Source organism: Centruroides sculpturatus, unplaced genomic scaffold (assembly GCF_000671375.1).
Source record: "Centruroides sculpturatus isolate CEXI.00-Female unplaced genomic scaffold, Cexi_2.0 scaffold230, whole genome shotgun sequence".
NCBI classification, from domain to species: Eukaryota; Metazoa; Arthropoda; class Arachnida; order Scorpiones; family Buthidae; genus Centruroides; species Centruroides sculpturatus.
In genome coordinates this window covers 673741-745829 of record NW_019384716.1, presented here as the reverse complement: position 1 = coordinate 745829, position 72089 = coordinate 673741, and the positions used below count along the sequence as shown (strand labels likewise).

Here is a 72089-nt window from a genome sequence, read left to right as displayed (position 1 = left end):
ATAATAATTACTAAAAAGTGAAAATGTATAACATTTATGTATAAATGCAACACGCGATTATTAAAACTTCGTTATAGAATTTTAAATAATTAGCCTGATATATATCTTATTATTTATGGTCTATCTTAAAGGGAAATTAACTAATTAGTTTAAAATTTTAAGTTGAAACAAAATTAACATCTAAATATTTAAACGAAAGAAACTTTTAATTACAATTCTTTACGGAAAGCGAATGATTAATTCAACATTATTAAATCTGAGCCATAAAATTTGTCAATGGATGCTGTTTAATCCCATTGTATATTTAAGAAACTGCTTTTGTAAAATAAATAGATTAATATGTTTAGAAAATATTTAAATTATAAAATATGTTCTGTTTTAAACATCTACTGTATTTAATGAAATGTAGGTTCAAAAATCCCATTCAGTGATTTATACGTTTTTTACAATGTAAAAGAGAAAGTTTTATATATTAAATTTAATTATTTAATAAAATAATCAGGACTTTTAATATATATAAAGTGATACTGAAGTATTAAATACTATTTTTAAAATATATGTAAATTTCTTTTAATTTAAATTTGAAATTTAAAGTTCAAATAGCAATAAAAACATCAAAATTATTTATAAATTTGTTGCCTAAAAAAACAATAAAGTATACGCTATGTAAAATGTAAAAGTAATGAAAAGCTAAATACGTTTCCGTTACCCTTACATCATACAGTCAATCAATCATATCAAACATACATCATTTAATCATACAAAATTCAGAGCTTGGGATATGCTATTTATAGAATTTTTGAGTATATCAAAATAAGTACAGTGGCGGTATTTTTAGACACTTTTTAGACATAAGTGAAAAATATATTGAGTTTATTTATGGTAGTAATCAATTAAGAATTAATATAAATCAATTATTACACAAAAAATATTCATTGATATATTCTATGTCCAGTTTGGTGTAGTCATAGATCATATGGTATCAAGAAAGACATCCTTCTTCTTTGACATTAAGTGTTCTACCTTTCACTTATAACTTTATAAAGTTTTGGAAGTTTTTATCTTATTTTTGTAGGCATTTTTCGGGGAGAAAAATTGAAGAGATAGCAGCAAATGAACACAGAAAAAATCTACAGTATTTGAAAATAATTTTAATTATGCTTTAAACATGTAAAGTATACAATTTTGAAGTATAATTTACAATTTCATATAAAGTTCTTCGATTTTGAATGATAGTATCGCAGTCAGCCTATATAATACTGTAGTGTTCCCAAAGAATATCCCTTTCCTCACCTCAGCACCCTGAATGCAAAATTGTGTATATTTCGATTTATGTGAAAATATATGTAAGAAACAATAATCCGTATTAATTACGTAAATGAATATTTACATAAGGTACAAAAAGAAGAGAAATTTTTAAATGAATAATAAACTTAAAGATCATCATCTATAAAATGTGATTTTTCTGTCCTGTTGACAGAATAACAGAAATACGACACGTGAGATCTTGTAGTTGATTACTCATTCGAAGATTTTTCTTCTTTCGAGATATACGCCTGTCAACAGTAGCTAATTTCATCTGTTCGATCAAATTAAGATGTTTCTTATAAGAAATCGATACGGCTACAAACGACACTATATATATTTTTTTCATCATTGGATAACAAGTTTTTCGTTTTTCTATATTTTGTTATCAGTGTAACTTTTGTCTTCGGCTTTGTAAGAGTAAATATACTCGTACAAAGAAAGAAATTTTCTAAGAGCTTATAGAGTCTTCGTTTTTCAAAATATTTGTAATTGCTTATATCTTTTTTCTATTTAAAAAATGTCTTTTCGATCTCTTGGAACCATTTATCATTACAGTAACATTTTAAGAATTTATCAAAATCTTTTTTAATTATCATTTTCAAGTGTACTTTTTAGTACATTTAATGTTTTTGTAATTTTTTCTACAACAATTCATATTCCAAATTTTTCTTTTGTTTTTTTTTTATTATTATTTCCATGAAACATCTTCACAGAAATGAAGTTCTCTGCTTGAAAGTTTTTCCTTCCATCTTTTGTTTTTAATTGTCCATTTATATTATTTTCTATCTCAGTAAATTCGGCATTTCAGTATTTTTTCTTAATAACGATTTTATGCGTCAGTGTGTATAGCCAAAAATTGCCAATGTATTTCCTGGAGTAGGCATATACTTATCCTGGGGGTCGTACACGTTTTAGGAGACGGGATTTTGCCAATACGGCAAAACGATTTTTTATTTGATCAATTTTTTTAATTGGACGCATATTTTACGATACATTTGTCATGGACATTGTAAATGGACAACCCTATATATAGTATATTGATTATTTAATTAAGGACATATCATACAAGAAATGATATCCTTCGTGATGTGTCTTTAAATTTTCAATATACTATATGATTTAAAAACGCAACGATTAAAAGACAAGAAGCTTTAAGTAAATTAAATCCCACATATGTAGGCTTTATATAAGAATAAGAAATAGATGGCATATTTTCATAATTGGGTTGCAATTTGAAAAAATTATAGACCTATAAATTCCCACTGTCGTCAGTCTGTTGCCTGTCCTTCCTTAATCCCGAGAACGGAGTTAGATAGATGAATGTCGATACCAAATATGGGAAGCTTGGGGTAGGAAGCTTTTTAGCCCAATGAAGTTCAAAACTATACGCTTTATTATTATTGGAAATGCATCTCGAATTAATAGCCCAAACAGCAAGCATAAATTACTAAATTATTAATATTGAAAATGGTTTTTCAGTTACAATAGTATTTAAATATAATTCATATTTTCATAGGTATTATAAATAATATTAATATAATATGTAAGTATTATCGATATATAGCCTATGTATTATATTGATATTATTAAACTTCTTACCTTCTGAATAATTATATTTAGAACACCAATAAAACATAAATACATAAAATAGAATTAATTATATACAATAGTAGTAAAAAGACAGTTGAGTAAAATATTTTTTTTTCTTTTTGAGTTGTTTCTACTCAGCTGTGCAAAAGGATGAACAATACATTACAAATTCAGCTCTTTTATTCTAACAACTTAAAGATAATAACGCTCTCTGGGATATACGTAGGGGTACCACGATTCCGGAAGTTGACATTCCACATTATCATTTATTCTAGTACCTTGACGGAATTTAATGATTTCTAAGTTATATATGTCCATACCATTTTCTATTTTCATAATTTTTCTGGATTTTTATTAATTTCACATCCGTTATTATTACTGTACAATGAGTTAAAATGCTGAATTTTTACTAATATATTTTATGGTATTAACATGTTCTTTAAATTTACGTTTTGTTTCCCCACTTAGATCTTGGACTCTGCACAGCTACATTCAAACTTATAGGCTATTTTTTCCGTCTACCATGTATCTAATTTTGTCGGTTTTACTGATATAAGATCGTAATTTTCCAGTTTTCTTTTAATTTTTTCAAAGATCCTTTTAATATATTTTAATTTTACTAATAATTTATTTTTTGTTATTTTTTGAAATATAACATCAATTTAGCTATACATTCAGTATTTTTTCAGGTAATCATTAATTATATATGTTTCTATTACTTCTATTTCTTTTTTTCGTCCGACAGGTAAAGTTGTTCTTGTCTTTATTTTATCTATTGCCATAAGGAATGTATTTCAGAGCAATAATTAATTACTTTCCGGATTTCACAGGCTTTAGTATAATTCTGAATATTAATTTTGTGACCTGTTCTGGTTAATAGGACATCTAAAAAAAGTTATTTGATTGTTAAATTCATCTTCAAATTTTATTTCGTTTCTCATTCCATTTGCTTGAGCTTGTAGGGGAGATCGGGGCAAGATCGGCATGTTAAGCTTTACTTAAATTTTGTGTAATAAATACTGCTGTAAACTGAAAAAAAAGCTTTGCATATTGTCTATTGGAATGTTACCTTACTATAGAACTGGTTAAAATCAGTTTGGAAATAAAAATAATTAAAATAATTACAACTTTACAAGAAGAGAGAAATTGACGAAGTTGCCCCGGGTATAGGGGCAAGATCGGCAACTTCTCTCTTTTTGTAAAGTTGTAATTATTTTAATTATTTTTATTAAAGTTGCCCCTGGTATAGGGGCAACAGTAATGGGGCAAGATAGGCACGTATATAAAATTATGTTATTAACAATGTATAAGTTGGAATTCACTATTAAAACAAAGAAATACAAATCCAACACCCATTTAATATTATTACAACGAAATGCAAGTTCAAAGACATATATACATGAATAACAAATGCAAACATGTTTTCATTTATCATCTGTTTGATTTTTATCCTTTGCTTCTAATGTGGCTTTATGTTGCCGATCTTACCCCGCTAGTCATGATTTCGAAACATTAAGTACAACCCTGAGAACAGAATGCCAAGCCACGATCTGGCCACGTGAATAAGTTGAAGTTACATCCTTCTAACAGGAAAAGTAACTTTCGTTATCATGGAATTATAACAAAACCTGCCAATTCAATATAAATGGAAAAAAAATATTATATGGAATTGAACGAAAATGAAAATTTGCTTGATAATTCAACTACGCTTGTTGGAGAACAATAAAAACACTACACTCAACAAGCCACCAATAAAACTCAACTGCCTAACCTATAACCAAAGTCTCCTTTTAATTTGTTTTTAAAAAAAAGCGCTTGACAAACTTGCCCCGCATGCCGAAGTTGCCCCGGTCTCCCCTATATTATGTATATTTGTTTTCTCATTGTTGTATTCTATTAAATAATCGTCTACATAGTGATAGACTGTCCTAATTACTTTAAATTTTGATATTTTAAAATCTATTCTAGTTATAATAATACATTTATAAAGCATCAAAATATAGGGGAAACTGGAGCAATCTTGGACACCGGATAAAGCCAGACATGATATATTGTAAAAAATAAAAGGTTGGCAGTATCTGTCAAGTTACGTCATGATTCCGATCAACCACGTAGTGTATTTATATATATATAGGCCTATATTGTTACGCTCGCGCTATTTCGTCTGTTTTCTGCAGCTGAAAACTCGTTTTTGAAAGATTTTACTCTTTCAGGAAGTGTTTTTTTTTTTTACAAGTAATACATAAAGTTTTTACGTATATTTATGAATGTGTTATTTATTTACCACATCAAAATTTCGATAGGGCAGCGTTTCTCTTTCCAAGCTAACCGGTTGTAATCAAATAGGATAATTTAGGCGACCGCGGACACTTTCTCCGGATAATCACGGACACAGCTTTATAGTATCCGGAATTACCTAGGGGTTTACTCTTTGGTATATTTACTCGATTTTTCTGATAATACTCTACAATTTTAGGTTAACGTGGTCGGGAGGAGATCCTTGCCGTCGGTAGCAACATAAAATTTTAGGATTTAATATTTAAGATGTTCATTTCCTTTTTTTTTTATAAATTTACGATTTTAATTTTTAACGAATAAGTGTAAATAAATTATATTTCTTTATTTCTTTTGTTTGCAAAATTTTGCCACTCTCTAGCTGTCCCGTCGTTGCACCACAGAATACATGACACTGTATAGATGTTCAGTTCTTTTATTTTTTGGGGAAGAAAACGGGCTATATTTTCTAATGTCCTATAGGTTATGATAACCAGCAGATCAGAGTATCAACTAATATAAAAAAATGTAAGTTTTCTCTAACGGATTCCGTGATACAAACTAAAAATATCCGCGATTCCTCCAGCCTCCTCTACTTGTTTAGTTATGAACTTTTTGTCATATATTCTAAAAGAAAAAAGATTGAGAGGCCTAAGATCTGAGAAACGAAGTGGCATATTATGAACCTTGCTCTCAATTTTTTTTGAGTTTTTATTAAAGATCTAGTGTTTATTCCATTTTTGTCTACAAATCCCTTTGAGTTCAAACACGAATTACCGTTGTAATTACCAAAGTGACAAGAGATACATACACTTACGTTGTTTCGAACTTGGAGAAAAATTGAAATCAGACGGGATGATTGCTATATCTCTAATGGCACTCACATTAAACCAAAACGGCTATTTTAGATAAAACTTTGATATGCTTTGCCATAAATTAATGCCTCAACTGATTCTTTTGATTAAAATTTTATATTCTTTCAAAGTTGTAAATTCCTTTTTGAATCAACCTGTATTAATATTGTGATACGACAATGATCTTCGCATTGTTTTGTTTGAGTCATTTCATAGGATATAAGTTTAAGAATTAATTGCACTTTAATGTAAATTTAAAAACTTAAATACCGTTATTATTTTTATATTCTTCTTTAAATTTTATTACCTAATCAAAATAACTGATCAAAATCAATCTGTTATCTTCAGTCTCCGAATTCAACACGTTCTGTAAATTAAAATTTAAATGATAAAAGTTTAATAAATTAGTAATTTTTCATTTAAAATAAAAATTAATTTATTAAATTTAAAAAACATAAAAACATTTTTAGTTAGAAAATGTATAAATGATTCATTTTTATTTTTACTTTTCGAAATTTAAAAAATTATATTTATTTAATAAGATTTATCAATGTAACGTAGCAACTCAAAAACAATATATAGATATAATTATATATCCATGTGTAATCGTGTATTATTGTAATTTTATTATTTTTAAATCAAACTTTTCACAGACTTGCCAAATTTTTATCAATTATAATCGGATTATTTTATAAAGAATTTAGAAGATTTGTTACTCTTGAAAAATTTTAGTTTTATTCTTATGTCGCAAAATAATTAGTTTTACTTTCATCAATTTAATTCCGATATTGAAGTATGTTTTATTATTTATAAATAAATTTATCTGGTTTAAAAATATATGGTTTTTATTAATTAAGACTTACGTTTCTCTAGAAATTTTTAGATATCGGCTATAAATTTATAAGAAAATAATTTTTATTGTTATATAATTTCATTTCTGTAAGATTTCGTACGATTTTTAAAAATGGATTCCAAATAATCTGCCAAAAAAACTATTATTATCTTGTCTTTTTTTTATGTTTTCACGTGTATTTCTTTTAGTTTAAATTGTTTTCTAACTTTGATTTTCTTTCTAATAGATTTACAAAGTTCGATGTATTCAATATTTATTTTACTTCCGTTTCTTTCATCTGTTTAATTGTTTTATTTTCAACCGATTTATTTTTTTATATATATTGCTACTATTTACCTTTGCTTCTTAATTTGTCTGCGACAATAGAATTTAGTTCTTTTAACAGTCATCGTTTTTTAAGGCGAATGCTTAAAAGATAAATAGGTTCATTAAAAAAAGAAAGTATTTAAGTTTTTGCAAATTTCAAGAACGTTTTCAGAATGTAAACACCACAAAAAAAACGCATTTTATTGATTCTTTAACAGTTCGATCCATTTGAATAATTTTCTGTCTAATAATATCCAGTGTAATGTGCTTAAGATTTTAATATCTATAAAATAATTTTTGGATAATTTAATTAAACGCATAAAATAAATTAAAGTTTATTTTTTTAGCTATCAAGTTGCTATTCTATCTATAACTTTTTTTAATTTAATTTTGCCTAAATAATATGTAATTTTATGATAAAAAAAAGTTTCTCTGTTTTTAAAGCGCTTGCAATTTTATTTTAGATATTTAAAATATTTTTTTAAAAATTCAGTTTAAAAAAGTGTTTTCATTCATCTTCGTTTTTCACTAGTTTAGAAATATATTTTAAAAATTTAATAGAGAATTGGACACTATTGACTTTTTCAATATAAAAAATAAAAACGGCTTTTCAGGAAACTGTATAAAGCTAAAAAAAAAAAATACTGTACGAAAAAATCATTGTAGTAATCCAATTTTATTCATTCGATTTTTCTCGATAAGTTCTGATAAAGCTAAGTTTACTAACTCAATTGATATTAAAATATAGATTTTTTTCAATCATTTATCGCAGATATATGATTAAAAATATCTACTGTTTGTTTTACTTCTTTGATTTTAAAACTTAGAAAGTTAAGAATTAGTTATCAAACAGTTCAATAAACATACAAACTTTCACTAAATATATCGAATAAAATTGAATTATTAAGTAAAAATTCTGAACTTAAATTAAGTAGTATCATTTATTGTTAGAATAAAACACATCGATTGATATTTTATTAAATATTTTCTGTTCTCTAAAACGTCTTAGCTATGATAAATCAGACCAGAAGAAACACAGTTAAGATTTACTATAAATAAAATCATATTCATTACTGTAAAAAGTTATTATATTGAAATATTGTACAGTTATAGAATTTATTTAAATAGTGGTCAAGAAGTTTACTATTAATTTTCTACATTCTCTATTAATTTTAACTGAGAACACAAATTTCAGGTTAAATTAAAACGAAATTTATAATTTGTCAATATCATCTTTCAAAAAATCCAGCAACGAGTTGTTTAACTTTCCCGGCAACAATATTTAAAACTGCGTGTGGCGCCATCTGTTATGATATTTTATTTTAAAAGCTTCTTATACTGTATTTTGAATTGATATAAAGTGTCAAACGGTGTAAAAATCTTGAGAGGTCATTTTTTTGACCGATCGCCATACTTTCCTGTTATATATAACAGAGCCGAAATAGTAAAATTAAAACAAATTTTTTCAAATACAGTACTATTACAATTAACAAACTGTTAGTGACTACTAACAGTTACTACTAAGCCTACAATTGTAGGCTTAATACCAGCGACAAAGTCAGTTAGTCACTAACAGAAAATGGTTTCAGAATAATATCGGTACATTTTACAAACAAATACAAATCAAAATTTTTTTATTTAATGTATCTTAATTTTTTTACATTAATTATATTTTGTGAGCTTAATTTCACTAAACTAATATCATAATTACAAATTATGTTGTTTTTTTTTCATTTTTTGGCTCTTTTCGCTGTATGGACATTAAAAAGACTTTTTCAGTACTCACCATGCATTTGGGCCAGACTCACATCTGAAGTTGCCAAGTGATAGCCGGATGATGAGGGACGAGGCCCCTGATGTATCCGGGACAGACCGCCCATGAAAAACTTTTGGGGAGTTGCTCACCCTAATTCGAACCTGGGTCGTCCTGACCCTTAACGACTTTGTCCACCCAGCTATTATAGAATATAACATAGCGAAAGTATGGTGATCGATCAAATTCTGACCCTCTTTTTTTGCTATTTCTCTACGTTTTGACAATCAAGGAGTTCAAAAATGTAAAAAAAACACCCTTATAAAATTCTGCATATAATGTGTATTTTAGAGTTCTACCAAATAAGCTAAGCTGGGCTACAGCTCAAAATTTTGACGGTCAACTCAGCTCTCAGTTGGTGTCCAGAATCGCTGCTTACAGCTTAGCTTAGCTCCGGTTCGTATTCCGAGTTTTTTTATTTTTTTATTTATTTTAATTTGTGGTAGCCTACTCTCGGTCTATTCCACTTAGAATTGCGGATGTTTACTGCATGTTTTGCTAGAAATGATTGTCTTTAAACACTGAGACACGTTAGCAGAATTTTAACTTTGTGCTAATGTGTCTCAGTGTTTTTTAAACTTAAATGCAATTTTTGAATAAAGAAATTGCTCGTAATTCATGAAAATTACTTCTCTTAAGCTTTTGTTATTATTTAAATATTATATCGTAATATAATTGAAAATGATCTCCCTGGTCCTCTTAACTTCGTGCTCGAGTGCCTGGAAAAACGAGAAAGAATCCATGCCAATTTTTTTCAAGTTGTTTACCAAATAGAGAACTCTTTTTTTAAATGTTTTTTCTGTTTTTTGCAAAATACAATCATGAAAAAAGAGGAAAATCTATTTGAGAGAAATCCTAGTAATTTCAAAACTATTTTAGAATAGTTAATTTTTTCTTTGTATGAAAAAATCGCAAAACTGAAATTAAAAAGAAAATTCATTGTAACAAACACTTTGTTATTGTGTTGCTTTTTAAATGGACCCATTATAACTGCTGATACTCGAATATATATCGAAGATTTATCATTTTCTAACATTCAATTTATTTATATTAAAATTGAAAACGACATATTCTATTCTTTAGTAATAATAACAATTCAGAAAAAGAACATAATTGAATTGAGATATATCACGAAACTTTTCATTTATATAAATAAACTCGTAATACATTTATAAAAATCACAAACACGTTTGAAATTCTAAAATAGTTTACTCTGAATACCGAATTTTTTATTGAATTTATTTCTCTAGGATTAATAAAGAGAAATTAATTAATAATAGTAGGATTATTGTTACTTGCAAGAGTGTTAACGGGATTAACACGAATTGATTTTTGTCAGTCAGGAGTGTTTTTATTGAAGTCATCTCCCATGATAATATATTAATCTACAATATTAATGAATTTATTAATTAATGTCATATCAATAGTATAAAGTTTTATTTCTTTTTAAATCTTAAAGAAATCTTTTACTTTTGAAAACTACTTTCATAACTGAATTTTGATTTATTTATTTAGTAATGATTTCATTGATAACCTTTTCCTCCCGGATTCCATTTAAACAAGTAGTGATATCAAAACAAAGTTTATTGATTATCATTTCTTTAAGAAGCGTTGCTTTCGATCCAGATGGGATTTCAAATAACTTTGTTAAATTTTTCTACAGAATAAAATCGATTGTTGGCTTTCAAAGATGAATCGCTTGCTTTTGCAGCATTTTTCTTCCCTTTTTTTTTCTAATCTGGAATTTTCGTGGGCGAAGTTTTAAAAAGATTTTTAAAAAATGATTCTGGTAAATTGAAAGCTGGGTATTTAATGTATTTGATAGCTTATATTGTTTTATTTTCTAGAATATGTGATGCCGGTTATTTAATGTATATATATTCTGAATGAAATCGTTCATCTTCATTATCATCGTCACAAATTTATACGGTTATAAATCACAGTTTTTATACTTAATAAAATACGCATAGAACAAAATATATTACTGTTAAAATGTAATAAAATAAATTTACGATATTTATCTTAATGTATTATATATTCATTGAGTATAATTTTCGCCGCTCTTGAAAATTTATTCATGTATTTTAAATATAGTTTTAATTTTATATAACATATTTACATAGTATATAAAAATTTAAAAGAATTTTGTTTATATTGGACTTTCGTGTTAGATTTTTAATATCTCAACGTTTATCACCAATGCTTAAAACTTTTTCTGTATTAAATTTCAATCAGATCATTTTCCTATCAAGGTATAGTTTAAGTTTAATTTCACAGAAAGACAACGTGTAATTAACTCCACAATCTGTAAACGATGAACTTCTTAGTAGGTTCAATTATTTGGAGAAAAAATAAGCGACTTTATTTCTAACAATTCTTTTATGTTTTATAAACCCTTAACATATACTAGATATTGCTCGACAAATGTAATACCTAGTACATAGACCGATAATCGGAAGGTACCATGGTTTGTAAGAGTTGCCATTCTACGAAACAACAGAAATCGATATGTCTTAAAAGATTTCGTCAGTCAAATACAGAATCTAATTTAAATAATTATTTACAAATGAAACGTAAATTTAGTGTTTTATGCAGAGCCAAAAAAAAAAAAATAAAATTCTTTCGTATTTTCTCGTTACAGTTGGTTAAAACGTGAGACACTCGAATTTTCTGGAGTTAGGTGAATAGATTTCGTGGTAGGCAAAATTCACCAAGGAATGAGATTTCATTGTACGAATGGTATATTTTTTTATTCCGATTTAACTGGTGGTGGTGAATATGGTCATTAGTGATTTAATCACAAAATTCGATGCAATTTTATCAGGATTACCATCTCCTTTACTTTCATTGTTCTGCTTTTACACAGTATTTTAGTATAAAATGTACTGTACAGTATCATTTTAAGACTTTCATTGCTGTCCCATTTTCGTATTAAACGAAAACGCAAGTTCCTATATAATTTCTAATAGGGATACTATACTGTAGGGATAGGGATATACAATATTGTTCGTTGCATTACTTCTTACTGTTTACATTACTTTAATGACTTCATTAAGTGTTTTATTATCATTTTTAATGTTTAATATTGTTTTAAAGGATTGATAGATGATAGGTGTTTACGTCATCTGGAGAAATTATTATTATCCTGAAGGATCTTAAGCAACTTACAATTTTTCGTAAGAAATGATGGAAAACACTCCGATATTCAAATCATTTTTAGAAACGCATTACATTCAGATAACTAGATATAAATGTATTACGATTATTGGTATTAACATTAGACAATATTCAATAGTTTTTAACCTAAATATTAAGCAGCATTTCTTTTAAAACACGCGCTTTTTAACAACTTCCTCTAATTAACATCTTGAGCTCTTTATTTTTAAGAGATTTCAAACACTTTCTGGATGTAGACTTAAATACAGATTCTAAATATAGTGTAGGCTAAAATGAAAGTTTCTGAATTATAAATCATCGAGTTGTAAAAGCACACTTTTAAGTTTTCCATAAGTAGTCTATTTTTATCGTCGTGAAGCCTTCATAAGATTAAAAACGAACTAAAATTTCTCGTAAACGTTTATCATACGTATTTTATTATAAGACTGTAAAACTTACATATTAATTAGTTTTTAACGCTACAAATATCCAATTTATTAAATAATTGAAGATCTTAAAAACACATGTTTAAAAAAATACCGAAGAAATTGAAGCCGACATTTCAAAATTTTCAATATATTAATTGATTGTTTATTTTACTTTTTATGTAATATATTGTATTTTTATTAACTTTTATATTAAATGTTATAAAGTACTTGTGTAAGTTTATATTTCAATAACTAAAGAAGTACAGATAATAACATTACTTTTGAAGTTTTTTATGTAATAAATAATTTTATCAATAAAGAACTGTGTACTAAATTCGCCCACGTTTTAATTTATTAACTTTTAATGAACTAGATAATGTTCATCTAATATGACACTACACGTCAGAAGATTCCGGTAAGAGGAAATTAATTAATTTATGTAACATTTTGCAAAATTCTTTTATATACTAAATTAAAAAATAAAAAAATTTAAACCCTTGTGTGGAAATGTATTTCGAACTTATTTTTTTCTGAAGTCTTTCTTCAGTCCTGATTTTAAATTACTGATTTATTAAAACAAGATCTACTTTAAAAAGTGTGTTTTTTTTCAATATAAAAAGTAATACAATTTAATATTGTAATGAACATGAATTAGAATAACATCTACAGTATTAGAAGAAAGTTTGCTATTCATTATGGTAAACTTGCCATAATGAATAGCGTACTATTTTCTAACAGTTTTTCTTCTATCATCTTTAATTCTGCAGGCTAAAATACACAATTTACTTTCTCTTCGACTGTCGGAGAGTTTTATTTTATTTACAGGAGATCTGTAAATAAAATTAATTAATTAATAAAATGCCCAGGACGACAATAATATATAAAATATCCAGATATTTGGACACTTTTATATATTAAACACATAATTTAAATAATACATAAAAATATTGTAGAAATATGAAAACATTTATGGTTAAATACGTGCATTTATTTTTGATATGAAAATATGAAAAAGTAAAATATCGATTATATTGAACGGTCCTGTTATTTATATTAGCGGATTCTCCAACAACTTGCAAGGAAAAATATTTTTCGATAATTCTTCATGTTTTCATCGATAAATAATTTTGATTGTTTTTTCAATATTAAAAATTATTAGACTTACTAAAACAAATATAATGCAATCATTATTATGTTAATGTTCAATAGTTTGGATATTGATAAATATCTGTATGAATATACTTTTAAAAGAATAAACAATGAAATTAAGCAACAATAACCAGGACAAATACATATTAATAATTATATTTTAAAAATATTTACAGTATATTATTTACAGTTATAGATTATACATTAAACGAAACAATACTGTAAGATTCATAATACTATAACAATTTAATATGCTGCATGAAGACCAGAATACTAATAAAAAATTTCGAGTCGACCTTCACGCAATGACAACTGACAACATTACACATAGTAACTGTGTTTGTCATAAAAGTTATTCATCCACTCATTTATTTACATAAAATGTACTATACTTTTACTAATTATGGGCTCAAATGTCTTCTTAAATTAATTACAATAGATTTAAATAAATATTGAAACATTTTTCTAAATGGTCATTTATAAATAAACTGTTTATCCTTCATATTTTGCATCTCAAGATGGATTTTCAATTAGCATATAAAGTAAATCGAGCCGAAGATCGTACTGATAAAAAATAGATATGAGTAACTGGTGAATGAGCTGATTCACTGAAGTGACTAAGCAAAATGAATCGATTTTAAATTTAAATTTAAATTTCATTTTATTTATGCAACTCGGAAACAATCAAGTGCATGATTTTCGAAACAAGTTTTGTAGATGAGAATTCGATTCATTTGTTATAAAAGATAACTTCGGTTCGACATATTACATATCTGAGAAAGATACTCGGTTAATAATATTATGATATGCAAATTATGATTACTTTTATGCCAATGATGTATATAATATTGGTAGACAGTTGTCTGTAGTTAGTTAAAATAAAGTTTAGTCATATTAATAAAAGATCTTATAGAAATTATACACACACTTGAAATTTGTGACTTCAGACAATGTTTATTTATACCAATTTAACAATAAATAAACTCATTATTAAAAATAATTGCTCACGAAAACATCACACTCACGAATAAAAATATTCAAATTTCAGAGTGATGAATTAATATAAAAATTGTAACCAAATCTGTTGTAAAATAATTATACATACAGTAGTAAATTTGACCCTTTACATAAAGTTTTAATAATTAAGATAATTTCCTTTGTTTTGAATTAGCTTGTAAATCCTTTTAGGCATTGTTTCTCACAAATGTTGCATTTCGTGTAAGTTTATTTTATCCCAACAACTGTAGTATAAATTGCAACTGTCAGTTTATTAGCGGTTGTGTATATTTTGTTTGTTGTTAGCATAGATCATTCGAGAAAGCATTGCCCACACATTTTCCGTGTAATTTAAATCTGGGCTACACAATGGCCAGTCCATTACATCTATTTTTTCTTGTTTAAAGTAGTTTTTGGTGATTTGGATACATTAAAGAGAGCATTGTCTTGCTGGAATATCCACTCAAAATATCAAGATGTGTTACTTGAACAAATTTTGGTTGGTCCATTTGGATCAGTGGACCAGAGTTTCCTCTGGTCCACTGATCCAAATGGAATAACATGTTTAAATAACACATTTTGATATTTGTCTGAAGACATTCTATCATTAATTATGACAATATCTGTTTTGCCATTAAAAGCAAATTCTGATCATGATTTCACATTCCCCACCTGTCTGCTAAAATATTCTTTCGGCTGCTTCGGCTAAATCATGCCAATAATACTTATTACCATCTGGTTCCCACAGCTTAAACTTTTTTCATTTGAAAACACATTTTTCCATTTGTAAGTCCAACTCGTTACTGATTTTACCTATTCTAGTCTATTTTGTTTGAGATCATTCGTAAGCTTAGGTTTTGCCTTGAGTTTAACATAGGCAACATTATCGATATTTTTCAAAACATTAGCCACTGGTGCATGCGACACTTTCGATGACAAACTAGCAGCAATGGCACATGTATACATTCCTTGTGAGGTGAAAAGATGGAAAAATCTTTTTCTTCCTCTCACTTAGAGCTTATTTCCGACCAGATCATTTATTTATCCCATATTCGTCACTTTTTAAATAAAAATTTGAATTGTTCCAATAGATCTCTCAGAAGTGTTACAATCTTGTCTATAAGACTTTCCTTGTCCATAATATAAAAAAAAAATTTCACTTCTTTTTCACTCAATTTTTATCCTCGTGGCATTTTGTAAAAAACTTTTAAGTCAAAATGATACAATTACTTTGAAAAAGAGGATAAATGTTGCACATTTTAATTTGCAAATTGCTTAGAAAGTATTGTACATTCAATGTACTACATACATTATATGTATAATTATTTTACAGCAATTTTGGTTGTAATTTTTATATTAATTCATCACTCAGATATTTGAATATTTTTATTTATGAATATGATGTATTTATGAGTAATTATTTATAATAATGAGCTTATTAATTGTTAAACTGGTACAAATAAATATTGTGTGTAGTTATACACAAATTTCAAGTGTATGTATAATTTATTTACAGACATTAAATTAATCAATATGCATTATAACATTTGAATATATCTTATGGATATACATTGTAAGTTTGATATTAATCTGTTTCTAAATACATTCGATTTTACGACACCCTTTCCTTACTTAGTTCGTCCAAGTCCTAATGTATAATATATCCGTCGACTGATAAAAATGTACACATAAGAACTATTTGGCAGCTTATGGCTGAGTTAGCTTAGCAAAGAGTCATTCGATTCTATCTACACTACTTGAAAAGAGTTAAGTGACAATGCACGATTCCATGATTTCCTTTTCCATAGCATCAATAAGGTAATACGTGGAATAGAGAGGAATGTGTTTTATTTGTTATAAATGTATTATAGTCCATATATTCTTTTTTAGCCAACTGAATACTTTTAGAATCACAAACACAAGTAATTAAAATTATTCGTTTTAAATTATGAATATAATAGCTATAATTTTACTATAATTGCTATTATGTTACCAAAAGCAAACTAATACGCTTCATTTTAATTTCAAATAATCCATATTTAACAATTTTATTTCTTGAATCGTCTCTTTATTAGTGTCAAATTCAAAGAAGTAACTCATTTAAGAGTCACTTTTCTCCTTTTCATTTAATGAATATGTAATTAAAAAAGGATTATACAATGTGATTAATTCAAGGAGAAATAGAGTAATAAATATTGGTAAAATTTTTAATTAATATGAATAATACAAAAATTACATATGTTTTGTAATTATTACTTTTTAATTTTTTTAGTTAATAATTAATATAATTTTTTATATTATATTTCCAATCATTTCTCAAAAAATTAGTATTATGTCGGCTTATTTTTAAGTTTTCACCTGAATCCAATTTAGAAACCCTTATTTTGGTTTAAATTGTTTTGTAACTTTGATTTTCTTCTAATGGATTTACAAAGTTCGATCTATTCAATATTTATTTTAATTGTATTTCTTCCTTCTTTTCAGCTTTATTTTACCTATTTAACTGTTTTATTTTCAATTGATTTATTTTTATATATTTCTTTTACATTTACGAGTTATATTTTCTTTGCTTCCTAATTTGTTTTTGATAATTTGATTTGCTTCTTCTAAAACTTCTATTTTAAAATTTTTCCTGTGATTTTTTGTAAAGCAATGCTTAGATTCCTCACGTTACGATTTAATAACAGCTGAATTAGACTACGAAAAAGTGTTTTGTACATGCAAAATAACCAACCTTTCCCGACTTTTCTATATTTTTTACACTAAAATTTTATATTTTTTGATCTTAGACCTATTATTTACGTCTTACTTTAAATATTGCTGAAAGAAATGAGGCTCGTATCAGTAAAAAACTTAGTTTCTCGAAGTTTAAATTTTAATCTTTTTACGGGTTTAAATTTATATCTGTTGTTAAAAAGAGATGGCGACACATACAACGAGATTCTTGTCCCGTTCCACACTACGTGCTCTTACATTTGTCAAGTTGAGTCACGTGTTTTGCTTCAAAGGACATTTTCATATTCTTGACAAAAACATATTCATGGACAATCAGAGCCATTTTAGATCCATAAGTCTTTTAAGACCAATCTATAAAAAATTTTATGCACAAACTTATTCCTGATGTGTCCTAACAATGATATCTGGATACGCCTCTGATACTCGAGGGATGCATTAATTAAAATTACAATCTAATGTAACGTGTTTTCCATTTATCTATATTGTTGACTAGCCAATTAAATAATTGTTTATTAATTATTGAAATGTTTGTATAAACATACTAAACAATTATTAAATGTATTATTATTATAATTAGATATTAATAATTATTTTAAAATTGCAATTTCAATATAAAGTATCGTTTATACCTACATTATTGATGATATTAATGATTAATGATGATTTTCTTAAATATCTCATAATTAATTAATATTTTGAGAAATCAATTTTAATTATTTATGAGAATATGAAGTAGTTCAACATTTATTTTAGATAAAATATAGTTTCCAATAGAAAATTATGGGAGAAATAACTTCGATCCACATATATAAATTAAATATACATTTGAATTCAATATTTATCAAACATATAACAATAAAGTATTCATAATGTTAATTACAATAATTAATATCTAAATTATAATTACCGCTACGTTTTATATTTCTAATTATTAATAATATCGATGTAAACAAACTGGAAACGCGAATGAAGATTTTTAAATGTAACTTCTTATTTTTTCATAAAAATTCTCAGTGACAGTGATCGAGATGGTGTGTGTGTATTTACATTAGAAACTAGAAGAAATACCCGGTGCTGCCCGGACTAAAATAACCGAACTTTTAATATGGTTTTAATTTTAATGTTTGTTTTTATTACTTTTCGCCTGAGTAATGCCGGGTATCTCTGCTAGTGTCAAGGAAATAAAATCAGAGAGAGGAATGGAGTGTCCAGATTTTATGATAGCCTATAATTTCCTCGGGGTCCTAGAGAATAACTGGAAAATTTGGTCTAGATCGGTCAAAGGGTTTAGGAATAATAAGGAATAAACAGGCAGATATTCTATTTTATATGTATATTAAATAGATTAGAATATAAATTATATTATTAAAAAGTTTTAATAATTTTTTTCCAATGATTTGAAGGGAAAATATACTTCTGTGTATTAAACAATATCAGTTAACGTTAACGTTCCTGCCTCTTACTTGCCAGAATTCATATTGTTGTTTTCATAAAATTTTAACAAAATGTAAGCAAATTTAGATGAATTTTTGTCTTTAGGTATCAATCAAAAAATAATTGAAAATTCTAATAGTTTATTTTGTGTTCTCAATTGGGTGATAAATATAAGATTCATAAAATTTATCTGAAAATAATTTCAGTCCTACAATGAAATGTACAGTGAAATGAAGTCTAGATGGAGTGTCTGTACAGAATAACTTTCCTTGAGGGTAAAATTATATAATATTCGTTAAGGTCAACCACCGATTAACGTCAACTTTTACAGCCGATCCCATATGGGTTAACGCTAACGAGAATCTATTGTTTTTCCTCCCTGGATCTTAAGGAATTTCTTAGTTTATTTATTTTTTCGATTGTATTCGAAAAAAAACGATCTGATCCAATCTCATTGTTCGAGTCAAAATTCCGGAAAGTATTTCATTTAAAATCATTTAATGGCATCTCAATAACATTCTATTCGTATAAAATTAGAAATTTGCACAAGATCAGTCAACCTGTCTTTCGCATTACAAACAGTCAAATATGCTAAATCAAATATTAATACTGTATGCAAACTCTTAGCATCATCTTTGTCATCATTATGGTTATCATATTGTAAAATCCCAAAATGAGGACACTCCAATAAACTCAGTGCATAGAGTTGAGCATGAAGTTACAAAAAGTTTCTAGCTGCAGGAGCTACAATGATTTAATAAACTTTAATAAACCTTTACTTTTGAAAGACTTGTCATAATAAATTAGCCTATATTAAACTATATTAAACTATATTTTGTTTCAAAATGTGTTTCGAAGCGTTAACAAAATGTTTTGTAGGATAAAAAATAATGTGACTTGCAGAAAGCAAAGATCATCTTCATTTTTTAATTACAAAAGTGATTACAAAGTATATTTGTCACTAGATTTAAATTTTTGTAACAATGCACTGTTATGCATCAAGTAACCCATTTCTTCGATAAATATAGATGAATCAATTACAGATTATCATCATCAGTAAACATATGACAAAGGCTTACGGGGAGATGATATAATCCAGTGATCTATTGCAACTTCATGGCAATGATAAATGGAGGCCGATAAATCTAAAAAAAATACTCCTCAATCTCTTAAGAAGCAAAAGCCTCGTTTCAAATGGCATTTATAAAATTCATATTGTATAAATTCATATGAATGTGTTTTCATAATTCACATATTGCGTTACTAAACATACATAAGAATTTTTTGCAGTACTAATGGAATTTTCAAATTATATAAAATTATCTTTGTGTTTCTTTATCTGATGTCAATATCAGTAATTAATTTTATCTTTTGTGCATCTTTGAAAATTTGATGATCACTTCTGGGAGGACAGCCGGATGGCCGAGCGGTTAAGATGACAACCTCTTTTGATGCCGCACAGCGGCATCAAAAGAGGTTGATCCTTCCGATCCCGTCCGATTTGATGCCGCTCTGCGGCAGGCATCAAATCGGACGGGTCGAAAAACCGCAGGTGAATCGTCCAGATATGTCCGAACCCATAACGGGCTTGCTAAAAGGAAGGTGCTTTTAGTGTCCACAGGGTGGAAAGAGTTTTAAAAAAGTCACTTCTGGGACTCTATGTATGTCTCAAATCATGGCTTGTAATATATACCATAACACAATAACAATGCTAATATGCTCTTTAAAGACAGATGCTGGTAATGTCCTCCTACAGTTGTGACAATCCTGAATTTCTCTACAAATTTCCGGAAATTTCCAAGGGACGTTATCGCACCTATTGAGAATCACCACTAATATAGAATGACATCCAAAACAATCCATGATAAACGAAAATCCAATCTCGGCCGTGTCAAATTGAAACAAACGATTTTTATGACAGAAATTGTCAACTTTTTAAAGGGGAGAAAAATGGAAACTCTCCTTCATAACCCTGATGATAGCATAAAAGGTGAATTTAACCAATAAAAAAAATAACAGCGGAAACTCGTATAAGGATTATTCTTTCAATTACAGATTTTAGATATGACATTTACTGTCAATTTTAGATTTTCTGAAAATAATGTTATCAATAAATTATTTTCCAATATCTTTTTGTAATACCAACGATAGACGTAAAAGTGCGAATTTTCTTTTCCTCGATCGATGAGAAGCTCATCAGCAGCCGACATTATTTTTAAAGAAAACTCATCCTATTCGATTACATGGTCAATAATAAGATAGGAATAGATTTTTCTGTTACACTGTCGGATGGTCAAAACATCAGTCTACTACTCCGGGGAGGGTTCGGGAGTAATTCCGGGGTCGAAAACTCCAGAACATCTCGAATATATCGAATCCCGTCTCTCATTATTCGACCGACCGATTGTGAGCCTGTATGACGGACTTGTTTAAAAGTACTTAGTACCCACAGGGTGGAGAGAGAAAACTAAATCTAAAACGGTATTTCTAGGCAGTAAGGCTATACCAGTGATATGGTGGAACCCTGCCATAGTTTATAAAATCTCAAAAATTATTTCCAGAATGATTATATTAAACATAATGTTTAAATATGTAATTGGGTTGCAACTTGAAAAAATTGTAGACCTATAAATTTCATGTTGTCGCCCGTTTGTCTTTTTTTAATTTCAAGAACAGAGTTAAATAGGTGAAAGACGAGATCAGATATTGAAACATTGGGGACAGGAGGTCCCGATTAACTATATATGAACTTCCGATACAAATAGAAAGTCATGTTATTTTAATTTAAAATTTTCCCTGAAAGGAGTTAGATAGATGACCGGTACGACTTTATTGTTATAGGAAAAGTATGATGTACACGGACAAGACATTGCTAATTTGAAAGCAAAGAGTATATATTTTAAATTATTACGTGTACATTTATGTTTTTATGAAATTTCAATATTTGAAAGTAAAAATTTTTTAAAGCAAAAGTCAAGTGAGGAAAATCGAGAGCAAAACTTTCTCAAAGAATTTCGCAGAATTAACAATATTTTTGTAATGTTTTCAAATACTATTGTTTTCTTGCGAAAGAATTGTTTCGGGTTTTTCTGAAATCTTTCGAATATATAAATAAGTTCCGCGGCGAAATTAAATCGAAAAACATTAATTTAGACGGCAATTTTTCCTTCGAAGCTTTAGAGTTATTTCTAAGGGAAACGAGTTCTATAAATTTATCAGTTTTCTATTATTTAAGATAATTTTTCTTTGTTATCGATATATTTGAACTTTTCAAATACAGAGTATTTGATTCGAAGATAATTTAATGTTCTAAACGCAAACTTTTTCAAAATTTAAAGGAATAAAAAGCAAAGTTTTATGTAAATTGTTTTCTAATATTGAAAATAAGTTTTAATTTGAATAGTTTTATCAAATGTTAATGTTTGAATATTTCATTAATGATGAACTATTAAAGGATTTGCTAAGATAAAAGAAAGATTATTTTCCCTGTAATTTAATCAAAAAATTATGTTCTTGACATTTGACAAAATTTTTCTATATACTTTTTAAATTACAAATTCGATTGATAAGATAAATCAACCGAAAAAACTTGATAAATATGCTTCTTCAAATATTTGTTATGTTATATAACTATATAGGAAAAAATAATTAACTACATTATATCACGTTGTAAAATACGTGAATATTCCAATAAATTTTGAATAAGAAGAGACTCTCAACGGTATAAATAGGTGTCAATATAAATATATTTGTTTATTTCTATAGAAACTTTATGGAATCGTACATTTAAGAGAAAAGACGAAAAATTGTAATGAATTTGAAGATATGAATTTATTATTGAAATATACTAAACTGCCATATAAATATTTATCAATGATTTTTAGAAATAGCCTAAATCCACCTAAATTAGATCATCTATAAATTAATTGACATGTTTTAATTAAATTATTATAAAATTATATTTTGAATGTCCTTTAAACGAAATGAAACTTAATTTCTGTATGTTTTACTTGATGTCCTCAATTAAAATACTGAATATATTTCCTCATCTCTGTCTAAATATTTTACATTTTACTTCGTGACATTACACGTTTTAACAAGACGAAATTAGAGGAAAAGTACAAATGAACTTGAAGTCGTGAATTCATTATTTGTGACATCAAATTAGAAGAAATCCATTTATTATCTATATGTGTCATTTTTTCCTTTTACTTTGAAAGTTCAAGGCAAACAAATTTCACAATGTTTCTTTCTTGATCTCCGGATTTCCTCGGTAGTAAAATTTTAATCCGAATAAATACCAAAATTTTTAAATGTGTAAGCTTCTATACTAACAAAATCAATATTTTAATTAAAATATTGATTTTGTTAGTATAAAAACTTAATTAAAATACAACAAAATGTGATTAGTTTAAATGTGCAATTAGTTCGTATATTTTTCAAAATTTTGTTTTAATTTCACGAGAATTGCTTAATTTGCTTGTACTGATGAAATACTGATGAAATTACGTAATTTTAATTGTTTCCTTTCTTACTGAAGCAGTTTCGTTTAAATCTTTACACATTTGAAGATTTAAAAAAAATCTATTAAAAGAGAATTTAGATTTCTGTAAACATTAATTAAACGTGATCATTGTTGATGTGCTTCTTTGTATGTTTATATTACAATATCAAAAGTAAAGTCAAATATAATCATAAAGAAGCAAAATTACTGCAATTAAATATCCTTTATTCATAGTATAAATAAAAAGTTTAATAGTATTAGAAAGAATTAATCATGTTTTTCTTAAAGTGCATCCTATTTTTTACTTGTAATTGATGTATTCTCGTTCGTAATGATTCAAAGATGAGTAGTTAGCCATCAGGTAATTCTTGTAATTTAGATGTAATCTATGGTTCACTAAATTTTCTGAGAAGATAAAAGTGGAAAGATGATGTCGAGGGTTTACTATTTGTAAACTGTTCAATGATGGGCTGAGCTCAGCTCTTTTCTAAGCAATAAAGTAACTTGTTCGAAATCTAAAAAAAAATTAGATTTAATACATATTTATAATTCATGTAATAAATCTAAAAAAATTCAGGTTCACTTATTAGTAGAATAGTTGGATGTGATATTCTAGTTTTAACAAGGGATTAAGTTGTAATTATTTGGAATTAGACTGTATATACTAATTTATATGCTAAACAACTTCGGGATTATTCATCATTAAAAATTATTATTTTATTTTTAAATGATTTACTAAATCTAATCTTCAGATATCTTTAAATTTGTTTTCTTAGTATAAAGATGCCTAGTATTAAAGAAAGATAAAATAATTCGTTTTTGCTTCAGTCTTTATCATAAGTATAAATCTAAATACAAAGAATACTTCATTTATTTTTTAATTAAAAAATATGTCATATAGTATTTATTTCACTGTACGGTTAATCGAAAAAAACAAGAAATTTATTTTTACAGTATTTTTTTTTTAATATGATTTGCTATAATTACAATTATATATTTACATGACTAAATTCAATTATAATCAATCAACTTATTTTAATACGAAAAAATTTTCATTTTAATTAAAAATTTATACGCTAAATTAAGCCATTGTACAGTACTAGACCTATCCTATACACTATTCTTGATAGCAACTCATAAACGTTGGAAAAATCTCTTGTTTCACTTTTAAATTATAAAAGTTTGTTAGATTTATTTACATATTTCAAAACTATATTTTTAATTATTGTAAACATCATATTAAAAATATAGAAAGTATTATCTCTGATGTTATATATTTCTTTTTTCTATCGAACATTTTATTTATTTTTCTATCTCCAGATGACGATCTATGATTTTCCAATTTTACATAAAATTGAAGAAAACAAAAAAAAAAAAAAAGGAAATTGCTTATGAATAACCTGGTATTTTGCAATTGGAAGTAAAGTAAACAAGCTTTTAAAAATAAATGTTTATTTTTTCTTCATTTAATCTAGATGAGAGTTCATCTGACTTTCCGTATAAATGAGTATTTTAATAATTTGTAACGGGTAATTTAATAATGTTTATTTTACAAAATTACTTTAAGAATAAAATGTATATATTTTTTTAAATGATTATATATTTAAAACTTTTCATTTTCTTGTTGTTTGACGCTGTTACTTGTTTTCGAGTTCATTCTAATGATCTTTTATATAAACGGTCAAAGTACAACTCTTCTATTATCAATTATAAATGCAGAGATTAAATATTAAATAAGAGAAAAACATTCAAAGGAAGTTTTGCAACTATATAATTCTAAAATCTTATTAATTCAATCAATTTATAAATGTTTAACATGTAGCTAATTCAGAAAAATAAAATAAATTTTATTTAATAAAATTTTTTTCACTTTGATTAAGTTTTTTATATCTCTTCTCTCGATAATATCTAAATCATAAAAAACCGAAATAAAATTATTATAATTTTTGAATTATTGAATATTTAAATTTAGGTGGGGCCGTGGCCCCATCAGTCGCGGATTCAGACGTCTGTCGCAGGGGGGCGATAAAAAAAAGATCGGCCCCCCGACAGTCGGGGCGTGTTTAATAATATAAACCAAAGCATATACAGTATATCCAAACAGCTCAATGGGCTAAAAGTGTATGTAATATATAAATGCAAGCATCTAATCCTACTTGACTCAGCGTGCTCGGGAGATTAATCGGTGCTTCTGATTTATTTATTTGTATTGAATAATGAAAATATCAAGAAGCAGCACGCTAGGTACTGTACAATCTAATCCGTCCAATACAAGCGAACCATAGATGAGTTTGACAGTTTTAAGTTTTAATGTCTAAACGCTAAGTTTTTGGGTTATTGGAATATTGGAAGCTTGGGGACGATCGCCCTATCCGCTCCTGGGCCCCATCTGTCATTTGCCATAGCCTCACCCCTCACCTGCCATAATCTTTGGCTTCAAATGCAATTTTGCATTTAAAATGTTCAATAATTAAACTCTTTTTTACAAATCTGTTTCCTTTGTTTGGAAATTACAAAGAATAGATTGTACCAAACCCACAGACTTACCTGCTCTTGTTGGTCCCACTTTCTCTTCAACCCTAACTATGTCGCATATTACTATGTAATTTAGTATTTTACGCAGTTTATATGAAAATAGTATACATAGTATAAAAGTTATTCTCTAGTTTTTAAACATATTACTGTTTAAAGTAATCTACTTATTGTTACGCTGTAATAATTTTTTCGATTTAAGAGTACTGTGGTGTAATCTTGCACGTAGTTGGCTCCTATGTGGAGAACAGGTTCGGAAACCATGTTGACGATTAGCAAGGTGTCTTCGTGTTACTTCCAATTGTATAAGCTGTTCTAAATCATATCAAAACCATTGAAATAATGCTTTTCAAATATATTCTTGTTTATTTAATCATCTAATTTTTACACATATCAATACTTTAAAAGTTTTATTTTATATGTATAATCTTTAAACAGAATACTGTAAACTGATGTATTGATTCGTTGTGATCAATTTGATCCTATATGCATATAGCCTATTATCTCTCTCTCCTTACAAGTTTTCATAAACTCACATTTAGCCTGCCCTAGAGAAATAACTCCATAATCATAATAATCATAGATAACTCCATAATAATTATATCCAAAATGTCACAATAAAACTAAATATATTAATGAATATAGTTGAAAACAGGATACGCTTGATTAAAAATGAAAGTAACACGAGTAAGCCCTTTTTTTTGAAGACAAAATACTTCCTCCTGTATAAACCTTTATACTATTACTTTAAAATTTTTATTATTTTTTCTGACATTTTATTGTTTTTACGTTATTTGAAGAATTAAAACAAATACAATTTTAATTTTGAAAACTTAATTGAACATTATTATCTGTAATTATATTTTTAAAAATAAATTACGATGTCTTATACTCGGATATTGGACATGTTAACTACATGCCTCTCGGCAGCTTTGTCTTTAACATCTCAGAAACAATCTAATGTAGGAAAAGGTATTTGGATCCCAGTTCAACATCCTGCCTGTTCCTTTTTTTCTACTACTTATCATATAAATAATATTCTGATATTTAGGCAACAAAATCAGGTTTACTTTATCTAAAACTTTGTCAGAATCATGAAAATTTTAAGGTGTGATAATTAATTTGTGTGTACAGTACCTGCTGTCTCCCTTTACGCTCGGGTAATTTGTATCAGCTGTCACTTTCTCGCTAAGCCTTTGTTAAAGAATCATATTTTTAAATCTTACATTGTCACAAAATGAAAATAAAATTATATTACACCTTATAAATAAAGTATAATTTAATATGTACATTTAATATATTTTATATAAATTAAAATTACACATAAAATGTAAATACATTTAAGCATTAATAATTTATGATTAAGGAAATATAAATTTTAATAAAAATTTGGATGAGTTCTATGAATAAATCATTGTCCATAATTTTTTAATAAATTTTTTACTTTGGTACCATCACATATTGGAAAAAAATCAGATGGAATAATAATATTATTATTACTAGTAGAAAATCTAAAGTTGTTGAATAAATAACCTTAAAAATAATCTTATAGCTATAGGAGCAAAGGGAAAACATTAATGATATACTAGGATAGCACTTTGAAATTACATACAAATTTCGATTTGAATAGCCATAAAGAAAAAAAAATATGATGCTATAATTTGGGGTGAATAGAAACTCCTCTCTGCCTAAATGATTACGTAATTCCAAAACATTTATGTCACCTCGTAAGTTGTCTAAAAAATCGGTCTTATCCTACTAAACATCTTCGATAGGTGATATTCGAAGTAATCAAATTTCTTGTATTTTCTTGTTTTACTTGAACGTTTCTTTTCACGCCATGAACTGAATGGAAATAGTTAAAAATCTCATTTGTTTTTATTTTACAACTAGAACAGTAAAAGGAAACATTTTTTATTAGCAAAACTGTTTATTAGTTACATCGAATTTATATTATGCACATTATTTTGTGAAGAAAACAGATCTATACAAAAAACTGATCAAGTCACTCGCATAATCTGAAAAACTGATTACATAAATTAAAAATGAAAAACATTAAAACTTTCTCAGGTCGTTGAAATCATCAAAAACTTATCATGTTTTTGAAGCATACTGAAGAGCTGGTAATGGGGATAGAGAATTTTCTAATAATATCCATGTATCGGTACATGTTTCCATTAATGATAATTAATTGTTGTTTATATTTCTTATGGAATTTTATTTTGTCATTAATGGGAGGAAGAGTCTCATATTCGCTAATTATAATTAATTATAAATGGATATTTTTTGTATATATGTGACTGTATATATTTTTTGTATATATGTTATTAAATGTAATGTACTGTACAGCAGTTAGTTATTTTTCTTTAGAAAAAGTTTATCATTTTGATATCTGAGTTCAAAACATTAACAGATGATTATTCTTACATCCTGATTATTGTTTAAAACATAATTATATAGTATTTAAATCTACTAATATTTAAAAAATATATTTATTTTATTTATTTATTTATTTACATAGCATGTGACGACTACCCCAACAAAACAAGTTGTTCGCCCCATAAAAGCGTAAGTAACAAAATACACTAACAGTCAAATATACATAAACGATTAAAGAATTACAATGGTAAATTATAAAGTACTTTTTACACTTCGTTTTAAAAAAACTTAAAATCAAAATAATAAAAAGGGTTCCACATTTAATGTTACTGTAACAGCGCGATAATAGAAAAAAAGAAAGTAAGGAAGTGACAAAGAAGATACCTTCCGAGTTGGTGTAGGAGGAACACGAATAAAAGTATTATGTGGAGAAAGTAGCCCATTAAAACACGATAATATAATAGCTGGTCGAAATAATTAATATGTGCAACAAATTTTGGAAACCCAAATCGTATTTGTGCCACCCAATTTGAGTAGGTATAATGCAGATAACCTAGGTTATTAAGCAAAATATAAACGTTGCAAAACACATTCGAAATTTTGTTGAAAAGCGAAGGAGCTGCTGTTGATAATACATGCAGGCAATAGTCGACTAGTAATTGAAAATTCGCGAAAAGAAATCTCAAAACCGTGCGTGACGAAATTATGTTGCATAACGCCACAAGATTCCTTTTTTGATAGCTAAATTTTTTACTAGATATGACGTTTAAGTTATCGTATTTTACAACATATAAGACGCAACTTTCGTTCAAATAAAAGACTAAAAAATCGCCCGAGTCTTATATGTGAAGTTGCGATCTCATAGGCTAATAAATTCCCCAAATGGGCTTCAGCAGACTACAAGTAACTTCTTCCTAGCCCAAATACAATTACATTTTTATTCAAAACATATTATTATTTGCTGTAGCCTAACTGCTTTTGTATGTATTCATGTCGAACACTTTAATGGTAAATTTTAATTGTAAATGACTTCTTTTCCTTTGATAAATAAAAACATGTACTTTTAATTTTACAATCTTTTTAACCAGAATATAATAAAAATTTTGAGGTCGAGTGCCAACGGCCAAACGGGTGGCTTAAATACACTAAGTGCCTTTCCTAAATATTCTTTGCTGAAATAGATGCGCATCTTATAAGCCATAAAATACAGTAATTTCTCCCCGAAGATCACTCCGAGGTCACTGTTTGAATGAACATAATTAATTGATTGCCCAACAATTAATAAAATAATTATTTAGCGAAGCTTGAACAGAAAGATGAACATCAAAATTGTTTTTTAAAAGTCTAATACAGTAAAAAGGAAAATGGCTCTGTACGATGAAAAGTTCGCTTTAGAGATTGCGACAATAAAAAGAGATACACCATGGTTAGAGAATATATCTATCCTTCCTGAAGTATTGAGATAAATATAAGAGATAGAATAGAAGAAGCGATATGTAAGATATTAAGGTAAAATATAGTCTAGTCAATGTATATCAACGTCAATGTCAATATAATTTAAAAATATCCAGTCAGAAAGAATGCGAACCTAATTAATTCCGTAAGTAAACAAGATAGAATATAGACCTAAATATGCATTTTATAATGGTTTGGGGTAATAAAATAGGCAAATAAAGCATGAAATTCATATAAATACGATCTTCTAACCAAGGAATACAATTCGAGATAAAACATAAGTTGCACAACTTATGTTTTATCTCGAATTGTATTCGGTTAAATTGTTTTTAAAGCTTGAATGCACTCTTGTGTATATTAAACAAACATTTGCGCGAAAATCCAACAATACGAGAGTGTGTTAACCTCAAACATATTATACAGATTTAAATTAAAATCATACGAAGTGTATTTATGAATATTTGAATAGACCTACAGTATTAATATGAAAATAATTATATCAAAATCAGATGATGGGTTGCGTCGAAATATTTAGCGGTCGTATGTTGTGTACCCCTGCTCTAATAGAATATTTGCATTTAGAGTGTCTCTAAAACCATGAATTTTGATATCAATGCCTTTGATTGATATGAAACAATTATTTTTAGATATAGTTATATAATTATAGGGATACATATGATTGTTTAAAATGCCGATTACGTCATTGTGATTGATCAAATGTCTTCCTCGACTAATTACAATATGCTATTTGTTTTCTTTTCTCCTCAATCATAGTTACAAAAACGCATTTGTAATAAGTTTAAATAGAAATATTTTCCTTAAATTCGATGGGAATACACTTATTTAAGTGATATTATAATTAATTTATTTCTGTTTACCTCTCAAACCACTTCCTAAATTTATTACAGTATGCATGTACTGTACAGTACAGTATATTATCCCGTAACAAATAGCAGTTGTATTATATTTTCATAATTTTCTTTAATATAATCTGTAAATGTTCATATTCATTAATTATAATTAAATATTTAACAATAATTTATTCGTTTTCTTAAATTTTATGAAATGTTCTTCGTAATTTGCAACATTAATACCTATAAGTTTATGATAGAAGTATTTATCTTTACATTTATATTTTGAAATATATTATAGCCTATATTATCATTTTAATATTTATATAAATGTTAATATTAACATTATTCAGTCGAACCTGCAATAACTGTCATCTCTAAACAGCGGTCATTTTTTCAGGAACTCTTTTAAAACAAAAATGCATACAAAGTAACCTTTAAATAACGACCACCCTCGAACAATGGATTTTTTTTTTGTTTTTTGTTTCTGTCTAAAATGATTCAGCAATAATTTCTCATCCTTGTTTGTATCTTCTATTGTTATGCTTATTCAAATGGTTCGGTTGATATTATTTAGATGATCTGCAGTTTGATTGATAAATAATATGGTGATAAATAAATTAATAAAGTTTTATCAACGATAATTATTTATTTATAAAAACAATGATAGTCTATTTTTCATTCGTGTATGCATAAAAAGAGAACGAATCATTCTCTCAAATTCAAAATTAAGATGTAAACTGTAGGGAAGTCGTATGAAGGATTTTTCCATAAACTACGTAACGCAAGTATGGGATGGGTATGCGTTACAAGGAATGGGATGTTTACAAAAATCGTTACGTAATATCAGAATCTCAAATCTGTTAACAGAATGAGTTAATTTTGTTTCTAAAGTGTGATGCATAGAAAACCGCACTGTTTATGTTATTATTTTTATTGTACAATTCATGAAATTAATAGACTAAAATAATGTAACTGTTCTGTGTATTATTTTTTAGTAGAATTAACAGGGTTAATCGAAGATACACGTTATGTTAGCGTGAGAATAGTTATGTGTGACAGTATTACGGAGCGTTACAGGGGATGTATACTACTCTAATATTGTTTATAAAATCGGGAAAAACATTTCATTGGCATATGAATCGCTAGGAAGTAAATACGGCTTCCGGTTCTTCCTCTTCCGGAGACTGTGAGACCAGTTCGTTAGCAGTTGAAAATATCTGAACTGTTGCCAAACTTCGATTGGTTCGACCAATCACCTTTTCACAACTAATATTAGAAACCTTTTCCACCAATCACTTTCTAACTCTGTGTCAGTTAGTACTGCGAACATTTCATTTTGATCAGTCTTCGTTTCATTCGTTCGTATGACTAGAATTAGGCAAATAAATTACCAGAGGTTTCACGTAATTGCTTAGGCTTACAAAACAGGAATATTATTCATTTCTATATTGGTATATATGTAAAATAGTCTATTTATTTATTTTATGGATCTCTTAAGTTAAACAAAAGAATGCTAATTAGTACAATTATAGGTCTAGTAAAGTTTATGAAATGACTTTTGTTTATATTTTTAACAGATTTTCATTCTTGGCTATTTTAATTGATAAAAATATATTTGTAATAGATTAAATGTTCTTTCTGTTATTGCTTATTATTAAAGTTCGAATAGAATTTTTCTTGAGATGTTTAATTACTACTGAATTATATCATACCGAATTTGTTCGCTATCCACTTGTAATTTTTATAATCAGAAAGAATTTTAAAAAAATTATGCTATGACTTTTGTTTCGGTTTCAATAATTAGGTTAAATATTTAATGTTCCCCCAAAAAATGAGCTTTAAATTAAAAAGGTTTATGCAGTAAAATGGCTGTGAATTAGTTCATAAAAGTGGAGAGTTAGTCTCATTTCTTGATTACTGGTTGTTTGCCAATTAGATTTACTGTTTAAGTTTAAATTTAATCTTAAATTTGTTTTTCTATTTTCAGTTATTTTTTGTCTGTTAAAATAATAAAATTAGACTATCTTTTTATGTAAAAAATAAGTACTTTGTTGGAAATTTGTGTATGAACAGTGAATAATATTCAAATATGTAATAAATAAAGAAAAATAAAATTTATGTAAAAAACTAAATAAAACAATCATTTAAGACTGTTCTGTCGCACTAATAAAATGTTAAATAGACATTATTAAAACAGGGATTTAACTCTTAGTTGGTTTTTTTTTTTTTTTTGGTATAATTTGGATTTAATGAACATTGTTTACATATACAAAAAGCTTAGATATTCCAGTGTAAAATTAAATTGAATGTAATTATATAAGTTAAAATTTAACACATTTAGTATTAGATAAAATTTTCAGCCACTTTAATATTTGAATTATAAATTCTAATATTTGAGACATTTAAATATTACTCCAGCATTTAAAAAAGGAAGTGAAAGAAAAGAGGATCGAATCAATACTAATCTGAGCTATTTTCGAAGTTTCTTCTACGTAAAGTATTCAAAGATGTAGGCTATAAAAATATTTTTATAAGTATTCAAATTGTACAAGCATTTTAAAAAATTCTTAATTTATAGGCTACTTGATAAATTTGTGTTTCCTAATTTATAAATATTCTATATTTGTTTTTTTATTTTATTAGTATTCTTATTATATGAAACTGATATTGCAAAAATCTATTGAATATGGTTTATTATCTTATTATTGCTTATTATATGTATAGAAAACATAATTTAAGCAAGGTGTCAGAATAATGCTTACGATTGCTTGTGTGGGGAAGAAGAAAAATAAAAAAAATGGTGAAAATTGTGGTTTGCTTAATAAAGAACAAGATAAGGTCTCTTAGATCAAATGCATAAAGTGAATCTCGTTTCATTAATTGATCAGAGCGAACTTAATTTTTAGATAATTAACTATCAGAAGTCCAAAAAATGTTCATTTGTTAATAAAAAGATTGGTTTTCTTCTACGTTTTCATATAAACGTAGAGTATACTCTATTGCAAAAAATTCGACGCAATTCTGCATGCGAAATGCCGGTGAAAGAATAAATTGATTACAACATTACAGCACAAGGATACACCATTAAGGAACAGTTTCATCACAAATGTTACAAATCGGAAAGTGGTAAACACAGTCTGGCAATTAATGCAAACTGACTAATGTCAGAGATGGCTTTACAACTTACTAATATGCAACATTTGTGATGAAACTGTTTTTTTTTTTCCAGTGATGTATCCTTGCGCTGTGCCATTGTAATGGAGTTTTTGTTTTTTTTTTATTACCAATTTACGTGCAGAATTTGATTACAAGGCGGTTTTAAAGTGCAACAAAGTAAATTTTTTTCAATATCTTTCTTAAAAATATATATCCCACTCTAAAATAATTATTTCAAAATTGATATAAGATTTATTTAGTAAATAAAATACAGCAATTTAAGTTTAGGCCTAATTATTGTTTGTAAAATAAAACAAGCTTAATGAATAATTCATAAAATGACTTGTTAATGTTCCATATAATGAAGTAATGAATATTTATAAAGTCTATAGAACTTTATACTCGTTTTGTGTTTTATGTGAATATCGTTAGCATGTGAGTTTTATTGATCGATCGAAAGCTCATAACTTTTATATGAATTTACAAACGTCAAGGTTTTAAAGGAAATAAATTAACGAAAGATTGAAAATTACTTAATTTGTAATGAATTATGTTGGGGTTCTTTCTTTTCTTTTGTAAACATTTAAACAGTAATTTAATTAATTCGTTTTTTTCAAACATTTCATTATCATAAAATTAATAGCTTAGTAATCGTTTTAAATTCCTTCTATATATCTATACTTATTTTTACTTAATTTAAGCTTTTGTTTTTAAATTTGATTATTTATAATAAAGTTTTACATGTTTAAAGCTATTATTATGTAATATTAAATTTAATTTACAATTTTCTTTTTATCTAAGTCTTTAATAAAATTAATCACGAATTCGATAGTGATTCAAAATATATTTTTAACCAATTAATAAAGGCAACTTATATAATCTATAAAATAGTAAATGATGTAACTTTATCATCAAAAATTGCTGATAATATGTAAAATATATTTATATATTATTTAATAAATCTAAATCGAGAAATAACTGAATTCTTCAAGAAGCGAATAACAACATAATATAATATTTTAGAACGAAACATGTCATGTAAACAAAATTATTATATATTGACATAAACGAATAATATCATAAGCCAATCGTCTATGGTTTGTCATTGAATAATTTCAATTCATAAGCATCATTTCTATGAACAAGGTTAGTAAATTGAATGGAATTAAACGACCTTCTTCTTCGTTAAGATGATTATAACATTTAAATTATTAAGCAATTTACTAATTCGATAATATAAAATACTTTATTCACAAACATGGCATATACACATTATAAAGCTCCATATACAAGATAAGAATGTACATAAGATAGGTCCCAATTGCTCTTTTATAGCACCATTAGTACAAAATATACTCCCGTATATTTCGGCTATTACATTTAAAAAAAAACAAAAGTTTTTTACACGGATTTGGGACTGAGCGATAATAAATCTGTTTAGCACTCAAAGAGACAAAAAAAAATTTAAATTGATTTATACAAAATTACAAAATTAAATTCTGACAAGGAAAATAGTCAAACAAATAATACCAGTTAAAAGTTTTAATACTGCACACGAACAACTATCACAGAGTATTTCACAACAATGTGCAATGCTGCCACCCAAATTAAGACTCACCGCAACTCGAGCCACTGTGACTCACACACTCTTCGCAACAAGTCCATCATCTAGCGAAGGAAACATTTTTAGATATTTTTGGCTAAGGCACGTGACAGGGTCGGATTAGGGTCATGCCACTTTTCACTATTATCGGGACTAGTTGTGATATTAAGTTAGAATACTGTATTGTTTGACTACCTTGTCTTCAGACAATTTCTAAAAATACTGATTTCCTTTAGAGAAGGCATTCAGATCTCGTGCTTACAATTTAGCCTGAGAATAAAAATTGTGCCTTTTCCATTGTACAGGGAGATAACGTCCTCCGCGATTCTGCTTTTCGTTTCAGATCTGTCAGATCACAGAGCAGGGTTGTGCATGCGCGCAAGAGTTACATGGCGCTGGAAGATCACAGAGGGGGAGATGATTGCTCAGCAAATCTAAAAGTTTTTGCTTCTCTTTTCTCAATACTTCGATCTCTTGTATCAAAGCATGATTTTCGGCTTCTAAATATTCCGATTCCTATCGAAAATAGGATTAAATGAGTTTCGAGCGATAACTTTATTTTTCGTTTGCACATCATATTGATCAAAAAGAGTTATGAAGGTATAATTCTTATAAATCTTTAATTTTAATACGCTAAAAAAATTGAAGAAAGGACTCCTTAATTACCTTCGTTAATCTTTGAGTCCTTTCTTTCTTTTTATTTCTGCATTTGGTGGCTGCCAATTTGTTTCTTTCCCTCCTTCGAAGTCTCCTTTCTTCATCTTCAGGAGTTAACTATTAAAGAAAAAAGAAATGAAAATACAAAATGAGAATTGATTTTAAACAAAATCTATGTTCTCTACACATAAACTATATTATCCCCAAGCGAAGTCTTACACGTGTTTCTTTTCAAGCATTCGTGGGAGAAAAATGAAACAACTAAAATATAAACTTAAATATAAAGTTAAAAAATAAATATAGTAAACCTCAATTTTAACGGACTAATTGGGAAAGAGAGACTCCGCTATTGCCGAAAGTCCGTTAGATCGAATGTGTTTTAAAAACGTGCATTAATAACGAATTTATATGGTGCAAAATGTATTAAAATGTTATTACGATGTATATGTATAAAATAATATTAGGCCTATAATGTACTGTACAGTACATTGAGTAATTTATACTCATTGAGTCATTGTTTCAAGCTTTAAACATGTTGCATTCGCGAATAAAAAAGGTTTTAAATTGTTTTTATAGGGTAGAAATTTGTTGTCCGTTAATTCGAGGGTTTACTATATTTCGATCTAAAAGGTAGTATAAAAAATCCAGCTTACCTCATTATTTGTATTAGAACTGAATTCGGGTCTAATTTGATCCAATCCCAGCGCCATTCGTTTTGATTGGATGGTCAGTTTCAACCCCTCTTTGATAAGGTAAGAGCGAGTGGCCTGTACGCTAGATGTAGGAGTGGGTGGAGTCATAGGTTGAGGTGACGGAGTCAGAGGTGATTGGTCACTATAATAGTCATTCTGAGAATAACTGGAAGGCATACTCGACGTCGCCCATGTCATTATACTGGAAAGAATTTCTGTGGTCTGAGGCGAGGAAGCTCTTTCCTCGAACCTGTCATTGGGAAGGTAAGTAGCATCTAATTGATCTGCCAGATGAGGAGAAGCTGCATCGCTGTATCCAAACATGGCTGCTACATTGACCCACCTGGTTCCTCAACCTGTGATCTAAAAAAAAAGGCAGATATTTGTTTTTATTTTGTGTTTTATTATCTGATAATCTTACTGCGCAATTTGATAGTATATCTTTTACCTTCCAATTGTTTGGAAGCTGGAAAAGATATCTTATCGACATATTGATAAGAATCTAATAATCGAAATTATAATATAAATAGATAATATTTACAATAATATCCTTGAGTCAAATATAGGCCTACTCTAAACTTTCTTATGAGATTGGATGGAGATTGCATAGATTGATGACATGATTGATGATTGGATCTTCTAATCGAAAAACATTTGCCTTTCATTACACAATTTAAAATGAAGGCTGCCAATAAAATTATAATAAATCGTTTCAAGTTCGCAGAATCTCACAGTAAAGCCTATATTTTTTATTAATAGATTGAGATAATTCAATAATTAATCTTACTAGTTAAATCTAGCGGAGAGAAAGAGAAACAAATAACGAAAATTTCAGTTTTCGATTTAATGCAAAGATATTGCGATTTGTATACTGTATTGCTTATTACAGGAAAACGTTTAGTTTTTTTCATACTATTGTTTATCTAACTTTTTAAAAAAATAATATACAGTCGACCCCCCTATAAGATATAGATACGTTCCAATTTATTAGGAATCCGATTTCTTACAAGTCGTTCCAATCACAGCCCGACACGTGTCAAGTTTACGGAATACGGCTGATTGAAAGGTTTTCTTCCATAAAATTAATCGATTCTACACTAATCCGGCTCAATATTTCCAAAATACGTATATTTTTTCGTAGTTTTATAGGAATCGTAATTATAGGGGGGTCGACTGTACCACAGAATCTGTAAAAGAATTGTACGGAATTGTGACTAAGTAAAATATGGAATAAATGCCAATTTTCAAATAAGACTATCTCATAATTTGCACTGTATAAATAAACAAATATACATAATATTATGATATCGTCAGGGTTGTGGAGAGAGGGAGATGAGGATTTTTCTCCGAGCCTAGAGAAAATTTAGAAGCTCGTAGTGATTCATATACCAATAAATTAATGTTAGTTTTACTAACAGAAAATAAAATATTTAAGATTTCCTTTATTAATAAAGAAGAATTTTTCGTATTTCATTTGTTCGAATAAAATTAACAAAAGGGCCCACTCTATTCTGAGCTCTATTCACGCTCTCGATGGTACTAAATACCACACATGAATTTTAATAGAATTTTCATGATATTAGATTATATATAGATTATATTATTAATTACATTTAACATGATTAATATGATTTCTATCAATATTAGGCTATAATTAGTTTTTCTAGTTTATTTTTATTTCTTAGAGCCAAAAATAATTTCGACTGCAAGATGTGTAATAAAAATAAAATATTTGCTATTATTCAAACAGGCAAAGCCTTGTCATTGTATACGAATAATCGGATTAAGGAATTATTAGGGATGAGATATTATCCGTATTATGATTCCTGTTTCCTTATACAAAATGTAATATTATATTATTTCTTTTATAATCTCATAACGTGTTATTTAGTTTTTATTTTAAATATAAAGCTTCTAATTAGCTATATGAATATTTTCTTGATATCATATTTTAACCCGAATTATCATATATTCTTATCTTAAATTTTTTCGCAAATTTCTTCATAAGGTGCCATCCACGTGTACTGTTTAAAGAAAAAGAGGGTGGCGAAAAATACAGTATATCATTGTATACGATGGGGAGGGAGAGGTTGAAGGATTGTCTACGTGAACTTTTTCAGTGGTATTAGTGGCATACGAATTTGCTATTATAAACCTACCTACTAGTCGTGTGAATAAACTATCAGAAATTATATATACAACGTTTTTAAGCCATTTCATTGATTTCAGGGGATTCGTAAACCCTATGACATTCAAGAAACGTAATTAAACGGGGGTGGTTTGCCGAAAGTACTGTACTGTACCGTACATCATGGTACAAAGAGGGTCAAAATGGCTCAAAAACGTAATTAATAGATGGCCTCTAACTCGAAACTGTTTCTCCAGTACACAAGAAATTCTCATAAAATTCATTATGTTGACAATTAAAAATTACCAACACATTTTAAATAGTAGCTAACTTTATTTTGAAAATGAAACTAGAAATAATTGAATAAATTATTCATTTCCCTTTTTGTATCCGCGTATAGGAATCTAGATATATCCGAATTTGGTTTTAGTGATCTTTTAATTATTATAAAACTAAAAAGTAGTTTTATTATATTTCGAAACTTTAATATATCGGATTAAGTAGCCTATATTTTCGTTTTTAATAAAGCTTATAGAATTAAAACTGAAATTTATAATCTTATAATTTAATTAAAAAGTAATCACGATATTTTTTATTGGTTTTTAATGATACTTATTTTACAGATACGGTAATATAAAATGAAAGAGTTCGTCAGCCCGTCATAAAGCAGGAAAGATAAATCATCTATCGCCCACTACTGTCAAAACGTAGACGTAAAACGGGATTTCCAAAGCTCATTACCAAAAATTACATAATGATAAATCCCACAAAATGGAAAACATTACAATCCCTTACATATTGTATTAATTACTATAATGTTATCTACCAAGTCTCTTAATAGCATTTGATGTAATATCGCGATAAAAATCATAAATAAATAATCGCTAGACGAAAAAGATTATAATAAGTATCCATTTATAATGATCTAAATGACTCATACTGATTAAATTTTTACTTTTATATAAATAATATATGTTCTATTATTTTGTTTTTTTTTTTAAAGTTCATTAATAAATAAATTTAACTAATATAATCTAATATAATTAATCTAATAACAAATTCATATTTTATCTATAAATTGAATAAACTTGTTATTTACATTATATATTTTCATTATATTTTTATACATTACATTAATAATTTTCAATTAAGATGAATTGAAAAGTATTAACTAATTATATAAGCTATATATATAGGCCAATATAAGTTACATAAGGTAAATTGTACTAATAAAAGTAATTCAATAGAATAGTAATAGAATACAATAGTAAACTAAAGGATAAAAGTACGGTGTATTGATTAATGAGATGATAAATTTCTTTTTCTCCAAATTTACGAGATTTCGAAGAAGTTTTTCATAATTTAGTAGGATATATTAAAATATAATCCGCGTTGAGAATAATATTTTATGAATTTAGGTAGAAATCAGTATATATTTTTGCGATTAAACCATTAATTTTATTCCTTTTCAAGAGTTTGAAATAATTTTTTACCTTGACTGAAAATTAGCATTAGTGCAAGTACAGTATTCAAAATAATTACTTTTTGCACTTTCCAAGCAACCATTGTAAATCATGTATTTTTCCTTGAACTGTTGAGCAAACAAAGATGCGAATGACAGCGTAAGAAACGCAGTAAATTATTATAAAAAAAAAATCTTTCTACCAATGATTTAGCGTATCGTTAAACATGAAATATAATTCATAAAATGAATATAAATATTTAAAAAACCGTAGAGAAATAATGATATTTCATAAATATTACACAAAATTTACCTTGTTTTGCATCTACAGCCAGAAAAATCCAACCACCAAGCCATCACAAACGCTTATTTCTGAGATAACACGTTGTTTCCAAGGTCGACAATAGTCACGTGGCACGAAACCCACACAAAAACAACAACATCGTGACGTCAGATTCGTGTGGGCGATTGGCACGCGCCCTCTAACCCTCTGATCGTCCCACGCATGCGGTGTACAACACCTGCAGGCATGGAGTCGAAGTGGGTCAGGCTGTCTGCCAGGGATTTACGCTTTGGGCAATAACAACATCGTGACCAGAGTCCCGGGGACCGCGCTCCTACCGGAACTGTCCGGAACGTGGGCGGGATGTGACGTCAATCGTATCCCACACAGGTGGAAGTATAAGCGCTTCCCCCCGAGAAAATCTATGTATATCAATTCTTACGTGATGAGCTTACCTGAGAAAGATACACGATTATGTGTACACGCCCATTAGCAGAAAACTATTTATGATTTTTAATTTTCTTTTGAGGAAAAGCTGTCAATCACAAGAGAGACTTGGCATATATTCAGAACTCGATTGGAAATACATTATTTGAATTTTTAAATAAACAAACTGGTAATTCGATACACAACATTTACACTACTTGCTTCAAGTACTTTAATCTCGAGATATTTTTAAAAAGAAAATAAGAATTATCTTTGAGGTGCGATCCCCCGTTTTATCTGAAGATATCGGTAAATATTTAACAATGTGTTACAGAAAAAAGTGAAATATAATTTTTATTAAGATAAATAAACGAGCTCTTTCACTAGCGATAAGTAAAAACAATAAAATTAAAAATGGCGATAATACCAAATGAATAGGTGGTTGGCGTACGACCTTATTATCCGTTTATTGTTTCATTTTCATCGGTTCTCCACGTTTTGCCCCGAAATTGGGCGCAGAACGTGCTGAGAAAGCAAATGATCCGATGTAATTATAAGCGTATGCGTGCGCCTACATTCACGCAAACCGGTAGCACGTCGATGGCATTCACGCCCAAATGACGTCTATTGACGTCATGGCTTCCGTTGCCCCCTGGCGGACGATAACACACCCACTTCAGACGTCATTTTGACGTCATCAGAGCGTCGAAAGATCGTCCGGAATGTGAGAAATGTGCGCTCAACACACCGAGGAACAATCTCCTTCCCTAAACTATAATTTGTAAACAAATTGTTTAACCGATGCTTTAACCGATGTCGGTGGCAGATATAAACGAGATCGAGCGCATCTCTGTAATTAAACGGATGACGCGAACATCCGGGTGACTGACCGACGGAAGTAGAGGGTTTGGTTATATTTGCGTGGTAACTGCCCTAACAGTTTTTCCGAAGGTTTCGGCAGTTTTCACTCGGAAGATAATTGCTCATTACCGAGGTATTACTCGGAGGCAACCGCCCACGTCAACAAAGATCCGGATTCTGCAGAGATGTTATTTGAGATATTAGCTCTTTTTCTCTTTTCGCAAAAAAGAAAAATCCGTTTTGCCGAGCGACACAAACATGTGGTTTTCATACTTGGAAATAAAAAAGAAGCCCTTCCAATTGGGACAAGAAGTTTACGACCAAAAACGCATGGCCAAAGTAAAATGAGCAATACCACGTGACTTTCACAAAAACCTCAATTAGTAATTTAGGCTATGGTATAAATAATTTTAAAAGTGGGTTAATTTGAATTATTTTAAAAATGGATACTCGTACAAATTTTCGATATTAAGTCGGATGACGTAATAAATCGTGATTCATCAACCCACCCAACTCGGTGGGCAGAACTGTGAGTCAAATTGTGGAGGAGAATACTTCAATGTCACGGTCTAAAAGTTTTTATTTGAAAGTCATTTATCCTTTATTCTCTCTACTCCACCTTAAGATGTAATTTTATGCAAAGTATAAGAGAGCGGCGGCACGACATTTCGCGGAAAACTCGGATCCGATTAAATACAGCAGTAGTAACTACATCGAAGGAAAACTTGTCGTGTATGGATAATTTGCGTTTAATAAAGCCAAAGGCGATTGGCTTAAATTGTTTCTAGTAAATATTACTTGAGTGAGTGAGTAACAATTAAAGTATGAGTCAGAAGGAAGACAAAATGCTGCATTTTCTATCTTCGACCCAACTCCTTCGTGTTTGATGGAAAAGACGTAAGGTCATAACCTCTATATCAACAGTGAACAGACCCAACTCCTTTCGGTATTCTACGCCGGAGAAGAATCCCCGCAGAGTATATTTATTTTCAAGCTAAATGCTAATAACATTCGAAAGATATTTATTGTATATAGCAACGAGTTGAGATAAATAAACGAAATCTTCATCAAACCAACAACTTAATTATACGTTAGTCTGTCACGAGTTTAACCTATGACAGAAGCTACCTTTAGTAAATCAAAATTCGCATCTTTTAATTTTTCATTACTTTTATGAGACTGTTCAAATATATTTATTGATCGACTTTTTACACATTTTAAAATGGTACAACTCGATATTTTGGAGGCTTAAATTACGGGTTAAATTTGTGTTTATGTAACAAATTCGTTAAAAACAATTAATTGTATCCCAAATTTTTGGATCGATGATTATCTGAAAAACTAAACTTGTTATGAATAGTTCTTTGTCTATCTCTCTAATGTAGATCAAAGCAGATATCTTATCGAATTCAAATTTCGTGTGAAGGTCAGCAATTGAAAATAATGAAGCTTTTCAGTTGAAACCACAAACTCCATTCATTTTTGTTTACTTGTTAGTTTCTTCGTAACTGAAACAGTTGTTCTGCATTCCGTACATAGTTAAACAACAGTATATTACTGAAAAAGTAATTGAAAAATATTACAAATTTTCTTATCAATTTGTGGTAACGCGAAACTTCATCTATCAGCTCTACAATCGACATTCCGATTTCGGAAATAATTAGATACGTGTAGAACTATTGCATTTCTTCATAGATACTTGAATTTCTTATTTAATTTATTATAATAAATTATTTTTTAACATCGACTTAGTTAAAAATTCAATTAACAAACTAACATATTGTCGCTTTTATAGAAAATTTCTACTGATGCCTTTCATAAATAACAAATTAGTCTATAGTCTTTATGATTAACATTTTCCGAAACTGTTTTATTTTGTATTTTCAGGAAAAATTGGAAGCCGATATAGACTTACATTTTGTTGGATAAATTTATAACAAAATATCATCATAAAGCCCACTATCAATTAATTTTCCACCCACGTTTTATAAGATAGGATCTAATTATTATAACTATTTACTGCTTCATACGATTATCTTAAATTTTCTTATTTGGCTCTGTATTTTTTTTTTTAAACTTTGAATCTTATTGTATAAAAATGTAGAGTAGTCTATTTTTCACCTTTGAATATTAACAATTATGAACTATGATCAATAAAAGGAGTTAAAAGTTCAATACGTTGTACTGATTATTATTGTTATATTAAAATTAAATGTATTAATTCTTTAATCTGTTTTTAATTATTGTATTTATTTTAAAAAATGAAATAATTATGATTTTAATAAGTAAATTTCAATAAACTCAAATGACTAACGAATGTTAGTTTTACAGCAAAGTAAATGTTAAATCGTAGGATCTGCGGTTTTTAATTAAGTTTAATTTAATTTTTAAAGTATTAATAGTTCCAATTTAATTAAAAATGCTTTTAGAAGTTAACCTGTTATAAAAGTTTATTAAAATATCAATAAATAATTCTAATGAAGAATTTGTTATAAATACTACATCACAACCTGATTTATATAATAATACAAAGATATGTAACACTATTTCGATATTAAAACAAAATTTAAATAAATTATAATTTGTGAAATTAAAATACAGTATTTATTTAAGATTATTCATCGTCACAGTTCAAACACATCCGAATCCCACTAGCGGCCGAGTGGCTAAACCACGGAACACTAGTAGTTTGTTGGTCGTGGTTTCGCGCCTAACCAACGGGTAGGGCACGTGGAGTTCCGGGTTTTCTTCACGTGTTCTAACACCTAAATAGGGATCAGTTTCCAATAAAAAGTCCCCGGATAGCATCCCCCTTCGCAGATCGCCTTCCTATTGCTTTGCCCTATCTCACCGAAAACTTTCAAAAGCTATTGTTTTTCTGTATTCATACTTTAAATAATTTAAACATTTATATTATATATATGAAATATCAAAAAAATTCTGTTTTTAAATTTTAAACCAATCTTTATTTCTATCAAAATATATTGTAGGAATTCATTACATAGAAATAATAATATTTTAAATGCATTAGAAAGTTAAGAAAAATTTTATTACAATAGTTATTAAATTCTTTTTGTCATATTTCATTAAATAAAGTTATATCAAAGATTTGCAACAATAAAAAAACGTACGGATTTCGGAAATAATTTTGGTCCTACTTCATAATCCACAAGGCCTAAGCCTCCAAAAAGTATTTTAAAAGCATTAAGAAACAATTTTCAAATGACAATTGTGAAAATTATATTGTAATCATTTTAAAAAGTTTACTCTTAATAATCTGCGAGCCTAAACTTTTGACAATGATTACATGAAGATGCTAGGAAAAAACTTGGAAGAGACATGAAATTTACCTTCCAATATTTTAATTTAAAAAGCTCCTATCTAATAGAGTACTTTAATAAAATGTACACAACGAATAGACAGAAACTCTAAATCAAAAAGTACTGTTAATGTGTGATATCGCAAAGAAGTATTTTTGATTCATGTCTAAACTTATCAATTATTAAATATTCAATATTTTCTAATATTAATATTATTTTAAGCAGAATAAATATACTTTCTATCAAAAACTAACGACTAAACTGGTTTAAAAATTTCTACAAAACAATATTACATAGATCTATATCTATTTCCCGAGTCACTTTAAAGCCGAACTATATACATAAATCTGATTATAATTATCATTTTTTTAAGCGGGGAGAAAGGGGGTTTTGCTTACTTTAAAGGTTTTATCTTTCTTTCTCTCTACATATGCTAACATTTTACAAGAATATCTTGAATAGAATAGTTTTTTACGTAATTTTTTTAATAAATGGAATTCGCTAAAGTGTATTGTACGTTAATGTTAGATGAAATAAACGATAAAATATTCTTAAAATGTTATTTTTATTCTTTATGTGTAGGGGGATATTAAATAGAAATGCGGAAGCCTTAGCGTGTTTTACAATTCAGGAAACTTTTTATTGTTACGCGTTGCGTCAGACTGATGAAAATATAAAGAATACTGAAACCATAAACATTTATAATTTTCTTTTCGGTTCTTTTAGTATTCGCTTTAATCTCGAAGAGAATGCTTGTTAAGCTTAAAATGATTAGGCCATTTTCTGTCGGAATTAAGACAGGTTGTTTCTTTGCTGGTGAAAATTCCATTTCTGTCTCTTAAATTATTTTCATATAGCGTAATGAATAATTATAAAATGCATAAATTAAACTGTAGAGTCTAGGCTTTTAGATAATAATTAAATTAAATTTATATCTATTTTCACACATGAAATATTCTAAAATTTAGAACAATAATATAAACAATTAATTTTAATAAATTAGAATCTTTTTGTGAAATTAAAAAATAAAATATGTATATTAAATTTTAAAAAATTAAAGTATAAATCTACTTTTTGTCTCCTTATTAATTAAATTATTTTTATTCTATTGCATTCGTATTTACAGAAACAGTTTGAAAAGTGCAGTCTGTTGTAATCTTTTAACCTTTTTTTTTGTACTTTTTGCAAAATCAATAAAACTTAATTTGATTTGATAAATATACAATATAGTAGGACTATTCAATTACTTAATCAAATTACAAGTAGGCCTAATAGGACCACTGCAGCGACGACATTTTAATTAATTCAGTAGAAATAAATATATGATATAATTTATAATTTATGTTTAAACGCAGAAATGTAACATTTACATAGTATAAGCTAAATATTAGAAAATTGAAATTCAAATTATAGAGCGATCGATAAATCAAGAATTCTGCTGTTCTAGTTAATGTTGTAATATTTCAACCAATAGTTTTACATTATCTTTCGATCAATTTTTGAATCAATTTTTTATTTCTACTCAGCCAACAAATAACAGTTAATTCGCTACCGAGAAACACAATTAATTCTGTTATTTTAATCTTCGCTAATTAAATTTAAACTTAATTTAATTACAATTTTTAAAATATTTCGCTGATCTATAATAAGTAAATTGGTTTTAGAAGCTTAAATAATTTTCTCTGGAAACTTTCCGACAATTTCTCGTTATCGATTGAATTTTCGTTTCTACTTGGCAACTTTTAATTATCGAATTATCGATGATTAAATCAAATTCTAATTCTTCTTATATGTTTTGATAGTAAATATTGATTTTCTCGTATCTTTAATCGCTTTTATTCTGTTCAAAGCGCAAATTATCGCATTAAAATGAGAATTATTCTTTATCATTTTCTTCGATTTCCTCATTAATTAAAGTATTGAAAACGTTCGGAAACATTATAGAAACTAAATAATATTATATTTAGTTCATTATTAACGAGAATTATATAAAAATAATTAAATAAATTCTATAAATATAAGACAAGATAGGACAGTTGATACAACTCGTGGAATTTAATCCGGTGGAAAAATATTCTAAACATTTAGTAAATGAAAAAGTGGAGAATTCGAGAAGCACGAAAATATTTTTCGGTAGCAGAATATCAAAAAAAGTTAAATATTTATTTAAGCTCTTTATAGTAAATATTTTCATTACATCTATCAATAAAAATATCAAAATTGTAGAATATATTTAGAAGAGTGTTATTTTCTAGAGTAATGTGATAGAAATTTAAATTTACACCTAGGCCTTTAGAAAACTTAAAATTAGGTAACAAGTATTCAATACAAACCGTGCAGTGGGTTGCAGACCTTGAGATAAAACCGAGGTACAAATGGCATAATTATATGCATTGTTAAATGTATTAAAGCCCGGATAGTGATTAGAAGCGCGATAATCTAATGTGATTGGAATGATAAAATTGCAGCACCTAATCAATTGTTGTGAAAGATAAAATTTTTTCTGTCCATTCTCTAATATTTTAAGACCGTTAAAAAAAAAAGTTAATATACATTTTATATTTCTTGGAAAGTAAAATTTCTGAAGAACTTTACATGAATTATATATGATTATTTTTGCACTTTGTAAAATTATGATTTTATTGTAAAATATAATATATTTTATAAAGAAAACAATAGAGAAAGCAACAATTTTTAAACGAAAGATAAAGATAATTTATCGCTTATATTATAATTGAATTAAGTTGAGAAATATGCCAGATAAATTTATAAATCCTATAGACTATTGTGTATCAAATTATCAAATGTGTTACGAATCCGGAGATTAGATTATGTCGAAAGACTAAGGAATATGAACTATCTGAATCGGGGCTTATGATAAAGTAAGGGAAAAGTCACTTCAATTTGTTTCGTAAAGTCAATTTAAAATCTAATTCAGGCATCGTTTAAAAGTATTCTTTAAAGTATAATCGAATATCACATCAATAAACATGACTCGAAGTGAATAAATAATTTCAAAAATAAATCATAAATAATATATACATAAAAGGAATGTATAAAATATACATGATTCCTAATGGTGTCGTAACCTTAGAAAAAAGCAGCCAAACTCAAGTGTGCATGTGGTACTTCCAACGGAATTTTAAAATATGTTATATAAAGAGGTAATAAATTATTTATCACGTCGAGAAAGACTAGAATTTTCACAATATACTCGGATATTTTTAAAACTTAAAATGTATATTATAGCTTTATATTACTTAAAGCATAATATCTGTTGAAGTAAAAAAGAAGAAATGATGTAAATAATTTTTTATGAATGTCCATAATTTATAGGCACGCATTTTCTTTAAACGATGTGCATATAAAATATTTTGAACATTCTTCGAATTTGATAGATGGCCCCATTAGAAGAGGAGTGAAGTCTCTCTTTTTAAAACCAATCTTTCTAACAACATTTGAAGGGCCTACTCGCTCTTTTAATTTAAATTACTTTCGAATTAAAGATACAAAGAATGAACTAAAGTAGAATTTATTTGCTGAAATACACTGTTACAACTATTAAACTAAGCTAAACATTTAAGAAATTCATTTAAACATACTTTGAACTAATATTTTACGCAGGAAACTATGCTAATAAGCTTGAATTTCGATTTCATATATTAAAAATTCAAACTTACAACTTTACAGAAACATTAAATATCCTTATTAGATATATTCTTATTCTGAAAATGAATTTAAGCTTAGCGCTTCATCCAAAGATAATGGTTGAACTTTTCAAGTCTAATATTTAATTTACTTTTGCATACAATGATACAATCAGTATGAACGCCTAATGCTTAAATGACTAAGTGTATTCATTAAAAATCCCGTCAGGGAAGCACAATGATGAAAGATTACATATAAGCTCAACCCTAGATGAACTTCTTATTAAGAGAAGTCTTAATAATAGGTTTGTATTTATGGTTTTAATATAGCAAAAAGAACCCCTAGCTATAAAAACACAAGTAATGCAGTCTACATTTTTTCCTTCGCTTGTTTCTTTCAACATTATAATTTTTTTCTTAATATCTCTCGAGTTTTAATAAATTTTAAAGTTACTTTATTATTTTTTACTCGTCATTTCAAATCTTATTATTAACTAATAACTTTTATTTCATTTTTAACACAATTTATTTGAAAATATTAAAATCCTCTTTAATACAATTTTCTTTCAGAAATGTTATATATTTTTTAATAAAAATAATTATGAAAATTTATACTTTAAATAGACAAAAGTCTTAAAAAGGATTCGACTTTACAAATTTAATTTGGCAAAAAATTTATTAAAAAAAAAAAATACTAATAAATGTAAACTGTATCATTCAATCAAGATACAATTTTTGAATACGAAAATTATAAATAATGATACTGTACCGAAGCCACGTATTTTATTAATTAATAAAATACAGAAATTATTATAATTAATAGAGAACAAAAGACCTTATCGAATTTATGCAAGCATAACCAATATAGAGATGATGTTATTGTCTGTTCCTCAAAGAAATAAATGATTCATTTAATGTATTCTTGATTTAATTATAATTATTTAAATAAAATTTTCAGACATAAGATAGATACCAGAATGACGGAGAGAACATTTCCTCAATTAATCATTTTATCAGAGTTGTTAAACATTGACAGGATTTATGTTTGTGGGTGCACCCGTTTAATAGCACATTTAGGTGGGGCTTGAATGCGGTAAATATAAAAAACGCGCTCTAATTAATATCATAAATTATTCTTCACCATGAAGATTTTTTTCCTGCATCGAACAAAAGAATTACAATGATTCAATGCTGCTTAAAAATAAAAAATAAAAAAAATAACTAAAACATCGCATTACACGCTCAACAATATCATCGTATTATCCTTTGAAATTCTTATTGTACGAAAGAAAATTGCTGTATGTTTTGTGAATTATTATAACGAGTGAAAGGTCCACACTTACTTGCCCGCAGCAAAATGACGTCATTAGGAGGGTGAAGTTCAAAAATTTGAGAAGGAAGATACGCGATAACTCTTACATTCTCGAATAGCTTCTATTTAGAGAAATTTGGTCGCCATTTTTATTGAAGAATTATGGATAATTTAGTATTTCGTCACTAGAAAATTGTCTAATTTTAGTTGATTGCTTCTAAACTGGAGATAATAACCATGATCATCAATTTTTTCTACATCCATTTCGTTTAAGTTGCAATTAAATAAAATAATAATATTGTATTTAGTTTACTTATTTCAATTTTTATGTATAAAATATTTTTCTAGCTATTTTAACACAGAAAACAATCGTTCGAATCACATCGTTGGCCATAGAAACCATCAGATTATATTGTCAAATTTTATAAATTTTGTTGAGATAACAATCGGTTGGATTTAATCATGATTTAAATTTTATCTTATCAAATACTTATTAATATCAAATAATTCAATAACTTAATCATCGCTTTAGCCTTTAATTATGATAAATAGTTAAAAGCTAAAATAAAATAAAAAGCAATCTTTTCGATTGCAAATGTTGCTTTCTTCGGAACAAAAAAAAAATGTCGCTTAAAAGATACACATTTGTCATAGCATTCTTTAGCGGTTGGAAAGCGTCCAAAAATATTTTGGCACCCAATGTGCCCCACCCTTGCTTCATCGGTATCTAAAGTATTACCCCCATGAGTTTCTTTAACTGTTAAAAAAATTTTTAAATATTTTTTTTTTTGCCAAAATTTTATCTAAATTTTTTACTAAAATATCCCTGTAAAATTGTTCAAAAAACTTATAAAAGTTAATTAACCGCGTCATTACTCGGCATTGAATTCGATAAACGAGGTATATAAACTACAGAGTAATTTTCTTTTTAGCTACAGATTTGTTTATTCGGCAAACATATTTTGAATTTGCTCGCCTTCAAGTCAAATCTGCTCTAAACTGAGTTGAATGATCATTGGTAATATAGGCTATAATTATTCTCAGCTTTAAATTTAACAAATAATGTGTATAACTTAAAACCTCACTATTCGTAGGAATTAATAAAAATGGCATATATTTATATGCCAAAGAAATCATTAAATACATTACCTAAAGATGCTGGCCCATTTATGATAAAGAAAATTTAGTAAATGCTATTAAATAATATTAGATCCATGGAAATTTTTACGTCTTTGGGTTCGAACAAGTATCAATTATCTAAATAATTATGGCTATTAATAGTAAGTCCAGAGAGTAATTAGATCTATCGGGAGTCAGCTACTTACCAGTCATTAGCCAAAAAGTACAGCACTCATTTTGACATCATCAGTTAAGCAGAAACATATCCCATTGAGAATAATTCATTGCGGTAAAGACACCCTGACATCCACGTGGCCCACAACAACAGACTCGTTGGCCCGGCCATCCCATCTTCTAGCACCAAAATACAACTGGCCGATTGCGTCATATTGTGTAATCCTAATACTATTTTAAATTTAGCAAACTAACTAAGAGAAGTTAGTGTCATTTTTTTGTGTGTGACCTTGCCCGTATAAAACTCTAAATTATGATTATTCGACCGTTTCCAATTAACCGCGTTACCCCGCTAACTGAGTATAATGATTCGTATTCTTGGCAAAACGAAATTTTAATCCCTGTATTTCTTTTTAGAAGTATGGAGCGAAAATAAAGATTTACGTAAATGAAAAAAAAGAGAGAGAGAGAGAGAGAGAGAGACCGTAAATGATCTCAAAGCTGGGTTTGGATTGATAAATTATGAATAGCTTTCATATTTTTTTCCTTTTTTGATATATGTAAAATTCGTTTTTTACGATGGAAAATACGGGTTTGGAGTATGCCAAAGACGTTTGTTTCGTGACAATAAAAATGATAGATAATACACCCATTTCATAAAACTACAACAAAACAAAAACTAATGCGTTTTAAATTTAAATCTAAAATAAAGCCAATAAAATTTCGTTCCGTAAAGTTTTATTCTCCAAAAAATATTTATTTTATATCGTTTTACAGTTACGTTTCCATCATGGCTCCAAATGCGATATATCAATATAAAAATGAAATTTATAAATTGTCTGTGATTGATTGTTCTCTTTCGATTTGCTTCTGTCAAACTTGTATCTAATTTTTATGATATTCTATTGTACTGTAATTGCTAGTTTATCATGTAGAAGTAGAAGTATAAACAATCGAAATCGATCTCCATTAAAACAGCTCCATAAGTTACTATATAATTTGCCAGTTTAACGACTTTATATATTTATAAATAAGAACTTAAACGATTAAAATACGATATCTAATAATATTCACACTCGAATTGCGCCATTTTTTAAGACAATAAAGAAGTGTAGACTTAATACAAATATTTATACTTTATAAAATAATTAATTTAGAAAATAAGAATAAAAATACTATAGCCTATAGCCTATACATTGTCATCCATTTTAAGTCTTAATTTACAGATAAAAATGAATTATTTCCCAGAAAATTCGACAATTGTTCACATTAACACATATACTAATTTACTTAATGTACTAAATGTACAGTACAGTACAGTACTTAATACATTGATATTAAGAAAAATAATGGATTAATACCATTTTTGTGCTTAAAATCTATATGTGTTAATGATATTAATCTAGTATTAAGGAATTACAATAAATGATTTAACTACATGTGGAATAAACTTTTACCAACTCTCACAATATCATCACCTACCCTACAATAGGTAGGCCTATAATTAATCACACTTAGAACATTATTTCACTATAAATAGTTTATTCTTTTTTGCTTAACCTGCTAACTTTAGAAATCAACTCAACACTTTTTACTATCACAAGTCAACAAATAAACTTCAATGAGATAAAAACTAAAAACAGAAGTGTTTCGTATGCCAATATAAGTTTATTAAATAAATATAGTTGTACAAAGTTTAATAATAACTCAAAAATAATTTTATTAAATATTATCTGGTTTTAATTAACGAAACAATTACTTATAAAGCGTAGTTACTGATGATACTAGACACAATATATTGAGTTTAGGCTATTTTCAGAACAAATATTTTCAATTAAAAACATGTTAATTGAAGCGTATAGAATTCAACCTGTTGTGTAAATGTTGGCGAAATAATTCTAGCAATATAATAAATTTTCTAACAAGTTTTGCTAAATAATTCCTATTTCATTATCATTAAGTGCAATTCTTTCTTCAAATCAATTTATATCAAACCACATATAACTCATGCGTTTATAATCTGTTTATTGGATATAAAATATATTAATATCAGGCCAGACAGGCCTATATATAGGCTATACTGTATATAGATATAAGTTATATTATACGATACATACAAATAAACATTAAAATACTATTGCCCATCGACAGTTTATAAAATTAGAATAACTTTTATGATAATGTAAAGCAATTCATTTTATAACTAAACCAAGTAAAATTATTATGTTTGTAGATTCTGTTATATATAAATGTATATTATTCTTTGAATTCGAAATAAGATTATGATATAAGATAATTTAATTGTAATTGTAGATCGAAAATGCATACTCAAATAATTTACCTTGATAATATTTGTAAAAAATACTTTAGGAAAATTAAATTAATTCTATCTAATTTATTGTTTTATTTAAAAAACTAATCAAAATTAGATTTTAGCAATAAACTGTAAAAAAAATTCTTTTTTGTTGTATTTCCATAAAGATTTAATAGTTATAGGCCCCATAAACTAACATTAATGAAATGTACTTTATTTTTTTATATAAAAATAAGAATCTTATTTATAAAATAGAATCTTATATATAAATAAGATTGGCGAAGAATCTTTTATATAAATAAGATTCTTCGCCAAACAAAGATAAATCGTAAAAATAAATTTTTAAACATTCAAAATGTTTTCGATTAAAAAGTATTGCTTTTATAAGGCTTAGGTCGGAGATTTTATGCAAATACAACCATTGCCACTCAGATACTCAGCTCTTTCTTGAAACAAATGAACCAAAACAGACAAAATACTGAAGTATATTTGTAATAAACTACATTAAAACATATTTTTTGCATACTTTTATTACATTGAAAAAAATATGTTTATCACCATCGTGTTTTTGTATCGCTCGGTTAAACTGATATTGATATAAGCCGATAACTGGTCTTGTAATAAGCAAACCAGCTTACATCTTGGTTCAGTTACACTTTATACAATCTTAAGTTTCTAGAATAAGTCGGGAATTCCCAAATAAAAAGATACTTAATTTCAAGTAATTTCAATCTCTTCAATTTAAATCATTTTACATCATCACACCAAGCAAATTTGATAAGATTATTATATAAACCATTATCTTACATACATCTGAATAATAACAGTAATCTTCTATGGAATTATGTCCCGCTTTTCGGATATTAGATTACGTCAAGCCCCTCTAAACTAAGGGTATAAAGCTCTAGAACAGGTTTGGATCGCATTATTCCTTCTTATATTTTGTTCATTCTTTAGGACAATGTCTTTACAACCCAGCCCAGAGTTAATACACGCGTTCGACTTAGACCTAATATTACGAGGTGATGAGTCAGGCCGGAAAGAAGTGAGAAATGATCGAAGCGACACCGCATTTCCATCGCGGTTAACCAGGTTCGGTTAATTATTTATGAATTAAAAAATAACGGATCCTTAATCTAGACGCTTCGCTCCAATCCGTTAATAAGTTAACGTTCGGTTCGAGAATAGAAAGTAAGAGAAACTTACCATTAATATTACAAACAGCAATAATCACTGAGAAATCTTCGTCAGTACCGTAGCTTCGTTAAACAACATGTAGTACAACTTTATAATGCTTCGGTCGTCACGTGAATAGCTGGCTATTGGTGGCGAGTTGTTGTAGGTTGGTCAGGCAAGTGGTATCTTTGGTGGGACAGGTGCCAGAATAGCTTCGTTTGGGGGATGCAAATGAGACGCCTTTTCCTCTGATCTACCGACGTTTGTCTATAATTCGAAACAGTTTTCTTTTTCACACAATTCTCTTCCAACACTGATAATTATTTATCATTATCTTCTATAAACACAACATTTTATAATCACTCAACTTTTTAAAATATTGTAAATTAAATTTCGATTTTATTCACTTAAATATAAGGCTTTTCATCCCGCCAAAAAATAAAAAAAAATATCCAATCTCAATGATTACACCCACTATCAAATAAATGGAAGCGTACTCTATAGCTAATATGAGTAGGCTGATTTATATGTGAGTAGAGTTTCACGTAGGCCCACGGAGAACATTTTTCTGAAATGACCCATTAGAGTACTTTCGTTTCTTATACATAAGTAAGTAGTATTTTATTGTAAAAGAATTTTAATTGAACTTCGTTTTACGATCTTAGATTTATTTATTTGACGAGATACTTAATTAATATTATCTCGTGATTCGCCTTTTTATTTCGTATAGGATTTTTTATTATTAAGATATATTCTGTTCCAGTTTGAAAACTAAAATAAAGAATGATTGAGTTATAAAATTAATTTAAAATTAATATTAAATTTACGTAGGCTACAATCATCTTTAAGATATTTAGCATTTTAAATCAACACAGCAAAACAATAAAAAAGTACTGGTATAATAAGTTAATCTAGGGAATTCAGAATGAGCTTTCGGTGACATTTTTGCTGTTAGCTTAAATTTTTGTTTCTTCTGAATGTGACAACGAAGGGTGATTAATGATAGATAGAAAACTTTCTCGATCGATTTTACACCTTAAAAATGTTCAGCAAACATTTAAAAAGCGGAAAATACAATTTTGAAAGTCGATTTTTTACTAAATTGTAATAATGTAAACATTTCTTTTAACCAAAACGGTTAAAAGAAATGTTTCATCTAAAATAAATTGTCTATATTACTATTATTATAATATATTTTTTAATATAGTAAGTATATATTCCATAAATATAGACTATTCTAATTTTTCTTAATTCAAAATTAGAAATAAAACATTTTATTGATATAGAAACTAAAACAGGATACGCAATTTATACAATATATTAATAAGATAGGCTTTTCTTCGTATAGATTCTTCTACTGGTATTATAAACTTTAATTTGAAATGTTTAGGATTAAACATATTTTATTGTATTTCTGACAATAATTCAAATAAAACAAATAAGTAATAAAAATATCATTTTACTTTTTATTTAAATACAAAAGATTTTATAAATGCTTTATACTCTACTTCTAGGTCTACATTTAATTATCATAAAAATTCTAAACATAGATATGTAGAGATGTACAAAATTTTAATAAATGTTAATGCTAACATTCATTAATAATTCAATAAAGACTAATAAGTTTAATTATTTAATGATTAAAAGTAATGATTTATAATTCTCAGCCTACGAAATAATAATCTTATAACTGTAATTTTAATATCGAAACTAAATTTATTACCTTTCAACTTGATAGATCTGGAGGCCAAATCTATTGTCATTATCATTTACCAAGCAGTCACGAACCGGGATAAATTTATCAATAACTATAAGACGTCAATTTTAAGTGACGTTTTAATTTTTTAAAAAAATTTTAAGATGTGAAAACAATCGAATTAGTACAGTCTTTCTATTATTATTGAGATAACATTATTTAATTTATTACAATTAAGAGGTAATACATAGAAGATATGTTATCTTTTGGGATAAGAATATATACAATTGGAAGAAAGTCAATATAATTCATGTTTAGATAACAAAATACTTTATTGTTTGAATTCTTAAGATTAAAAAAAAAAAGAGAATAAATTTTCAAGCTGTATGTTGATCTTTGATCCGAGAACATCATTCTAATAAGTGTCAGAGTTAAATCAAACCGACGTTGAGAAAATAAATTTTCCATAAAAATTTAAATAAATTATAATTTGTGAAATTAAAATACAGTATTTATTTAAGATTATTCATCGTCACAGTTCAAACACATCCGAATCCCACTAGCGGCCGAGTGGCTAAACCACGGAACACTAGTAGTTTGTTGGTCGTGGTTTCGCGCCTAACCAACGGGTAGGGCACGTGGAGTTCCGGGTTTTCTTCACGTGTTCTAACACCTAAATAGGGATCAGTTTCCAATAAAAAGTCCCCGGATAGCATCCCCCTTCGCAGATCGCCTTCCTATTGCTTTGCCCTATCTCACCGAAAACTTTCAAAAGCTATTGTTTTTCTGTATTCATACTTTAAATAATTTAAACATTTATATTATATATATGAAATATCAAAAAAATTCTGTTTTTAAATTTTAAACCAATCTTTATTTCTATCAAAATATATTGTAGGAATTCATTACATAGAAATAATAATATTTTAAATGCATTAGAAAGTTAAGAAAAATTTTATTACAATAGTTATTAAATTCTTTTTGTCATATTTCATTAAATAAAGTTATATCAAAGATTTGCAACAATAAAAAAACGTACGGATTTCGGAAATAATTTTGGTCCTACTTCATAATCCACAAGGCCTAAGCCTCCAAAAAGTATTTTAAAAGCATTAAGAAACAATTTTCAAATGACAATTGTGAAAATTATATTGTAATCATTTTAAAAAGTTTACTCTTAATAATCTGCGAGCCTAAACTTTTGACAATGATTACATGAAGATGCTAGGAAAAAACTTGGAAGAGACATGAAATTTACCTTCCAATATTTTAATTTAAAAAGCTCCTATCTAATAGAGTACTTTAATAAAATGTACACAACGAATAGACAGAAACTCTAAATCAAAAAGTACTGTTAATGTGTGATATCGCAAAGAAGTATTTTTGATTCATGTCTAAACTTATCAATTATTAAATATTCAATATTTTCTAATATTAATATTATTTTAAGCAGAATAAATATACTTTCTATCAAAAACTAACGACTAAACTGGTTTAAAAATTTCTACAAAACAATATTACATAGATCTATATCTATTTCCCGAGTCACTTTAAAGCCGAACTATATACATAAATCTGATTATAATTATCATTTTTTTAAGCGGGGAGAAAGGGGGTTTTGCTTACTTTAAAGGTTTTATCTTTCTTTCTCTCTACATATGCTAACATTTTACAAGAATATCTTGAATAGAATAGTTTTTTACGTAATTTTTTTAATAAATGGAATTCGCTAAAGTGTATTGTACGTTAATGTTAGATGAAATAAACGATAAAATATTCTTAAAATGTTATTTTTATTCTTTATGTGTAGGGGGATATTAAATAGAAATGCGGAAGCCTTAGCGTGTTTTACAATTCAGGAAACTTTTTATTGTTACGCGTTGCGTCAGACTGATGAAAATATAAAGAATACTGAAACCATAAACATTTATAATTTTCTTTTCGGTTCTTTTAGTATTCGCTTTAATCTCGAAGAGAATGCTTGTTAAGCTTAAAATGATTAGGCCATTTTCTGTCGGAATTAAGACAGGTTGTTTCTTTGCTGGTGAAAATTCCATTTCTGTCTCTTAAATTATTTTCATATAGCGTAATGAATAATTATAAAATGCATAAATTAAACTGTAGAGTCTAGGCTTTTAGATAATAATTAAATTAAATTTATATCTATTTTCACACATGAAATATTCTAAAATTTAGAACAATAATATAAACAATTAATTTTAATAAATTAGAATCTTTTTGTGAAATTAAAAAATAAAATATGTATATTAAATTTTAAAAAATTAAAGTATAAATCTACTTTTTGTCTCCTTATTAATTAAATTATTTTTATTCTATTGCATTCGTATTTACAGAAACAGTTTGAAAAGTGCAGTCTGTTGTAATCTTTTAACCTTTTTTTTTGTACTTTTTGCAAAATCAATAAAACTTAATTTGATTTGATAAATATACAATATAGTAGGACTATTCAATTANAACAAAAAGTATATTTATTTATAAAATATTTATAAATTGTTAATACACATAATTAGATTTAGAAATGGAACTGGAACTTTTATAAAATATACTTTAGTTAACCCTTTCATAATCATCATATGTAGATATAGAATTGGAAAATACATGCATTTTCACATAATTTTAATTAAACGTTTCACTAAAAACAATTGAAACTGTAAGTTATTAACTATGCTATAATAAGATAAGCTTATTTTAAAAATATCATATTGTGAATAGTGAATATAATACAAAATGAATAAAGATAAATGTAAATATACTGTACTGTACAGTACAGTACAATAGAATAACATTTTCAAATGATTAATTGAAGAAATAGTTAAATTTTATTTAAAAAGTCTATTTGTAAGCTTAATTAATTCACAAGGAACTATAGATATATATTAAAATAACGATAAAGTTAATACTAAGGTATTCAAGTTAATAAAATGAATACATAACGATAAGAAAAAATGAAAATGAAAGAAACCGAAAAGTAAAAACAGGTCTATTGTTGACCTTGGTTATACTTTGGCATTTTGTGATACGTTAGAGGTCTGCCGCATACCCAAAATTACAACCTGAAAAGATTTATGCGACTGGACAGGTCGATCTATCGAATATTTCGAGAGAAAAAAAAAACAAATAAATAGTTTTATTATTATCGTTTTAATATGTTTATTAATATAGACTTTTATTTAATTTTCTTTTAAAATCCTATCGAAATGCAATAATTACGTTCAATAAATATAATTTTTTTAGATTTTAATGCTTAATCTGATGAAATTCGTAATAATGACGCAACTAGAGATAATTTATGTAATCATATTTAGAGAAATGACTAGAAATTAAAAGATTTAATATCTGATTAGCAATGAAATAGCAAAAAAATTTCGATCTTATGATAAATAGAACTAACTTAAAATTTTATCTTGATTTTTTTTTATGATAAACAGATTTATATCGGTAAATTCTCATAACCTTTTAACATTTATATAATAAAGTTGATTTTAAAATTTTGAATTAATTTTTTAAAGTTGAAATTATAATTATATAAAGAACGAGAAACTATAAAACCAATCGATTAATTAACCTATTTTAATACGGGCCTAGTTAATTGTATTGTTTCCGTTATGCCTTCGAAATATGAAATTGAATGCATATAGCGATTGAATTTTATATTTACTAAACATGACCATATTTAGTAAATTTTATTTATGTTTGTGTAGTTTGCAATAGACGTTAATTGAGATAAAATTCCATCACATAAGAAACATTTTTCGAATCACACAATACCACTATCCACATGTACGCGATGACGTCGAATTACGTCATGAGAACAGGTCTTGGAAGCTTAAAGGTATTCGAGTGTGTGTGGGCAATGCAGCATTCACGGTCATTTTTAAATCATACACTTATATTTATTGGCTGCTAATAATATTGGTGTGGTCTTTGCGTTTCAAGGTAACCGACAGATGGCTAACCGGTTGGCTTCTATCTCCGAAATTTGTTTTTCAACACAAAAATACCAAAAGGACATTTGCCTTGAGAGATTATCGATAGGAAAACGTAACTTTGCCTTACAAAATAGTTATTTTGATATTAAAATTTTCAAGATTATTTTATTATTAAAGAGGGTAAATTGTGTTAGTCAGAAAATGATTTAATATTATCACGCCCCAAACTGGGAATAGAACACGACGGTAAAATTTGTAACCGTTTCATGACTAATGATTAGATTTTGAAAATATAGGTTATAAAGCCTTGGATGTCTTTTACAGTTCTAATTTACTCTTTATAATCGCAATGGAAAGTTAATTTTTCTTTTAAGTTGGCGGCATTTACTTAACCTAAATGCCGAAAAAATCGGTATTTAGGACAAAAAAGGAGAAAGTTTTTTTCGACACACTCCAAGTAATTAACGGGCATTGCTTTGTTTTTAAGCAGTGCTTCAAAACTTCTCATATCTGTCATGCGAAGATATATCTTGACGGACGTCTCTGCTCATACAACAATTTAACTTTTTTCTATCCTCGGTAGGTAACTTAATTACAACTGATGCATCAGCCCGAGGCTAGAAAGCCAATACATCCTGGTGAACTTTGTAGCGTCTATGGGCACCTGTTTGATTCTGGATAAACTATCTTAACAACTGTGTTTAACCTATTTTATTTTTATTTCGAGAACGAAATTGGTTACTTTTGACCCCTTCTAAACATTTCCCTTTTAATATTCTACATCGATTCGGCAGTGTTTCAACTTAGTTGATTGATAAGTAAGAACAGCGAATAGTTTCGGGTCTGAAAACCGGAGTTGCTTGTTTTCAACCTCATTTGCAAACAGTTTGATAAGAACCACAATGCGAAAAGAGATGATTGACAAAATAAAGCCTATTATCAAATTTTAACGCTTAAAATCTGATAGAGTAAAATGATTTTTCCCGTTATGAAATTTAATCTTATTTATTACCATAATTATGATAATTTACGATTAATATCGATTCAAGATAAAACTTTTAATTAATTAAGTTTAAAAATATTTTCCAAATGATAAAAAATATAAAAATAATAACAATAAAATTGAAATAATTGCCAACGATCAAATAATCAAGTAAATAAATCAAGTAAATTAATTTTAACAATAAATTCGGTTTAAAAATTTACACCATTCTCATCAGAATTAATTGATAAACCAGTTTATTACGAATTTCTAAATTGTAAATTAAACAGAAATCTCGTCAAAGGTCAAACGAAACCAGCATATAAAAGATCAACTTCGGGTAAATTTTTAATCCGAATAATTCGTTTCTATATATTCTGAATTTAACAATAAAAAATAAAGACACGTGAAATATATAGCTGCAAGACATAAGCCAATATACTTAAAGCGTACATAAATGTTTACATCATTTTAAAAACTTGATTTATTATTTATATATCACGTTTTCGATTTCATTTTTTCAAACAATCGATTATCTGAAATAAGAATAGGGAACGTCTCGTGATGAATGTGCAATGATATATCAGCGCAGAAATGAATCATCAAAAATTAAAACAAAACAAGATAGTGATTTTCTGTCTATCAAATCTCGTTTCGGGAGATAAGATTATTCGATTTGATTGTCACCTGGATGCATTATTTGCCTTGTAAATTCATCACATTTTCAAGACTGGCATTTAATATTTAAGACGAAACAGATTTCTAAATATCACGATAAGTTTTGAAAGTTAAAATGTTAGTAAAAATTGAAGAAAAGGTACTTACATTACACGAACGTATTCATGAAAACATTCAGTAAAAGTGTTTTACGTTATAAAAATTAGAATATAGGTAAAAGCATAGAACAATTTGATCGATAAGGAAGACGATAACTTTCTCCTGTAACCCAGTTTCTCTCGTTGTTTATCCTATCAACGTCTTTTGTAAGTTTTTAATAGACAATTTTGAAGCAAGGCAGACGAGGTTACGGAGGTTAGAGGACAGTAAGGGTCGAAAGAGGCCTCTTCATAGTTCTCATGTCGTGACTGTTGTACTTTAGATGTGACCTGAAATTCTAACAGGTGCAACAGATGAAGCGAAAAAAAATATATTCCCTTTTACTATTCTCGACGACTAATTCTTCATCGAAACTGTTTTAAAATATCATTTATCTTAGCTCATTCAATTAAAACAGAAATTATGGAATTGGGATATTTCGGTAATGATATATTTTATTTACCTTCATTAACAAATTGTCGGTACACCCAAAAAATGTTAAACATTTTCAATAAGTTAGGCGTTTTCTTGTATGATAATGATTTATTTATTATTATACGAGGGAAGATATGCGCTAGCCTCTCTCTCTCTTCTAATAAATGCCGAAACTTTCGTGCCGATATTTATAATGCAATTAGTTTCATTCTTTATTTATTTTTTTAATATAAATATGATTTAAATCTGTTAATTTATATATTACGGTTCTTATACGAGGAAATGTAAAATATGCCCGCCAGTAATTCATTAAAAAGCGGCTGTAGTGCATAATAAACTTTATATTAATTAACCAATTAGTAGATTTAATTACTGTAAAATCATTAAAATTATTAAATTTGAAACTTAAAAACTTAGGAATGTAATGATTTGTTATAATTAAAATATTGATAAAATCGTAGATAAGATATAAAAATAAATTTATATATCAATTTGATAAATTTTTGACTCATTGGATTTTTGCAAGTTACAAAATGTGGATTTTTATATAAATATTTAAAAGTAATAATTATTATTATTACTTTTATATAATTATAAATTTATTAACATAAAAATACATTAATGGAGAAGAAAATTTGTGGCGCCATCTGTAATGCTTCTTACAAAATATTTTTTATCTCCGTTTTTTAATTGTCTTTTCAACGTTAATTATATTTAAAAAGTTCAATTAAAGTAGATATTTATTACAGTTATTAATAAATTTATTAAATTTACGAAGGCGTGGAAAATACAATGATTAAACAAAATAATGCTTTAACCTAAAAAACTAAATACAATTGCTTTCATATTCAGAACTTTTAAATCTAAAAACTTCATTTCTTTTTAATTACAAAACAAACGAATAATTTTTTAAAAGAGTTTTATTAGAAAAAGGAAGATTTATAATGTATTTTATAAGTTATAAAGATTGCAAGTACATAAAACATTTTTTAAGAAATATTAACATAACACTATAATGATAAAAATATGCAGAAAAATTTTTAAAAAATAATAAAATATATTAAAAAAAATTAATAGTGGCAATAAAAACAAGAAATTTGTGCATATTTTTAATGATTAATCAAATTTTTTTCAAAAATAATTAATAAAATTGCTGAAAAACTTACACAAAAGAAACGTCTATCAATTAATAACTGGCGAAAACATTGTATAATACAATGCCAATAATTCAATTAGTATTCAGAAAAGCACTGTGCAAAATTTTTTACATAACTGATTTCATTATTAAATAGCATTCTCCCACTCGAATTTAGAATCAAATTTTGATTCTAGATTCGAGTGGGAGAACGTTTTGCAGAGAATGCAGCGATCGAAAGATTTAAAAATAAGCTTGAAAACCGCAGAAAAAAAAAAATTCATTCAAATTAACAGATATATAATGCGGTGACGTCGTTCAAACATTTCAGCCTGAAGGTTGAAAACGTCATCAAGAATGATTTTTTGTAACTGATAAGAGAAAACGAACTCCAGCTTTCAAGGTCAAAGTATGAGTGTGAAGAATACACAACACTTTTATCAAAATATTTTAAGAGCAATGTCAAAATTATCTATAAAAAGTAATGACGATTAATTGTATTTATATAAATAAAATATTTCATTTTACTTATTTATTTTGTTTCTTTTCGATCAATTAAATCGTGCTTTAGGCAAATTTTTCATTCCTTCCTTTTACTTTTTAACTTATCATTTTTTATTTAAATAAGCGTAATAATTTTGAATCGAAACAAGATTTCTCACGAAAGGTAACATGTTGAAGATCATGCGAATTTCAGTTGTGATTTGAATGTTATTTAAGTTTATATATAACTTAAATGCTTCCTGACAGCTATAAAAATAGTATTTGAGACAGAAAACAAGATTTACTCCAACCAATATCTTCAAAAATTTATTTTCAAGTGGGAAAAAGTAGGGAAAACATTTTAGTATAATCTAAATCTTTGCTTATCGATGCGAAACACGTATTATCAATCGAAAGCAATTCGTTCGTTCGTTCTTTAGCACAAGTAATTTGACATTAGCTATAAATAGTGTTTAAATTCGGGAATGGAAATGTTAATAAAATAGCACTATTAATGGGAATTAAAATGGTATAGGCTAATTTAAATATTTTTTCTAGTTCAAAGGATATTTGTAATTATAATATGATTGATTTTTAAAGCTTTACTTAATTTCGATTTAACTAAATATTTATTTATTTTTTAATGAAAGAAAATAAGAGTTCTTTTATGAAGTTACCTTTAATATATGGGTCGTGTTAAACGTATTTTATTTTTAATTTAATTTTGACTAAGATAAAATTATATGATTAGGCGCTATTGGAGAAGGGTAAAAAAAGAAATTCAAATTTAATAAAAGAGGATTAATAGAGTGCAAGGTTTTTATAAACGCTCCAATTTTGTTAGAGAAGAGAAAAAATGAATTTGAATAATTTATGTTAATAAAAATTTTACTTTGTTATGAGATATTTTATTCGTTAGTTTTTTACACAACTTTTCATTCTGGTCACTTCAAAAATGTAACATTTATTTAGGTGTTAAAATTGAATTTGTTTTCCAATTCTACTTGGAACTTAATTATGTGCCACAGTTTCATAAAAGTAACGTTATAATACCGGTAATTTCGATTGTTTTTTAAAACAATTTATCTTCAAAAATAGCGTTTATTTAAATACAATTGACATTTTTTCAAATTACGGAATCAATATTTTAGTTATTTTTTATGGATATAAAATTTTTAATAGTTATTATTTAAAACTCGTCAATCATCAAGAAAATTTTTCTGTTAATAAATAAACATTTTTTAGTTATTTATTTAGATTATTAACTACCAAAGATAAATTCAAATCATATTCTGATAAATGCAAATTACATAAAATTTATTTAGCAAATATTTCAAGTTATTTAGATGAAAATTCTTCTAGTTATCTTCAATTATTTTTTAAATTCTTCATTTATGTTGATATAATCTGTAGTATTTTAACTTAACACGTATTAAATTAAAACAAATATTCATATTTAAAAAATCTTATCTTTATACTTTGCAATTTAGTTAGATTTGAAGGTTGTTTAAATGTTACTTTGATAAACTTTGGCATTTCCAATGAACTAATTTATAATCGTGATCCTTTTGTCAGAATAGTGTGGATTTTTATGTCAATTCGACGTCATGTTTGTATTTTCGCTTTACTAAACATGTAGGAATAACTCAAATTGACGTAAAAATATACATTATTTCGAGGAAAACAATACAGCTTTTATAACATAGTTATGTTAATGAAAAGTGTGTAAACGAATATATAATTTATTTATTGTAACTAATAGAAATAGTTGATATTTTAATCATATTTTGTTTCACTCTGAATTTTGTTTATTCTTTTACGGACAAAATAATATTAGAGATAATAAATTAAAAAATATTTCTTTGATAGTAAACCAAAATGAAACAAAATTTAGGCCCGATAATTCGCACTATTTATTCTAACATTATAAATAAAAATGTACAAATTGAAGAAAACGTCAATTTAATAAATTGACTTAATTAATAAACAACGCTTAGGTTACTTGACTTAAGTTACAATCTTATTTATATTTGAATTATTCTACAATTTAATCAAATAAATATTCATTTAACTCAAAAATTTTATATTAGATTAATTTGAAGATTACTTGTAAGTATATTTCATTCATGCTTTATTTCTTCTGAGGTCAACAAGGCAAACGTAAATATATGGATTTAATGGACAAGTGTCCACTATTATCGAAAGTCCGTTAAATCAAATGTATTTTAAAAACATTTGTTAATAATGAACTGATAACATGCAGGATGTATTAAAATGTCGCTATAATATATAAGTACAAACAAAATATGATTATTATGCACAGTACATTTAGTAATTTATTCTTATTGATTCATTGACTTATTGGCTCAACCTCTTTTAACGCTCTCTATTGGAGAATAAAGAAAATGTTCTATAGTTATTTATTTTCCTTCAGGGAAGAAAATTTTTTTGTCCATTAAATCGAGGACTTACTGTGTATTATATTACATTAAGTTTATTCTTGGCCGTTTTCATAAATACTGTAAATGGTTTAAAAAATTCAGAAAAGAATAAATTGTATTCAATTAAGAAACTACAGCAGATTATAATCTAATAATTCGTTTTCTAATGAAAAAAAATTAACTGCATAATATCCAATAATCACATTTTAGAAACATTGATTTTTTGCCATGTGATTGCATTCTATTTTATTTGTACCATATTCGATATAGATCCTGTTGAATAAATAAAATTTGGCATGAAATGCTCCTAGATTCTATTCTAAATAACTTATTTGGACAGATCACGAAATTTAGAGACGAATAAAATCAGTTTTGAAATCGAAAATCACGCTCAAATGATAGTAAGTAGAAAGCAAAATACCGTGAAAACTGAATTATCGGTCACGTTTTATTATATGTATAACCCAAATTTACGATTGTAATTCTATTTTCACTTGAAAGGATGCATTTTAGCATTTAAAATTTAGAAAAAAAAAATATATTTTGCGTATTTAATTAAGTTATTATTTGCGTACTTTTTATACTAAAAACTGCAGATCTTTAACGTGCAACAGTTGTTNAAAAAATATATATATATATATGCTGAACTGCTTTACCCAATATTTCAATACGTGTTTCTTTCAAAGTGAAAATTAAATTACTCAAACGTGTAATCGATTAAATATTTAAATTAATTTGCTTAATTTAAATTAGAAATTCTTAATTAATAATTACTAATGTCATTCATTGTAATGTTTCTTGAATATTCACAAGTGATTTTGAATTTTCTGTGTTGATTATCTGGACTGAAAAAATAAAATAAAATCAAGTTGTAAATAAGACTGAATATTTTCATAATTAGATTTTTAAAAAATTTAGGCTAAAATTCATGCAAATATTAATAAGCATTTTCAATTAAACAATTTAAATTTATTATATTTATTTATGTTTCTTATAAGTGAATTAAATACAGAGAATTTTTAAACATTTAAAAGTCTTAATTTAATTTTAATTAATTTTTTAAATCAAATTTTATTGACCATAATTTATATGTATCAATATATAGTATATATACATATAAATTTCATATAGTGCAAATTTATCTCTTTTAATCTCAATTTGATGTAAATTTTCAATTTTTATGGCTCATTAATACTTAAAATTTCACTGGAAAAAGCGAATATGTTTTGTCATCTTTTTTTCTTTGAAATTTTCAAAATTATTCAATTTTATATAATATCAGGACAAAGATAATCAGAATTACACTTGATTTTAGTTATATATATATTTCTTATATAATTCTGTAACTAACAAAACATTATAATAAAGTGAAATCATTAAACCTTGTCTCGAGCAAGGATTTATTTTTAACATCCTCAACGAAAGGAATAAAAGTACATGCGAAGTTGCCATGATAAAAAATCAAGATTTCGTCTATTAAAAATAAGAAATAAATTTTTTTATATGCTAAGATCAAGAATGATAGAAAATAACGTGCTTCAAAATTTCAAAATTAATATATTAATCAAATTTTATTGCGTATAACTGGTATTTTATGGTTAAATTTATATTAATTTGTTCTCACTGATGAAAATTTTACACATAAAATTCTAAATCTTCCGTAAGAAAATCCTACGTATGTCATTATTGCATTATACAGTATAAAATAATATAAAAATTATCGATGCAAATGATTTTAAATTGCACATGACAAAAATTTTCAATTAATCATAATTTTGAATTATTAAATAGATTATATGACAATATAATTGTTATATGAAAGTTTTATTATTCTATTTAATATAGATTTATATAAAATAAACTGTTTTTAATTATATAATTAAATGCAATGTCAATAATATTTTGACATTTTCTGAATATAACCAGAACAACTCAGTCATGAAATTCATTAATTAAGTTTCACTGAATTTAACTTTATTACATTAATAAGTTTCTATGGCTACCTGTGATGTCTGGGCTATCCCAGATAGCCATAGAGTAAGATTAATAGCCTAATTATAAGATTAACAGTGTTAATATTATAACTAAGGAACTAAGGAAACATCTTATAACTAAGAAAGTTCTCTAATAAAGCTTATCAATTGATGTATTTGAAAAAAAAAATCCAGCAAGAAGTTGCGTAACTTGCGTAACTCCCGGCAAATAACATTTAAAATTACATGTGACGCCATCTGTTATGATATTATATCAAAAAAACTTTTTATATTATTATTTTTAAATGCCAAAAACCTTAATTTTCAGAGTAGAGATTAATTTTATAAAAAAAATTTTAAATGCTAATAACGAGTAAAATCTGTATTAAGTCCGGTCCTACTCGATAAACGACACATGACCACCTCTATCTGCCCATTCCCGCAACCTTTAACCACCAAAATTTAACAGAATCAACCAACCTAATACACAAACCTCCATGCGAAATTTGAGAAATTTTTGGCAAAAAACACGGGAGTTATTAAGCTTCAAAGTGGGTGAACAAAATTGTGTTCCTCACACACAAACTAACATCCATACATACAAAAAACCCCATTTTTTCATTTCTCGTCGTTTTAAGGTTCCCGGAGTCCAAAAATGTAAAAATCTTGGAATAGGGATCATTTTTTTTATCATACAGTATTTTCCTTCTGTTACTGTATATATAACAGCCGGGAAAGTAATGTATTTTAAAAAATGAATGTTATCATTAATTTTTCGTCAATATAAGCAAGAAATTTAAATCTTTGACAAATAATAGATGGAAATTAAACATATTCTCTATTTCCCATCACGTACTAATCACAAGAGACCAGCTAAAAGCCGAAATGCATTATCGAGAATCAATTGCCATCAGAAAGCGTATTAAATTCGAAGAGACAATACAAATTGGTATAATTAACAGTAAATGTTCAAGAACCAAAATTTCGATTATAATATATATTAATTTTTGAAAACAGTTGGTATGTGCAATTAAAAAAGTTTAAATTCATAGACACATTTAACGTCTTAATAAATTCATTTGGCAGCAAATTAGATATTACTGAAAAGACATTTTATGTAGTCTATAATAGATTTAACTGGTACTAAAGTAATATATACAGTAATATTTGGTTGAAATTAAATAAATTTTCTCTCAAATAAGCCATATTTAATTAAAATAAATTCATTAAATTGATTTCAGTACCTTTATATAAGTATCTTAAATGTTAAGGAGTTTATAAATTAACAAATAATTAATATAAATGAATATATTGATACATAAAATTCTGTAGTTGTACAACATATTCTGAATATCTTATTATAATATTCGATTGAAATAAGTTAATCCATTATATTATTTGTTTCATTGCTTTTGTGTAAATATATAGTCTAACAAGCATTTTTTAATATGTTTGGATCATTTTATGCCAAAAAGAAAATATTCTTTTAGAATATGTCTATATATTTTATTATGTACAGAAAATATAATATAGAATATGAATATAGAAGACAATTCTAATCAAATCGATTTAAAATTTTCCTATTTTATTTCAAAAAGTTGCTTAATTTTCGAAAAATTAAAATGTTAATATGTCCATATTTAATGCAACATTATAAAAAATTAAAAGTATTTTTAAAAAATAATAAATTTAATTATTAAATCCGAATATATCTTTCATTATAATTTATAAAGCAGATAATACGCATTTACATATTCTACTCATTATTCAATAATTATTATAAATATAAACTTGTATATGTATACGTAGAATTATTATTTCGTAATTCAATCTAATTACAGAAAATTAGAGTTTTACTTTTAAATTTTTAATTATTACAAATCATTATTTTTCTGTAAAATATCAAATTTCACTCTAACTTCTTGGATCTTAAAATAATTTTTTTCATAATGTGTTATTTTTTTTCTTAATTTTAAATGTGTTGTGAGTCTTTATTAAATATAATAATCACCTATTAAATTATTTAAAGCCTTCGAAAAAAAATGAAAAGAAAATTTTAATTGGCACGTGTCGCCATCTGGCTTTACAAAAATTTAATATTTTGAAATTTATTCTAAAATATAGAATGTTGAATAGTAAAACCTTATTAATAAATCATTCAATACTCAAAATTAATACATTATTCAAGTCTAGCTTGCGTTACTAAATTTTACTTTTCCTACTGTATTTTTTTATTTTGTTGCATAATGTAACTTTTCCAAAAGGGAGGTCTTGATATTTTTATATAGTTTACTTTGGGATAGGGCTAGAGTCCAAGGTTTAAACTTTAAGTAAAATAAGACATGTGGTTTACAGACGAACCCGAAGTAAACACATGTAATAAATTCAACATTTTGCTTAGGAATAATATCATAAAAAATTGTTTGGTTTGTTGGGATACGGAAACGTAACATTTTAACGGTATGCCAAGAGAAATGTTTTCCGAGAGAGCTTTTTCTATTGTAAACAGATTCCTATTTAGGTGTTAAACAGGAAAAACCCGGAAAATTCCACGAGCAAGCTTATTAGTCAGGCACGAACCCGCGACTACCTACCAGTGTTCAGTAGTTTTATTCTTTCAGTTACTGGGGGTAAGCCGTCAAAAATAGAGTATTTTTTTATACGTGTTAACACAAATAATGACGTAATAAAATGTAAACTTTTTATAATTATTATAATGTATTTGAAGTTATATTTTTAAACGAGACTAATTTAACATTCAATTTAAGGTAGAAATTAATTTAAGATTAAGAAATTTAAGATAGAAATCATTAACTGAATTTTCGTTAAATTCATAATCATTAATTTAAATCCTTAATTTAAGATGCTGCTCTTAACTGTCAAGATTTCAACTATTGCAAAGACTCCCGGATAAGTTCTCTGTCATCACTCTCAGAGCTTGAAGATAACGCTATGATGACGTCAGAAAACACTCCGATTGAAATAACATCCGTAATGTCGTACCAGAGTTTTCTCTGAAGCATTTAACATCAGTTCTTATCGTTCTCTGTGTTCTCGGAGTTGCTCGGAATAAATTAATTAACAAACACATTATGGGTAAGCAATGGCCTCTCCGGTTCCTACTAAATTGATGTTTATTTAATTAAGAGTACTGTAATTAATTATTAAAAAATCTACTTTATTCAGTTATTTAGAAACTAGTTTATTTAGGCAATAAATATATATTT

At 27.0% G+C, this 72089-nt stretch overlaps 1 protein-coding gene across 4 annotated transcripts; it reads right to left on the bottom strand.

Annotated features, from left to right (window-relative positions):
* Positions 1–35004: 35004 nt before the first annotated feature.
* On the bottom strand, positions 35005–64145 carry LOC111627937 (activating transcription factor 3-like). 4 transcript variants are annotated; one of them, XM_023371630.1, is made up of 5 exons: positions 63997–64145; positions 54982–55218; positions 36691–37092; positions 36047–36154; positions 35005–35896 (listed from the first exon to the last, which is right to left on the bottom strand). In XM_023371630.1, exons 3-5 carry the CDS (start codon positions 37051–37053, stop codon positions 35729–35731), a joined length of 639 nt encoding a protein of 212 aa, XP_023227398.1. In that variant the 5' UTR covers positions 37054–37092; positions 54982–55218; positions 63997–64145; the 3' UTR covers positions 35005–35728. The 4 variants fall into 4 exon arrangements, with proteins under 4 accessions (XP_023227398.1, XP_023227400.1, XP_023227399.1 ...); XM_023371632.1 differs by lacking the exons at positions 54982–55218; positions 63997–64145 and adding an exon at positions 51494–51626; XM_023371631.1 differs by lacking the exons at positions 54982–55218; positions 63997–64145 and adding an exon at positions 47543–47616.
* Between the last annotated feature and the right edge of the window lie 7944 nt (positions 64146–72089).

What these genes read in the sequence shown, in the direction of transcription:
- LOC111627937 (XM_023371630.1), bottom strand. Translation starts at nt 37,053, where the DNA reads ATGTTTGGATACAGCGATGCAGCTTCTCCTCATCTGGCAGATCAATTA. An exon ending in GTTCTAATACAAATAATGAG is followed by an intron (nt 36,155 to 36,690) that starts GTAAGCTGGATT and finishes TTTCTTTAATAG; the next exon opens with TTAACTCCTGAAGATGAAGA. An exon ending in GGACTCAAAGATTAACGAAG is followed by an intron (nt 35,897 to 36,046) that starts GTAATTAAGGAG and finishes TATTTTCGATAG; the next exon opens with GAATCGGAATATTTAGAAGC.